Source organism: Nicotiana tabacum, chromosome 11, assembly GCF_000715075.1.
Source record: "Nicotiana tabacum cultivar K326 chromosome 11, ASM71507v2, whole genome shotgun sequence".
In the NCBI taxonomy this organism is placed as follows: Eukaryota; Viridiplantae; Streptophyta; class Magnoliopsida; order Solanales; family Solanaceae; genus Nicotiana; species Nicotiana tabacum.
In genome coordinates, this window is record NC_134090.1 from 75,765,862 (window position 1) to 75,837,950 (window position 72,089).

Here is a 72,089-nt window from a genome sequence, read left to right on the forward strand (position 1 = left end):
TCAATTACGAGACTATCCATACTAGTTTCACTCAATTCCGACTTCGAATCGGCTTTCAAATACCAAAAATTCATTTTAGGAAGTTCCACAATTTTTCCCAAATTTACATCCCAAATCTCTACTCAAATGATGAATCCAACATTATAATCATGTATTTTAGCCAAAATTGAATTAGAATCACTTACCCCGATGATTTTCTTGAAAATCTCTCGAAAAATCGCCAAAGCTCGAGCTCTCTAGGTCAAAATATAAAATAAAACCCCAAATCTCGTATTTCTAGAGTACCTTCTGAATCCCCATCACCACTGACCGCGGTAAAACCATTGCTACAACGGAAAATGTTGACTGCAATGACATACTTTAGTATTTTGGACATAACTTCTCTAAAGATGTCCAAATTATGATTGTTTTATCTTTCTGGAAACTAGACACGAAGGGCTACAACTTTCGTTTTTGACTCAACTCAAGATTCCTTGTAGATCAAAAGATATAGGCTACCGATGTTGGACCAACGACCTGCGGATTCTTCATGACCATTTTCCACGACCGCAATAAAACCACCGCGCCCAGCGGTAAAAATACCGCGCCCAACGGTAAAACTTCCACCCCAGTTGTAAATTTAAGCACCAGAACCAATGCCTGAGTCCCGATAATGCCCGGACTCGCTCAAAACTCACCCGAAATACACCCAAGGCCCTCGGGACCTCAACCCAAACATACCAACACCTCCCATAACATCATTAAAACTTATTCGAGCCTTCGAATCACTCAAAACAATGCCAAAATACCAAATCAACTTCGGATTCAAGCTTAAGAACTTAGGAACTTTCAAGTTCCACAAACGATGTTGAAACCCACCAATTCAACTCTGAATGACCTGAAATTTTGCACACACGTCACAAATGACACAACGCACCTATTCCAACTTCCGGAATTCTATTCCGACCCCTATATCAAAATCTCACCTATCAACCGGAAAACGCCAAAATCCCAATTCCGGCAATTCAAGCCTAAACCTTCTATGGACGTCCAAAATACATGCTGATCACACTCCTAAGTCCCAAATCACCTAACGGAGCTAACCAAATCATAAAAATTCTAATCTGATATCATATACTAACAAGTCAAAACTTGGTCAACCTTTCAAATTTTAAGCTTCAAATTGAGAACTATTCTTTCAAATTCATTCCGATCACCCTGAAAACCAAAACCAATAATTTACATAAGTCATAATACATCACACGAGGCTAGTCATACCCGAGAAATGGTGAGCATAAGTGCAAAAGCTCAAAATGACCAGTCGGGTCGTTACAGATCGAAGGAATACTGTTCAGTTGTGTGTATGTGTTAATCGACTTATATGGATTGACATGGCATGGGTGTGCATATGAGGAGATTATACAGTTATTTGATGGCTTTGGAATGACTCTTGACACATTCAAGGACGAACGCATGTTTAAGTGGGGAAGAATGTAATGACTCAGCCAATCATTTTGAGCTTTAGCAATCCGTTCGGCGATTTGAGACTTTGAGTAGCTTCTTATGATGCATTATGATTTGTGTGTAGGTTTGGTTTCGATGTTCGAGAGGTTCAGATTGATTTGGAAGAATGATTCTCAATTTGGAAGCTTTAAGTTGGAAGATTTGACCAAGATTTGACTTTTGAGTAAACGATCTTAGAATTGGGATTTAAAGGTCCCAATATGTTTGTATGTTGATTTTGGACTTGGGTATATATTCGAATTTGAATTTGGATGTTCCTAGAAGGTTTTGACTCTATTTGCCAATTTGAAGGTTTGAAGAGTTCTTAAGTTTGATCGATAGTTGACTTCGGTGATATCGGATTCCGTTTGATATTCTGAGCCTAGGGATAGGTTTGTGTTGTCATATTGGACTTGTGTGTGAAATTTGGTTCTATTCCGAATTGTGTAAATATGAATCAGACGCATTTGGCGAAGTTGGAAGTAGAGACTTTAAGAAATTGAGTTTAATCTTTAATTCTTTTTTATGTTGTAATTCGTGTTCCGAACCGTTGGACAAGTTTACATATGGTATTTAAACTTGTTAAATTTAATGGATAGGGTTCCTTGGATCTTAGGTGAGTTTTGGAATGGCTTTAGACCACTTTTAGGCCTTTTTGAGATGTTGATAGCTCATCACATGATTGTGAATAGCCATTGCGGAGGTGGGGGCTGCATTCACAAAGAGTAAAGTGCATTTCAGGGCTTGTGAATCACGATCACAGAAGGAAGGGTCGTAATCGCATACAAGATTTTTTTGTGGTTAGTGCTCGAACTTTGGGAGCTTATATCTTGCAGCTATAAGGAATTTGGGAATGATCCAAAAAAAAAATTGTAGCCTTTTGAGTCTAATTTTGCTTAAAATGAAACTGTTTGTCATTTGAATATTGTACAAAGAGTTATAGCCATTATATTGAAGGCTGTTTGTGCAGAGGAAAACAAAAATTGTACATCTCGATCGCGTGGCTTCTTGGTCGCGATGAAGAAAATGATGCTAGAGCATTTTTTAACCACGATCGCATGGCTAGTGACCATGATCGCGAAGAAGGAGGCCTGCCAGGAGTATTAAACATCCAATTTCAAGATTTTGGTTTTATTTATTTACTTTTTAAGTTCTTGGAATATAAGTAGTGCATTTAGGGTGATTATTGAAGACAATTTTCGCCATCTACCATAAGGTAAGTGATTTCATTTTGTTGTGACATAAATACATGGATTATATATAGAATTTAACATGAAAATTAGTAGATATTGTTGGTTATTTGGAATTTTTGGTTGGGAACCTAATATTTAATAAAAAGAGTATTTGACCATGAAATTAGATATGGAGTTAAGAACAAATTGAATATTTGAGTTCGTAGTGCCACAGGTGACATGTATTTTCGAGAATTTTTGGAATTCGGGCGCGTGGGACTGGGGGTTAACTTTTGTTGACTTTTCGTGTGTGGTTGAGATGGTTTTTAATTGTTAAATCACGAGTTTTTAAATATGTTTTGATTGGTATGCACGTTCTTTGGCTAGTTTTAGGTCGTTTGACATTGGTTTGATGTGTTAGAGAGCTGTTGGAGTCTATTATTAGATTTCGGATCAAGGTAAGTCACTTGCCTAATCTTGTAAGATGGATCTTATCCTGTAAGTGCTATATTTGCTACGTGCTACGTGTTATGGGAGCTACGTACGTACGAGGTGATGAACATCCATGCGTATGCTAGATTTTGACACGCCCGGGTAGACTTAGATTTACACCATGCTTTAATTGTATTACTTGAGTTAATCTTTCATGTTTAAATACTTTAATTCATGTTTTAGTCTGAGACTAGACTTGAGTAAAGTACCGAGCTTTATTATTCTAGAGACTTGGCGTGCTACTTAATTAGCCGCGGAAATTGTAATTTCTCACTTGGATTTACTCCCGTGTCGTACTAATTTGTTCAAGAGTTTCATAATTATTCAACTCGTAAGTATATTCACGAGTTGGGCTTGTGACTCGTCGAAAGTTTCAATACTCTTCTAGAACGGGTTGATCGCCTCAACACTACTCTTATGAAATCAGACAGTTCGCCTTGGTAGTATCATGAGATACACTTATGGGATCAGGCCGTACAACCTCGACAATATCATGTAACACCATTCTTATAGGATCAGACTGTTCGCCTCGGGAGTATTACGAGAAACACTTATGGGATCAGGTCGTACCTCGACAGTATCATGTAACACTACTCTTATGAGATCGGGTCGTTCTCCTCGGCAGAATCGTGCGTAATATTTCGACAGAGAGTCAGTGCATATATGAGTATCCTAACTCGTATTTGACATTTGCACCTAATATTGGTCTCATATATTCCATTGAGGCAGTATTTGATATTTGACGATTTCGTTTATTCTGCTGTTAATAATCATATTATACATATTTGTCTGTTTTATTGCTACTTGCTATGTTGTATACCAGTCTACTTTTATTGTACTTGATTATTAGACCACTAGTAAGTGTAGATGTTCGACCCTTCAATACTACTTCTTTGAGGTTAGACTAAATATTTACTTGGTACGCGTTGATTTGTGTACTCATACTATACTTTCGCACTAATTGTGTAGATACTAAGATATGTACATTTGGTGGTAATACAGGTGCGTAGGAGAAACTACTGAGGATATTTTGGGGTGAGCTGCTTATATGTTACGATCTGTAGCACACAAAGTCCTCTTCATATTCATTTACTGTATTTTATCTATTTCCTATTCCAGGCAGTTGTTGTAGTAATATTGTATATTCTAAGTAGATGCTCATGCACTTGTGACACCGGGTTTTAGGAATTTTAGACCATTGTTCATGGTTGTATACTGTTATGACATTCAGTTTTATGTTTTGATCATGTTCAAACTTTGTAGATGTTGTCAGTATTTTACTATGAAAATGGAACGACTCCGCTTATTTATTTCATCACTTGTTTCAAAATGTGTTATGAAACTATTGATCAGCGTGTTGATTTATTGCTAGCTTGTATAACGACAGTGTTGGACGCAACAGTTCCGCTCCCACTTCATTGATCACTAGGCCATAACTTTAGATGTCATACCATATAAAATATATTTATGCACATATATAAATTAGGAAACAATATATAAGGTGCACCCTATGTTGTCCGGAGAAGTCACTTGGAGAATGTGATGATTGAAAGATTGAATACTATATATATATATATATATATATATATATATATATATATATATATAAGCCATTTTAAAAGAGCTCTGGCACTTAACATAAGTATCCAAATTAAGTTTTATGGTTTTGACTTGATAGGTTTTAAATATTCTCGCCTTATGTTTTTATGATCTAACAAACTTACTGTTAAGGTCTAGATAGGGAACCTGACCTACTTGGACTATACTGCAAGCTTTAATGGATTCCAGCTAAAGGTGAACTGTTACAGCTTCAGGAGCTAAGAACCCACACAAGGACCTGATACTCTTGTGGTTTCCTCATAACAGTACAAAGTCAATTGGAGACAGCTGGAAATGAAGTGAATGGCGACACTATTTTTGCCGCACTGCATTATCTCCAGCGCCCACTCATTCTCTAACCAAATAAAGTGCTCACATCATTTCAAGTGATGTGATCAAGATGTACCTACAATGAATTTTATACAAAATATCACTTGAAGGTTTCAGTTTCTCATTCAAGCTTCTTGCAAAAAATAGAGAAATCAATCCTCTCAAGATTGAAGAACAAATTTGAAAGCAACTACGGACCAGTTCCTAAAAGATATCTTGTTGTTGTCCTAGTTGAGTTGTAACTTTGTTATTGTACTTGTTATACCTCTTAAACTGCTTAGCTAGAAGCGTTTGATTAGGAATCCTCTTGTAAATCCGTAAACTCCTTGAGTTTATGTTGTGACTAGATTTAGTCATAAGCAAAAGTCTTTGTAATTGTAGAATTACAAAGTGGCTTGTGGTGAAAGCATCACAAGTTAGAAAAAGCCTTTGTAACTATGAAGCCACAAAGTGGCTTGTGGTAAGAGTACCACAAGTTAGTTGAGTAAATCATTTGCAATAGGAGTCATTGCAAATTGGCTTGTAATAAGCTCTTTACAAGTTAGTGAAGTTAAAAGCCTACAGGTGTAGGTTGTGGTTTTTTGATCCCCTTGTGTGGGATTTTTCCACGTAAAAATCCTCTGCCTTATTTACATACTATTTTATTAGCATTCTCAGCAAAATCTTGTAAAGGACCAGGTACTCTACTGTTTGGTAGACTCATACAAACTAATAATTGGTATCAGAACAGGTTTTTCCTATCAGGCTAACACCTAGGAAGGATCCTCATGGCTGCCCCACCAAATTTGGAAGAAGGTCAATCTACATACCGACCACCCAAGTTCAATGGACAATACTATGGGTTATGGAAAGCGATAATGCACGATTTTATCATGGCTGAGGATTGTAAGTTATGGGATATCATATGCGATGGTCCTTATGTTCCAACCAGAGTACTACAGGAACTCCCATTTTCAATGGCAAAAACCAACAAAGAGTACACTGAAGTAGACAACATAGCTGTGGAGAAGAATTTTCATACCAAAAACATTCTAGTATATGGAATAGGACCTGAAGAGTACAATAGAATCTCCACCTGTGACACTGCCAAGGAGATATGTGAAGCTTTGCAAACAGCTCATGAGAGAACTACACAAGTAAAACAGTCTAAGATTGACATGCTCACTACCGAGTATGAACTCTTCAAAATGAGGGACGGCGAATCCATTCAAGATATGCATACGAGATTCACTTCTATCATAAATGAGTTACACTCCGTTGATGAAATCATTCTCAGAAACAAGCTAGAGCTGACCGTAGAAGAGCTGATCGGAAACTTGAAGACCCATGAGTTAAAGAAAAAGATAAATAGTGAAAAAAGAGAACCAAAAAGGGAAAAGAACCTGGTACTTAAAGATGATTACAATGATTCAAGTGAGGAAGACAGTGACATGGCTTACCTAACCAAAAGATTTCAGAAGATGGTCAAAAAAATGGAGAAATGCTAAAAAGGGACATTTCTATCAGACCAAGAAACTGTGATCTTTGTTATAAGTGTGGAAAGCCTAGACACTTCATGAAAGACTGTCCTCTCCTGAAGAAAGAATTCTCCAAGAACCATCATGAGAAAACAACTAAGACGAACCCGGTTCCTGTCAAGGACTTCAAGAGAAAAAGATCTGTTGACAATATGATGAGACAATCTCTTGCAGCATGGGGGGATTCATCTAGTGAGTCTGAAGATGAACCTGATACTGGTGATAGTTCCATGATGGCAGTTGAAGGTGAAAAGACTGGATATGACTCAACTTTTGCTTTGATGGCTCAATCAGATGATGATGAAGACAATGGCAATAAAGAGGTAAACTTCAGGGATGTTCAGAAAAATCTGAAATCCTATTCTCCAAAAAAACTCATGTTTTTAGATGATGTATTAATCACTGGTTTTCATAGTCTTGTGGAGGATAGGGATTCTTTGACCTTAGAATTAGGAGAATCTGAACAAACTAGAGACGACTTAGTGGTTGCAGTTACTGACCATAAGAAAACCGTTGAAACCCTCAGAAAAGAAAAAAGTGATATGTTGGCAGAAATTGCAGACCTAAGGGAAACAATAGTTAAACCATGGACTAAGTCAAAACCTGAAAGTTCTAGAAAGGGAAAGGAGATAGCAAGTGAGGAACACATTAGGCTTGAAAGTGAGGTGAAAGCTATGAGATTTAGGATGTGTGCTGAAATTGAGAAAAACGAGCTTTTCCAAACTAATCTGGAAAGAGTAAATGATGATCTTGAAAAGTCCCTAAAGTGGACCTGGTCCTCAAAAGCTACCACTGCTTTGCATACTAATGATTATGAAAACATGCAGGGAGCAGGGTTCCAAAGGGAGAAAACTCCCCCACAACCCTCATAGTAAGTACGTCACTATCTCTGATAACTGGCCTTATACCCGATGTGGGAACACTAAGGGCTTCAATGAAGATGTCCAGGCTAAGAATCAATCAGTTCAGAAAAACAAAGTGTTTGCTGAAACGGTGACTACAAAAGAGGGACCGGGTTCTACTTACAAAAAACGCACATTATCTACATGGACTAAGAGAACCCTTATTCATCCTCTTGCTTACTATAAGGGACCCAAACTTGTTTGGGTTCCTAAAACTAACTCCTAATCTCTTGTGCAAGGAACAGTGAAAGGAAGTGGTCAATAATGGTTCATGAATAGTGGGTATTCAAAACACATGACTGGGAACACCGACTTTCTTTCACTAAAAGCCTTGTAAGGAGGGAGTATATCTTTTGGCAATGGCAAAAAGGGGTACATTCTTAGAGTTGGAAAAGTCGGGAAGTCACTCACTCATTCTATTAAAAATGTTTACTATGTAAATGGCCTTAAGTATAGTGTCTTAAGTATTTCTCAAATCTGTGATAAAGGCAACAAGGTAAAATTCTTGTCCAAAATATGTACAGTCACTGATCTTGTGACCGGTGAAATAGTACTTGTGGCCAAAAGATACAAGAACATCTATGTCGCTGATTTCGAGTCCTTACAGAATAGTGATCTGAGTTGTTTGAAAGCTGTTGATGATGAAGCTGAACTATGGCACAGAAGACTGGGCTATGCAAGTTTTTCTCTTCTAAACAAACTAATTTAGAAGGACCTGGTCCATGGTCTGCCTATGTCACAATTCAAGATGCAAAAAGTCAGTGATGCTTGTGCTAAAGGAAAACATGTGAAGTCCTCTTTTAAGCCTAAAAGAGATGTGAGCACCTCAAAGCCACTAGAGCTTTTGCATATGGATCTGTGTGGACCTATGAAAGTGCAAAGCATAGGAGGAAAAATATACATTTTTATGATAGTAGATGACTACTCTAGATTCACATGGACTCTGTTTCTCAGAACCAAAGATGAAACTGTTGAGGTACTTGTGGCCTTTGTGAAGAAAATCCAGGTGAAGATGGAATCTAGAGTCGCATGCATTAGATCAGATCATAGGACAGAATTTGACAATGTCAAATTTGATGAATTTTGCAATGAAAATGGCATCACACAAAACTTCTCAGCTCCCAGTACTCCCCAGCAAAATGGAGCAGTAGAAAGGAAGGACAAAACTCTAGGGGAAATGGCAAGAACAATATTGATCGACAGTGGAATTGCAAAGAACTTCTGGGCTGAAACTGTCAATACCGCCTGCTATTTGGTGAACAGGTGCATGATCCGATCACTTCTGAACAAAACCTCGTATGAAATGCTGAATGGAAGGAAACCCAAGCTGACTCACCTAAGAACATTTGGGTGCAAATGCTATGTTCTCAATAATGGAAAGGATCAGCTTGGTAAATTTGATGCCAAGAGTGATGAAGGAATATTTCTGGGCTACTCTTCTCAAAGAAAGGCTTACAAGATATATAATAAGCGAACTCAATGTGTTGAGGAAAGTGTTCATGTTATTTTTGATGATTCTTATCCATCACTTGAGAAGAGTGCTGAGGAAGATCAAGATGAAGGACCCTCATTAGTTCCTGGTGAAATCATTAACATGATAAATGGAAAGGCAGATATGATGAGTCAAGTAAAGGAGCCAAATGAAGAAAACGCTGCTTCATCTTCAACAAAACCAAGCACTTCAATTAAAACCACTGAAGTTGAAGAAAGAGTGGTTGATGCAGTTTAGGGAACTCCACTAGCACCTGAGAGAAGGACAGAAGAAAATCAGCCAAACATATCTTCCTCCTCTTAGAATGAACCTCAGGCGTCTAACTGGAGACACCAGAGCTCTCATCCAATAGACAATATTATCACTCCCCTAGATTCCCGAGTACAAACTAGGTCAAGAGCTAGAAATTCACTTGCCTTCTCAGCCTTTCTCTCCCAGATAGAACCCAAAAATATCAAGGAAGCTTTGAAAGATGCAGATTGGATTACAACCATGCAAGACAAGCTACATCAGTTTGAGAGAAACAATGTGTGGCACATGGTACCTAGAGCCCCAAATCGAACCATTATAGGAACCATATAGGTATTCAGAAACAAGCTCGATGAACACGGAACTACCACAAGGAACAAGGCCAAGCTAGTGGCCCAAGGCTACAATCAGGAGGAAGGGATTGACTATGATGAAACGTTTGCTCCAGTGGCTCGCATGGAAGCTATTAGAATTCTAATCGCTTTTTGCATCTCATATGGAATTCACCTTGTTCCAAATAGATGTCAAGAGTGCATTTTTGAATGGACTCCTTAAGGAAGAAGTCTATGTGAAGCAACCCCCAGGGTTTGAATGTCATGAGCACCCTGAATATGTGTTTAAACTGGACAAAGCTCTGTACGGGTTAAATTAGGCTCCTCGAGCTTGGTATGAAAGATTGTCAAAATTCCTCCTGGAAAATGGTTTTAAAAGAGGGAAAATTGACAACACTCTTTTCTTAAAGAAACAAGGAAGGAACCTGCTCATTGTTCAGGTTTATGTTGATGATATCATTTTTGGAGCAACAACTGATTCTCTGTGTGAAGAATTTGCAAAACTCATGGCAAGTGAATTTGAAATGAGCAAGATGGGGGAACTAAACTTCTTTTTGGGTCTTCAAGTAAAACAGTCCCCAAAGGGTATATCCATTTGTCAGCAAAAATACATCAGAGAACTCTTGAAAAGGTTTGACATGGAAGCATCAAAGGTGATTGACACTCCCATTGCTACTGCCACTCGACTGTACATGGATGAAACTGGATCTCTTGTGAATCAAACCATGTATAGAGGCATTATTGGGTCTCTCCTCTATCTCACTGCCAGTAAACCTGATATTGTTTTCAGTGTGGGGTTATGTGCAAGGTTTCAATCAAATCCCATGGAATCTCACTTGAAGGCTGCCAAAAGAATACTAAGATATCTCAAAGGAACACAGGACCTGGTGCTGTATTATCCATCAAGTGACAGTTTTAATCTGATTGGGTATGATGATGCAGATTATGCAGGTTATCTTGTGGCTAGGAAAAGCACTTCTAGAATGACTCACTTCTTAGGTTCATGTCTTATCTCTTGGGGTACAAGGAAGCAAAATTTAGTGGCTCTTTCAAAAACTAAAGCTGAATATGTAGTTGCAGCATCCTGCTGCACTCAGCTTTTATGGATCAAGCAGCATCTGGAGGACGTACCCCACTGAGAGTGTGCCCCTTCTATGTGACAACACCAGTGCACTCAACATGTCCAAGAATCCAGTTCAACACAAAAGGACAAAACATATTGATGTGAGGCATCATTTTATGAGAGACAATATGGAGAAAGGGCTCATATGTATGAAGTTTTGCAGCACAGAAGATCAAATTGTAGACATTTTCACCAAGGTGCTAAGTAGGGAACAATTTGAAAGAAACAGAGTGAAGCTGGGGCTTTTAAACCTAAATTGAGAACCTGATTTCTCTTTAGCTGGCTTTTACCTTCAAGAAATAACTGGCTCAAAGTGTTTTCTAGCCATGTCTAACTCACTTCAATACCGTTGCAAGTAAACACGCATGATGAGTATAGAAACGATAGATGCAGTGCATGAATGATAAAAGAGGATTGATTCTTTCAAATAAAAAAGTTAAGAACCTGGTTCTTGTACCAAAGGTTAGTAGTTCTGTGCATCCTTTAATACACGTCTTAAAAAGGGTACAAAACACAACTGCCATGTCATCAACTTTTCTGATCCTATTGTCACGTCTCTTCATTTCAAATCGTTCCATCTCCCTCTAAAACATTACAATTCTCCACACCCAACCGTCGTTTCAGGACCGATGCTTATTCCTCTCTCTTCATAATTATCCTCTCCTTTTAAAAACCCTCTTCTCTGCTCCTCTTAACCATAAGTCTTACACTAGAATCACCCAAAAAATATTGTCACACCACTTCTTCCAATGGATGAGATAACTTCCGATCTCCACGCCTCAATTGTAACTACCATTGATCAATCTATGGAACCTTTCGCTCTCATTGAGCCTTCCTCACCCTCTATTACTCCTGCTGCTACAGTCACACCTCTCCCAGTTTCCCAATCTCTTACTAATTCAAAAACCCTTGAAACTACTGCTCCGTTATCCCCATCGTCTGATGTTCCCACCAGTCAAATCCTAAGTGGAGAACAAGGTCAAAATCCTGAGGTCACAAAGAGTTCTGCCATCGTTGCTACCAATTCCATGGTGGTGGAAGCACCGGTTGAGGAAGAGAAAAATGTTGTAACCGTGTTTGTGGTATCCGTTGATGGTGTACTGCATGAGATTACATCTCAGAAAAATGAGACATAAAGTGTGGAGGAAGAATGGGCCATTGTAGCTGTTGAAGGGATGCAGTAGCAGATACTACTAAGGCATCACATGCGGAACCTGATCCCTCTCCAGAGGATCCAGGTCAGGGCTCTCATTCCCAGGACAGTGGTGTTCCTGCATTCGATGTTGTGCCCCTGGAAATTCAAGCACCTGAAATGAGATCCAGTGATGAAGAAGACCTAGATAATGTGGCTCTTGATGCATTCATAAGTAGCGGAGGGTTGCGTCCACCCCTGAGTCTGAAATCAAATGACCTATTACCAGGCTTCAAGTTAAAGTGGCCTACGATTCTGCCCTTCAAAGGAGCAAGAAGAGTAGTAAAAAGAAAAGAAGAAAGTTGGTGAAAGATGGTGTACCTGTAAGTGCTGAGGCAATCCATGTAGTCGAGGTGGAAGAGGAAACCCCAGATGAACCTGGTTCACTTGTTATACAGTCTTCAAAAAAGACGAAGCCTACTTCAATAGAGAAAGGGTCAACATCTAGGTCTAAAATGAAAGAGGTGGTGAGTGAGTTTTCCATGTCTGATGAGGATGTCCTAGTCAAATCCAAGGGAAAAGGCAAAGTCAGTGGAGAGAAGTCCGAGAAACGCAAGTCTGAATTTTTTGAAGAACCTGGTTCTGTGAAGAAAATGAGAAGTGAAGTCAGCCTTGGCTCTAAGCACTTGAGGCATCAAAAAGTTCTGTAGGGTTGTATGTTTGACCCAACAATCTTTGAGATGGATGGAATGCGCCAAATTTTGGAAATGATCGAGTTTCAACGTTGGGTGCATCTATTTCAAGTTGATGCACCTAAGGTATATAAGGATGAGGTACAAAGTTTCTTTGCTAGCCTCTTTCCAATTGATACTAACCATATTTGTGCTTTGGTCAATGGGGTGGACATCATCTTTGATGTAAAGCTGCTTGGGGAGATTTTAAAAGTTCCTACAGCTGGTGTGTCCCGTATAAGAGATGTGTGTCAGTATAACTTCAGAAATGCAATGGTAAAAGACAATACTAACTAGAAAGGGCCCCAGATCTATAAGAAAGCACTACTCCTTGTTTACCAACTGCTATTTGAATTGGTTAACAAAGTTCTATTGCCTCAAGCTGAAAGGAGGTCAGTGATTTCTAAGTCTGATCTATTCTTGATGGAGCAACTGGACAGTTTTACTCATGTGAGTCTGCCTGCTATTATGATTGAACACATGCAAAAAGTTGCCACCTTTAAAGATGGTAATCATGGCCTTACCTATGGGTTCCTTCTTACTCCAGTGTTCAAATTCTTTAAAGTCCCACTGGGGACGTGCAAAGTGGGGACTAGGAAGCAGACTTTCTCACAGACGACTTTGGAAGAGCGCGAGTGTGTGGAAAAGTATGGGGGGGGGGGGTAGAAAGTACATCAACCGTTTCACAGCTTATAAATGCTCAGAACAGTGCAGCTGAGGAAATTCGTGGTTGAAGGCCAGGAATGCTATCCTGGAAGGTCAGCAAGCCCGAGAGGTTCCGATGTCAAATGATGAAGTGGCTCGTTTGACACAGGCGAATGCTGATCTCAGGGCGCAAGTAGAAAACCTAAAAGTAGAACTGCTCAATGAGCAAAAGTCAGCAAATACCCGAATAGACCTCGTTCTCCAAACACTTGCTGCAGCTACCAAGCCTTTTACTCCTAGTGCCCCCTAAGTGCCCCTTCAGTGACCAGTTTCTGGAGATGTCTGTTATGTTTTTTTTATATATTTTGGCGGATGTTTTTGTTTTCTTTTTTTGTGTGGTTGGGATGAAACACTACTGCTCCCGTAAACAAGTCCAATGTTGCCTTTCGCTTTTTCAAAGCATAGGCATATTAAAGCTTTGTTAATATCAATCCTCATTTTATTATGTCAGTACTCTCTTTATGTGTTCTATTCTCTATCATGATTGTGTGCACATATGTGGCATGAGTTAGCTTAACTGGACTTCTTTGTGCTGTTATTCTATTTTTTTAATGATGCCAAAAGGGAAAAAAATACAATAATACGGACAACCATCAACTCAGGGGGAACACATGGGGGAACTATTGTTACGATACGACATAGTCTCAGGGGAACCTTGTGTTCCGATTCTTACTGCTCTAAATCCACTCTATAAATGTTAAGTTTGTCATCATCAAAAAGGGAAAAATTGATAGGTTTTAAATATTCTTGCCTTATGTTTTAATGATCTAACAAACTTACTGTTAAGAACCAGATAGGGAACCTGACCTACTTGGACTATACTGCAAGCTTTAACGGATTCCAACTAAAGGTGAACTGCTACAACTTCAGGAGCTAGGAACCCACGCAAGGACCTGATACTCTTGTGGTTTCCTCATAGTAATACAAAGTTATTTGGACACAACTGGAAATAAAGTGACCGACGACACTGTTTCTGCCGCACAGCATCGTCTCCAGCGTCCACTCATTCTCTAACCAAATAAAGTGCTCATATCATTTCAAGTGATGTGATCAAGATGTACCTACAATGAGTTTTATACAAAATATCAATTGAAGGTTTCGGCTTCTCATTCAAGCTTCTTGCCAAAAACAGAGAAATCAATCCTCTCAAGCTTGAAGAACAAATTTGAACGCAACTACGGACCAGTTCCTAAAAAATAACTTGTTGTTATACTAGTTGGATTGTAACTTTGTTATTGTACTTGTTATATCTCCTAAACTGCTTAGCTAGAAGCGTTTGATTAGGAATCCTCTTGTAAATCCGTAAACTCCTTGAGTTTATGTTGTGACTAAATTTAGTCATAAGCAAAAGTCTTTGTAATTGTAGAATTACAAAGTGGCTTGTGGTGAAAGCATCACAAGTTAGAAAAAGCCTTTGTAACTAGGAAGTCACAAAGTGGCTTGTGGTAAGAGTACCACAAGTTAGTTGAGTAAATCTTTTGCAATATGAGTCATTGCAAAGTGGTTTGTAATAGATTCTTTACAAATTAGTGAAGTTAAAAGCTTACATGTGTAGGTTGTGGTTTTTTGATCCCCTTGTGTGAGATTTTTTCACGTAAAAATCCTCTGCCTTATTTACATACTGTTTTATTAGCATTCTCAGCAGAATCTTGTAGAGGACCAGGTACTCTACTGTTTGGTGGACTCATACAAACTAACATGACTATTTGATCATGAGAGGAGCAGATCTACGACCGAAGAAATGCTAAGAGGGTAATGAAGAAGGAGGAAGGGGGTGGGGGCAAAGAAGCAGTATAATAAACACTACTAGAAAATGGGCCTATGGCAACAAATATTTTTGCAACGATTGGAACCCTTGCAATAAGTCATGGGTAGTACCGACACATTCTGACTATAAAACCGTTGCATGTGAGTGGGCACCATTCCTACAGATGTTTCGTTTTGCAACGTTTATCTAAACCGTTCCAATAGATATATCTATTGCAACGAATCTTGGAAAAAAATTCAATTGGAACGGTCTCGTTTGGACATAATTTTTAATTTTTTTTACTTTTTTTCGAAATCAATGTTTGGCCATAAATTTTCCAATTTTAACTTGATGATGAATTTTTGAATTTTTCGAAAATTTGAAAAACTCCAAAAATATGTTTTTGAAAATTTTCAATCAAACCACTCACAAAACTTCAAAAACAACCTTAAATAATATTCATGTCCAAACACAACTCTAAGAGCCCGTTTGGACATAAGAAATTTTCCCCCTTTTTTCGAATTATTTTTATTTTTTTTCCGAAATCATTGTTTGGTCATAAAATTTTCAATTTTCACTTGAAGATGCATTTTGGAATTTTTTGAAAATTTGAAAAACTCCAAAAAACCATTTTTCAAAATTTTCACTCAGATTACTCACAAAACTTCAAAAACAACCCAAAATTATATTCATGTTCAAACACAACTAATTTTCAAATACTATTTTCACTTGAATTTTATTTTTCACTTTTTTTTTTAGAATTTTACAATTTTTATGTCCAAACGCCCACTAATTTTCAAATATCATGTTCACTTAATTTTTTTTTTTTTTTTTTTTTTGAAAATTTACAATTCTTATGTCCAAAGTCCAAACGCCCGCTTCATGTTCCCCTCAATTTTCGGTGAAACCCGCCAAAAACCTCTTCTTTCACCTTCTATTTTTTTTTTCTTTACTTATCAATAATTTTCTTTTACGTAATAAATAAAAAATGAGAGCCAATTTGGCGTTCATACTATTTATGCGTGATTGAGATTTCTATAATTTTTCAATTAGGGTTTCGATTAAAATTATAACTTGAAAGAAGGAGAAGAAGACGAGAGGTTGACGCTAAGAAAGAACCAAAACACAACCAAAGTTTCTTCCATCTCTTCGCTGAAAATTGTCGCTGGTAGTTGTGGGAGACACCATCGCTGTAAGTTCTTTTATTTTTTATTTATTTATAAATTTGGGATAACCACATTCGTTGGTTGTGTGTTTGAATTAAGCTTTCAGTTTTAATGTTCCTTGTTACCCTAGTCTTTGATTTTTATTTTTATATTTGGGGGTATTTGAGCAATATAGTCTGATTGAATGCGTACAAACAATTCTTATGGGCTGTTCATATCTTGATTTACTTTCTAGTATTATTTGAATTGATATGCTTTTCTGGAGTTTACATGTTTTGACAATCAGTTGGGTCTGCACAAGTAGTTTAATTATGTTTCTGGAATCACATTTTAAAGTTTAATATTGCAAGATCGAATGTAATTGAGTTTGAAGAGGTCCCAGTAGAACTCTACAGATCCCGATTTTGTTCTCCTGAATTTGAAACTTCAAACCTGTATTTTCTATTTCGTATTTCTCATTTTCTCTATCTGGGGTAAGAGTTACTTGAAAAAAAACTAGAGATTGACTATTCAGTTTACGATCAGAAGCTCTCAGTTCAATCCTCCATCAGCTGTCCATGTTACCCATAACTTCAATCTACTGTGCTTTTGGTTATTGTTGGCTTTCTAATTAAGCTTTTGTTAGTGAACTGTTATGTGGACTTTCATTGTAAGTCCATGTATGATAACCCCTATTTCTTATACAAAAATTAAAATTCTTTTTTACTTTTATAAAGGATATAATCTTTACTCTAATCGAGTTAAAATACTTTTATTGGCTTTCTTGATGGCATTCCTAAGTTTTTTAGTGAGTATATTATTTAACCTATTTATGTCACAATTTCAAATTCCTCCAAACAATAAATCTTGTAAATTTTTCTTGGTTCAAGTAACGATCATTCAATTAAGTGAAAATGACTCTTATCTATATCTAAGTGTGATGAAGAATTCTTAAAGTATCTCAAGGATATATTTGCTTCAAATCTATTAGTTCTCTTTCTTTGCCTTAGATTTTTGAGCTCTCTTCCTTGAATGTTTTGCTTTTCAGTTTTCTTTGGATCTTGAAACTAAGTTTCGAATTCCTTTTTGCTAGCTTTCTTTTAGGTTACTTGCATTTTTTGTCTGGTTAAGCGATTTTTTTTTGGCCGGTATAAAATACTTATGTCTAAGTTGCTACGATTTTTGGTTAAATGTGGAGATTTTACAACTATAGAATGATGTTGAGGTAGAGAGGTAATTTGATTTAATTATCTGAAATGTCTATACTTTGTGTCCTGTTTGTTCTTTCAGTATAAATGGATTAACCCGCCTTTAGTAAACCATTAAAAGTAGCAACTTCTGATTGATAAAACATACTATTTGCTTAGTGTTCTGGTTAAGTTAAGTAAATGGTTAGGCATGACCTTTTTCGTTACTGTAGGAATTTTGCAATCAGACTATTTTTCATCTAATGAAAGACTATTTTTTGTTGTAACTCTCTTTCTTTTATGATAATATATAGTTAAATTTTTATACTAAATATATCATACATGGCCAAATCAATCGCCTTTTTCTTTCCTCCTTTTTTCGAGTTTGATCACTTTTTTCAAAAAATACCTTTAAATCACTTTGTTGTTGTGATCTTTCTTTTATTCTGAGGGGAAATCATGGATGTAGCTTCCATATATATATTCAATACTAGTTTCGTATATGTTCCGATTATGTATTATTTGTGAGAAATTAAACTGATTTAAGGTTAGGACCTTATGAGTCTATTTCAGTCAATTCTCAATTTAATCTTCTAACTATGGTTCTAAGAAGGATGAATAGTCACTTTAGTTCCAACAAAAATTAAACTTCACTGTCTTTCTTTCTTTTCTCGGTTTTATGCTGTTTTTTTTGGTTCAATTTTAGCGTGTTATCTCTTGTCCAACTGGTAGATATCTTCCCTCTCTGCTTCATTCGTGCTGAATATGCAGTTTACATGAGTACGTAATTCATACCACTCCCTGACCTTAAAAGGGGTAGCAAACACAACATTTTAGGTTTTCATGAAAATTACATAGGTCGGTTGCTCTGTATTTTTTTTGCTAATAAAGTTATTTTAAAAGAAGCTCAGTAGAAATTCATCAACCTTGATAAGAATAGAAGAATGATAACATTATAACTTTAGAGGTTTGTTATCGGATTGAATATTAGAAACAATGTTAACAAACAATTCTCATTATAAAAGTTCAGAAGTTAAGCAGTGTATGGTAAACAATGCTTTGACACATGTTTCGGAGGCCTACTATTATTCACTGATTTTTTTTCTAATAAACAATGCTTTGACACATGTTTTGCCTTTAGCCTTTCTCTCAACTGCAATAAGGGAATAGTACCAGTAAGTAGTAATACAGCTGCTGAAGGGCAGAATTCCCCTGTAAGATTAGATGTTTATTTCCATAATCTTAATTTTATATTGCAAAAATTGATCTAAATCAAGAATATTCAGGACAGGACAATAGGAAAAAAAGAGATGAGGTTTGGGTGATTAGCTCCAGCCAAAGGGTTAAACAAGTCTAAATTCCAGCCTTGATTTAAACAAGAAAACAAACGACAAGCTTCTTTGCTTAGTCTTTCTCTTTCCTGATTTGGCAGCTAATGCATATTTATTCTGATTTGCAAAAAAAAATAGAAGTTTGACTGATCCTATAGTGATTATAATGTGGTTTATCCTTACCATTCTCAAAAAAATTAGTGATCATGATGTGGTTTGTAAAAATGTGATGCGAACATTCTGAACATTCTGAACATTCTTCAGTACAGGGGGAATTTCACCTGTAAATTGCCCAATCAATTTTTTGGATTTTGTTAGCTCCCTGAACTTAGCTTAGCCAACATTGTACTTGAGCTAGCATTGCTTTTGTTTGTTGTAACTACTTTGCATCTTCTTGATGCCTTTCAATGATAATGCTCTTACTTAAAAAAAAACATTGTTCAGTCAGTATGTAGGAATGGAAATGCTGTATTTGGAGAATGTAAATTTAGCTGAAACAACTGATGCTGCTTTTTGGTTGCGCAAAGAGGCTTGTAAAGAGATTGCCAATATCTTGTCAGGATGAACAGCGCCATGTCAGCGCCGAGGTCAATGTTGCTATGTCACAGAGGTGGGTAAGAACAATGTGGTTTAACTTTTCTCTGCTGGATCCGTATAATAGTACTGCAAACATTTATCTAAATTCTTCTTCTTTGACTGAAGATGTGTGGCAAGACATCTATCTAACATTGTTTAGATTTTAATTGCGGACATTAATTTGAATTTCTAAGGCATACAAAGTTCAAACATGGAAATGATATTCCATGGTTTTTTTAATTGCTAGTAACTCTTGTTCTTTCTTGGCTAGGTGATAAAGAACTATATTAGTTTTGATAATTAGGTAATAAAGAACTATAAGAGTTAAGGGAAGCATTTTGCATGCTGGTTAAGTTTTTCCCCAGATAATAAGGCATAATTAGTTCAATTGGAGAAAAGTACCTAGCCTACACCATTATCAATAACATACCCAGCATACACATAGATATTGACAAGCATGTGGGCTAAGTTACTTGGTTGCAGCTTGAATTGCATCCCCTAACAGGTTTTCTCTCATTGAGCAAAAATCTTTTCTCGGATTTGCTGCTTTTCTGCAAAATGCTGATGGAGCACGCAGTCCTTTGTGAGAGGACATCTAACAAATATAAGTGAAACAGGTGGAGTACTCAAACTGAAATCACAAACACCGAATGATGTATATAATACAATTGATAGGACAACTTCAAATGAAGTAAGGCCTCAAGTACTGACAACCTGTAGTTCCGTTGGTTTGAAGGAACTATTCAAACTTTAATCACATGGCCATCAATCATAAACTTCATCCGTATGTAGTGCTGGCAAAATTTCAATTCTTTTGACAACTGCCCAACTGTATATGGGTTGGGTGAGTGATTTTTGTCACTTGGGTAAAATATGGCTTAACCCATTTAAACCACAATAAATATGAGTGAACGGGGCAACCCATTTCCCCTATTCTAGGTGTAAATAAAATCTGATTCTTTTACTTCTCTTATGCTCTCTATCTACTTGGGGAATGGAGACCTCACCAGCTCATCCTCCTATGTCGAGTGGTTCATCGTGAGCGGAATTTATAGGGGAGAGGGAATTTGACTAGAGACACGTGGCTCATTATGCATTGCTAGATCATAAGGTTTAGAAATCTGATGGTGTAAGGCAATCTGCGCCGTTGATTTCTAGTGATATGAGCCTGATTGAGGTCCTTTTGATAGTGTTGAGGAAGAACATAATTTACTGATTAGAATCTTCAATATCAGATTAATATTGCTAATGATATCTTTTTCTGCTTCTTGATCTGATATGTTTGCATATTAGAGAACATCTAAACAGTTGAAATTCATATTGCAAAAAGGGGTTTTGGGCGTTGAGGTCTGAATTTGGAAATTTGTTTTTAGATGACATTTGTTGGTTATACTTTTGAATAAAAGAGTGGATTTGATTCATAGGATGATTCTCCTTTTCCATTTCTTCCTTTTAATTATTTTTATTTATTTTTGCCTTCATTTTTCATTTTTCGCTTCACTTTGCCTTCATTTATTGAGCATTTAATTTGAGACTGCAGATACATCTAAAAAGAAAGAGGTATTTCGCTAGTTCTTGTCCAGCACCAGCTTTTTCTCGACTCTACAACTATAAAACAGATGATATTTTGTCCTTTTTTTTTGGTTTGTTTTAGTTTATGAATAGCAGTAGGATACATCTGGTCTCTCTTAAGTGTTGGCAAGTTTTACAATTATGTGTGAATTTTGGAATTACTCAAGTTTTGGACTTTTGGTTATAATAAGACCAATCTATAGTTTTTGTTTTGCAGCGCAGAGGTTTACTTAAGCTAAAAAGCTGAAGGTGCAAAATATATGGTTGACCCATATAATCCATCACTCTACCCATTTTCAACCCGTATTGAATATGGGCAGGTCGCACAAACCCAACCCAATCTGCTCACTTACGAGCACTATTCATATGATACAACAAGTTTCATCCATAGGTAGTGACACCAGTTACAGAAAATCTTATACCCCATCGGGAACCTAAACCATTGTAATTAATATTTGCTAGATTCTCAATGTTATGGTGGTAAGTCGTCCTAGATTATTTTAATAACTTCTGAGAAGCTACCCTAAGCACTGGCTAGATGGGGATAATGAACCTACCCTCAAGCTGTTGTCAAGCACAAGCACCAATGTGTTTCATTAAAGCTTATCAATTCATATTAACATAAATTGACATAATTTTGTTCCTTATAAACAAATAACTTGAATTGACACTCGCAGCCATGTACATAAGCTGCTACACCAGTCTGGACTGATAAATTCTGATACTAGTTTGTGATAACAATCTCAATCTTTAATATGTGAAAGACTTGCTGTATTTTACTTTTGATGGGCTAGACAAAATGAATGTTGTAGTAATGAAATGGAGAAGGGAAAAAAGGCAACGGAAAACAAGAGAAAGGGGAGAAATAAAGAAGAATAACAGAGCAAGAAGAAAGAGAAATAAAGAGAGAGAGAGAGAGAGAGAGAGAGAGAGAAATAGGAGAGTGGAGGAGAGAGGGAGAGATAAAGGGTAAATGAACGTGAAGGAGGAGGAAGTAGGGAGAGAGAGATTGTGTAGAATCAGTTCAATTCGACAAGTTATCTGTCCTTAATAAAATATGCAGGTCGTACCTATATAATAGGCAACCCAATAAGTTATAACTCTTGAAACAATAGGTCTCTAAGATAGATATGAGCTAATTCAAACTAAGATTTAAACAAAATCAAACAAGAAACAGGGATTAGGCTATATGTTACGAGCTAAGTCAAATGTTTTGTTCGCGGAAATCAGAATTAATGCTATAATTAAAAATAGAACACAACATTTAGCAGAACAGAGACTTCGAATTTCCTTAGTGAAAAGGTCGAGGGATATAAAAACGACTACGGCATCCTTCTAGCCCACACATGATCCACTGAAAGAAATGTAAATAGTATGCAATGCAACTCTTTGTAAACACTGTCCATTCCTTTTCCTTTACCTCACTGAAACCAATTATGTAACTGCCACAAACTCCAAAAGAGCAGGTGGGCCGAATCTCATTGGAATTCTTGCACATATAAGAATTGAAACTTAAAAATTTTACAAGACCTTCTCAACTGTTGGAGTTGATTAGTGTTTAGACTACCGTGAACATAAGAACCATTTGAATGTCTTAATTTTCAAGGGTTCTGAATGAACAAGTTATGACAAAAGGATGAAGTGATGAATTGGTCGAATATGAGTTTCAAATGCAAGTGTCTTGATAGTTGGGTATGGTCTCAAGAAGCCAAAGAGAGTCTTAGATTGTTCACCTCTTTCATTTAAGTTCTGAAAGAAGTGAATAATTGAAAGAAAAAAGATTCATATCCCAAGATTTGTAAGTTGGGAAGCATCGGAACATGTAGATTGTCAAGATATATGCACATCCTAGGAGTCCTCTTGAAATTTATGGTGTATGTATCCTTTAGGATAAAGTTGGGATCATAGAAGGATATTAGTGATGATTTTGATAGCAAATATTTTAGTCATTCAAATGCCTACAGTCTGATTTACAAACAAAGTATGTCTCATTTACACTTAAGAAGAATTTTACCGTCTCAAATTCTATTAATTTAGGTAATTTGTTCGCATACCTGGTTGCAGTGCTTAACCCAATAGATCTAGCTTTTGAAGGAGGGTAGTCATTATGAACTCTCAGATGTAACTATTAAGTCTAGCCTCAAAATCTACCGCATACACATTAGCTCCATGTGATCTCTAACATCAATTTGTGTATTCTGCATGTTATCTTGAGGAGCTTATAATTCAATTGTTTATTTATTATCCTATTTGCATTAGTGGTGGCTTCAACTTCCCATTCTGTTCTTTATATTTTCATGGCATGTTGACTACTGATATGATGTTTTCTTCTTCCTATTGTACTTTCCAAAGAGAGGGGAAGAATTCTAACATGTAATCTTTGGGTCTTCGTATTGATTTCATTTTCGGCTTTGTCTCTGCAGATTTTTACTGTCGTTCAAAGGTGGGCGTTCCACAAAATCTCTACCATTCTTCTCTTTCTGTTGCAAGTTATACTCAAGTAGAAGTTGCAATGAGGTGTTATCAAATGGTGTTGCAAGAAGGAAAAAAGAGATAGACTTTGAGCATTTATTCAAATCCTGTACCAAAATCTACATTTTGAAGTGCCTTCATGCCCTTCTCGTTGTGTCAGGGAAGGCTCAGAGTATCTTTATCGGCACTAGACTTGGGAATCTTTATGCTCACTTGGGTGATGTTTCTTTGTCTCTGAAGACTTTCTGCGTGATAGAGAATAAAGATGCTTATATCTGGAATTCCATGATATCATCTTATGTTCGTAATGGCAATTTCCGTGAATCTCTGAATTGTTTGAATGAAATGTTGTCCACGGCTGATGTTAAGCCTGACTTTTACACTTTCCCTCCAGTGTTGAAAGCTTGCGGTAATATACTTGATGGTGCAAGAATACATTGCTGGGCTTCGAAACTTGGCTTAGAGTGGGATGTGTTTGTAGCTGCCTCCTTGGTGCATATGTATTGCCGTTTCCAATCATCTACTGTTGCCTTCAAAATTTTTAAGAATATGCCTTTTCGGGATATGGGTTGTTGGAATGCTATGATATCTGGATTTTGTCAGAATGGAAATGCTATAGAGGCATTGAGCCTGTTGAATGAGATGAGATTAGAGGGTATAAAAATGGATTCGGTGACTATCGCAACAGTACTTCCTATATGTGGGCAGCTTGATGATATTGTGCACGGGATGTTAATTCACTTGTATGTTATAAAGCATGGCCTAGAATTAGATGTCTTTGTATCGAATGCCTTAATAAACATGTACGCCAGATTTGGTGAGTTAAGACATGCACAAAAAGTATTTGATGATATGATAGTAAGAGATTTAATATCATGGAACTCTTTAATTGCTGCATATGAGCAAAATAATGTACCTGAAAAGGCACTGAAATACTTTCATGAGATGATGGTAAATGAGATTCAGCCTGACTTGTTGACGATAGTGAGTTTAGCTTCTAGTACAGCTCAGACCAAAAGTTTCCATTGCTGCAGATCAATTCATGGATTTATATTGAGGAGATGTTGGATTCAGGAGGACGTTATTGTGTGTAATGCTGTTGTGGATATGTATGCAAAATTGGGTTTTATTCATTGTAGTCGTAAGGTTTTTGACGAGATGCTGGTTAAGGATGTGGTGTCCTGGAACTCAATGATCTCAGGTTATGCTCAAAATGGTCTTGCAAGTGAGGCTATTGAACTTTACAACATGATGAAAAAATGTGATGACGTAGCACCAAACCAAGGAACTTGGGTTAGCATTTTGCCAGCTTATGCTCATCTAGGTGCGTTGCGAGAAGGAATGAGGACTCATGGGCATGTTTTCAGAGTAGCTCTGAATTTGGACGTCTTTGTTGGTACCTCCCTCATTGACCTTTATGGTAAATGTGGAAGACTGGATGATGCCATGTCTTTGTTTTACGAGGTGCCTAGGATGATTACAGTCCCTTGGAATGCCATAATATCATGTCATGGTATTCATGGAAATGGCAGGGTTTCTCTGAAACTATTCAATGATATGCTGGGTGAAGGTGTTAAACCAGATCATGTAACATTTTTATCTCTATTGTCAGCTTGTAGCCATTCAGGATTAGTTGATGAGGGTAAAAGATACTTTCATATGATGGAGCAAGAGTTTGGCATCAAACCTGTTCTAAAGCACTATGGTTGCATTGTTGATATGTTTGCTAGGGCTGGGCGCCTAGAAACAGCATACCGTTTTATAAAAAGCATGCCTTTGCAGCCTGATGCTTCAGTTTGGGGTGCTCTTCTAGGTGCATGTCGAATACATGGAAATGTTGAGTTGGGTAAATTGGCTTCAGATAATTTGTTTGAAGTTGACCCGGAAAATGTTGGGTACTATGTCGTGTTGTCTAACATCTATGCTAATTATGGGAAATGGGAGGGGGTGAATGAAGTGAGATCATTGGCTAGAGACAGGGGGTTGAAGAAGACTCCTGGATGGAGCTCAATTGAAATGAACAATAAGATTGAAGTCTTTTACACAGGAAATCAATCTCATCCGCAGTGCCATGAGATATACGAGGAATTAAGTATTTTAACTGCTAAGATGAAGACCCTAGGTTATACTCCAGACTATACTTTTGTATTACAAGATGTTATGGATGACGAAAAGGAACAAATCCTTACCAGTCATAGTGAGAGATTGGCTATTGCTTATGGAATTCTTAACACTCCTCATAGAAGTCCTTTACGGATCTATAAAAACTTGCGGGTTTGTGGAGACTGCCACAATGTGACTAAACTTATTTCTAAGATAACAGAGAGAGAGATTATTGTGAGGGACTCTAATCGCTTTCATCACTTCAAGGATGGTGTTTGTTCATGTGGGGATTACTGGTAACATGTGCCCATAATTCTGGACAGAAATTTTGACCTTTAAGGTTGATATCGTTATGGTATAGGTGCTGCAGGAAATTTATTTGTTCTTCTCATGCTGCTGTCCTGTCCTGTGAATGTCTGTAATGGAACAGAGATTTTATGAAGGCAATTCTTTCGTTCTTTTAAATATTTACTTTTCTCTAGTGGGTGTATTTGCATAACTGTCATTTGATACAATTAAAGTTAGAAATTTTAGACTCTTTTAAATCACCCTAACAAATTCTCTCTTCGAAACAAGAGTACGTATCTATTTTTTGACATTTCTAAGTAAACTAAGTTTTCTAAAATTAATTGATATGCTTGTCTACTGTGAGGCAGTACCTTTTAAGAATTTGTCTGCCTGAGAAATGTGGGGCATATTAAAAAAGAAAATCAGGAAATGGAGCTTTCACTCGTATCATTACTTTCTATATTTCCTATTGCAGACTGGACAGATTCATGTACTGTATATCCGTCCCTTGTTTGTGCTGGTCCTGCTGACCAACTCAAACACTATTTATGCTTCAATTCACCAGCTCTGCAGAAGAGAATACTATTGAATTTGCTGGTAAGAATTTTGTGACTGCATTTTGTAGCGTATTTGGATGTAGAAGTCTGAAATTGTTTGTAAATTTCATGCACAGATGCTAACTCATGCACTTGAGTTGCGCCTTTTGATCTCCTCTTCCTTAACTTCTCTGCTTCCACAACTGCTGGCACAAAATCGGAGTTCTGCAGTCTGTTGTAGGCTATATTGGTTGAAGAATTGTTGCTAGGGGAACCACTGATATTGCACTGCGATGAAGGCACGTGGTTAATTTCGCGAGTAAAATGCTTAATGTAAGATGCTGTGGCCCTCTTCTGTTCTCTTTTTCTTGTAAATTGCAGGACAATGCATCCCTAGGTTACTATAAACTTCAGGTTCATTTGCTGGAAGGATTGCTTGATAAGCCTGCATGGAATTGAAATACACTCCTCTGGCATTTAAGCTGTAGAATTGTGTTTCATCAGTTCTATATGAATGCTGTCTCTTCAAGCCTTTCCCATGTGGCAAGCATGTGCTGCTGCTGCAGGTGGAACAATTCGAGCTCTGTGGTGTCATTTGTAGTATGCTTGCCTGTTTATCACGAGTTAAATCTGAAAAATTGATTCTATAATTTCCTCTTGTGCTTTCATTTTGATTACCAACCATGACTTCATCATGATTCCAGCCAACCTTGTCCAGAGATGGAGAACCAAGGGATTGCACTTCATGCTGTGACAAGTAATTTCTCAGCTCCTGGTTCCGGGAACAGTTGATGTTATAAGTTGTTCCCACTACTGTCTTTTCATTGGGGGCTTCCATACCTTGTCCAAATTGTGCAGTTGATTCGGTTTGATTCACATGCAAATCCAAAGTTGAGGGCCTGTATGATGAGTTTTCATCACTTGCTTGTCTTTCAAATTCAAAATTCAACCTTCTCCTGCAGGATTTTCTAGGAGAAACTTTTTTCAGATAAGTTGTTCCACTGCTCCCCTCTTCAGAGGGTTTTTCTGTGCTCTTCTTAACTTGATTTCTTCTGACGTACTTCCTCTTTGCTGGTGGGGCTTCTTTGGAACTAGGAGTCTTTCCCTCATCAATTGTATTGTTTAACTCTTCAGCAGAAGTGGGTGCAGGGCTGCCAACCTTGTTTCTTCGGACATACTTCCTCTTTTCTGTTTTTGTCTCCACTGAACCAGGCTGCTTTTTGGTTCTTGGTTTAGGAGTCCTTTTAGGCTTGCCTTCTACAACCACCTTGGGCCTGATTTACTGAGTATGAAGAAGCTGTCTGTGTTTTTTGAAACCATTCATTGAATTTGTGTATGTCTCATGAAACTTTTGATATTAGGTCATGCGAATGGGCTAAAGCCTAAACATATTGCTTATGATTTTACCCCGTGCTGTGTAAGTAGCTGATATCTAGGACTTGTATTCTGGAGTCTCGAACATGTAATCTCAAATGCTTTACTGACTTCTTTTGATGTTCTTAAATGGTTGCGCCTGGAGACGTCCAGGCATTTTCCCCCTTTACTCCCTACTCCCGACAAAATCAAAAAACAAAAATGAATAAGAAAAGAATTAAAAAAATCTAACCTATAACAATTGTCACCTGTTGAGTCCTTTTAGCTAACTCTTGGACTTTTTTTTTTTCTTTTTTTTTTCCGAAGTAGTTAGCTCTTGGACTTTTACTCATTGGACTTGTCTTCTCTTAGATTGAGTTTGAAGAGGTCTCATCAGAACTCTACAGATCCCGATTTTGTTCTCCCGAATTTGAAAACTTCAAACCTGTTTTTTCTATTTCGTACTTCTCATTTTCTCTATCTGTGGTAAGAGTTACTTGAAAAAAACTAGAGATTGACTAAGGGCTCTTCAATGTTAGTATGAGAAAAGTGCTCTGACTTGGGATATGTGCCTCCTATTTTTCTCTCTCTCTAACTCTCTTTCCGGTGAGCCCTCTCCCGTATCTAATGGGAGGGAAGACCTTTTTTGTCTCAGGGGATAAATCTTTTGAATTGTTCGAAGAAAGCGAAGGCTGGTACACATGGGTAGAGCGTGGTCGGAGATTTACAAGCAGAATTACAATAGACGAAGATAATCTCAGATGGGTATGTGAACAATTACAACAAGCTTCACGGGGATATGGGAACCTTTACAGGAGATGGGGAAGGAAGATTCAGACTTACCTTTACAGGGTTTATCAGAACTATAACAGTTATGGCAGATACATCAGAATTGAAACAAGAATGGGGGCTGGAAAAGCAGCAATCATAGTACCAGAGGCAGTTTACAACAGGGGATGGGGGGACATAGCAGGGAAAATTTTACAGTTCCTGGGGGAAGCTTCAAACAACAAATACAGGACAATCTCTGACTTGCAAAACAAGTCCTTTCTAACTGCTACTGCAATGTCATAATGGCCAAAGCTACAGGATGAGCGAAATGTGAAGGCCCCCAATGAAGTCACAGATGAGAATCTCCATTTTCTTTCGAAGTGCTTGGTCGGATGCTTCAATGACCCTTTCAACAAAAGCCCCAACACTGAAGTCATCCAAAAATGGTTCGTCACCAGATGGCAGGTAACGGCAGGCCTCAGAGTCACACCCATGACGCACAATAAATTTCTCTTTGAGTTTCCATCAAAACAAGAGGCTGCTAGAGTGAAGGCCGGTGACTGGTTTTGGAATGGCCGTCATCTTTCCCTCGATTGGTGGTCGCCAGTAACTGGAACCTCTCCGGTGAGTAAAGAGGTCAACCAAAGATGGGTGAAAGTTTTTGGAATTCCATTGCATGGCTGGACAATGAGCTCCTTTCAATACATCGAAGATCTATGTGGTGGGTTTGTTGGCATAGATCTGTGTAAAAAGTGGAGCTCTCATCTTTTTTGGGCTAGAATCTGTGTAAAAAGAGGAGATTTGGATCCCCCAAGAGAAGCAGACCGGTACTTGGCGATTTGAGATATAAAATCTCAATCTTGGAGGATCAGGTAGCCAAACTAATCACCTTTACCGGCGACGTTGCTACTGTCAAAGGAAGAAAGGAGGAAGTTGCAGACATGGCTTCCTCGAGTCAAGCGAAGGAGTCTATGTATTATCTAGTGGTCCAAGTCAAAGAACCCAGCGGTCACATTAACTTTAATTCAAATCTGATTAAAGTAGCCCCTATAAAAGTGGTTCCACCACGTCATCAGAAGCTTAACCCTAACCCTACCAGAAGACAAGGCAAAAAGGCTGTTAATAATTCGGGCCTTAAATTGGACCGTTCGTATTATTCTAAGGGGCCCAAGCCCAAGCTGAATAAAAGGGGGAAAGCCACAAGACAAGAATGGTTGGCTATCGGGCCAATTCTGGACCCATGCACATGTAAAAATAGCCCTATTAGACTTGAAAATTACTTCGATCCTCTTTCAGTCGAGATTGCAAATACAGAAGGCTCTAGAAAAAAGCAACAGTCTATGGGAATTGCATGTGATATTTCATCGGAAGCAGATGATGAAGCATAGCCGATGACCATGATCATTCCAAGACCTCCTCGGATTAAAGACTTCGAAACAGTAAGTAGCTCTGATGTAGAGTTCTCCTCCTGTGATACTCTTCTTCTTCCTTGGTCTGGAACGGGGTCTTCTTCATTGGTTCCATCTAATGATATCAACACCCCTGCTGTTATTGAGACATCAAGATGGACAAAATCTGTGTTGCTAAAGGCATGCAAAGCTTTTGGGATAAATGCTGCTGGGTTCGAACATGAGATCCTTGGCATGGTTCTTCAAATGGAACAGAGAAGACAAGAACAAATTCAAAAACAAGAACTTGCAATCAAGGCCAGTAAAAAGGGGAAGAAAAAACAAACTTTAGAACTGGAAAGATTGAAGTGGGGGATGAATTCAGATGGTAAGAAGTCGGGGGACAGGGACAGGACTTGCAAAGCATTTTCTGGATGAAGATCAAATCCTTAGTTGGAATGTGCAGGCCTCAATGAGGCAGATAAGAGGACTACAATCAAATCTTTAGTTCAAAAATGGAGAGCGGATGTAGTGTGTCTACAAGAAACAAAAGTGGAAGAATGGTCACCCGTTTGGATAAGACAAATATGGGGGGAACATATGGGTTGAATGGGTAGAGCTGAAATCAAAAGGGAGGAGTGGTGGTATTCTAGTGCTATGGGATAAAAGATACTGGGCAAACAAAGGGGTTCATCAGGGGCTATACACTATCTCTTGTATGTTTGAAAGTACACAAGAGCATTTTAGGTGGTGTTTTACAGGGGTATATGGGCCTCACACGAACCCAGAGAGGGAGGTTTTCTGGCATGAATTGGCAGCCATCAGGGGCATATGGGATGAGCAATGGGTGATAGGGGGTGATTTCATTGTGTGCAAATATGAGAGTGAAAGATACAATTGTGTTAGGAGGTCAAGGGCTATGAGATCGTTCACAACCACAATACAGGACTTGGATATCATAGATTTGCCTCTCTTGGGGGCTTACTATACATGGTTCAGGGGGGCAGAGTCTATGCAAGCATCCAGAATAGACAGGTTCCTAATTTCCCATGAATGGGATGAGAATTTTAATGCAATTAAACAACTAGCTCTGCCAAGAGTAGTCTCTGACCACAGGCCTTTACTTCTGGAGTGTGGGAATTGGGAAGCAAACCCCTCCTATTTTAAGTTTGAAAACATGTGGCTTCAAGTAGAAGGTTTTACAGATAACATCAAAAGTTGGTGGCAAAGTTACTCAATTGGAGGCAGTCCGGATTTCATCCTAATGCAAAAACTGAGAAGATTAAAGGACATCACAGAGTGGAACAGGGAGACCTTTAGTAAACTGGCAGCTCAACAAAATAAGCTACTTGAAGTCATAGTGAGAGATTGGCTATTGCTTATGGAATTCTTAACACTCCTCATAGAAGTCCTTTACGGATCTATAAAAACTTGCGGGTTTGTGGAGACTGCCACAATGTGACTAAACTTATTTCTAAGATAACAGAGAGAGAGATTATTGTGAGGGACTCTAATCGCTTTCATCACTTCAAGGATGGTGTTTGTTCATGTGGGGATTACTGGTAACATGTGCCCATAGTTCTAGACAGAAATTTTGACCTTTAAGGTTGATATCGTTATGGTATAGGTGCTGCAGGAAATTTATTTGTTCTTCTCACGCTGTTGTACTGTCCTGTGAATGATGAATCCCGAACTCTATAATGGAACAGAGATTTTTATGAAGGCAATTCTTTCGTTCTTTTAAATATTTACTTTTCTCTAGTGGGTGTAGTTACATAACTGTCATTTGATGCAAGTAAAGTTAGAAATATTAGACTCTTTTAAATCACCATAACAAATTCTCTCTTCGAAACAAGAGTACGTATCTATTTGTTAGTTTTAAGGTCTTACCAGACATTTCTAAGTAAGCTAAGTTTCTAAAATTAATTGATATGCTTGTCTACTGTGAGGCAGTGACATGCTCATTTTTTTCCATTTTCAAACTAATATATAATTTATCAATTACCTTTTAAGAATTTGTCCGCCCGAGAAATGTGGGGCATATTAAAAACGAAAATCAGGAAATGGAGCTTTCACTTATATCATTACTTTCTATATTTCCTGTTGCAGACTGGACAGATTCATGTACTGTATATCCGTCCCTTGTTTGTGCTGGTCCTGCACTCCTGCTGACCAACTCAACCACTGTTTATGCTTCAATTCACCAGCTCTGCAGAAGAGGATACTATCGAATTTGCTGGTAAGAATTTTGTGATTTACTGAGTATGACAAAGCTGTATATGTTTTTTGAAACCATTCATTAAATTTGTGTATGTCTCATGAAACTTTTGATATTAGGTCATGCGAATGGGCTAAAACCTAAACTTATTACTTATGATTTTACCTCGTGCTGTGTAAGTAGATCTCGAACATGTAATCTCAAATGCTTTAGTGGCCTTCTTTTGATGTTCTTAAATGGTTGCACCTGGAGATGTCTAGGCATTTTCCCCTTTTACTCCCTACTCCCGACAAAATCAAAAAACAAAAATGAATAAGAAAAGAATTAAAAAATCTAACCTATAACAATTGTCACCTGTTGAGTCCTTTTAGCTAACTCTTAGACTTTTTTTCTTCTTTTTTCTGAAGAAAACTCTTGGACTTTTACTCATTGGACTTTGATGTCTTCTCTTAGATTGAGCCCGATATTTCTTTCAGGTACTGTTTATGCTATTTTTTCCTTTATAGTCAAGGCTTCATGTTGTGCAAGTGTATCTGTGCTCTTTCTTCCTTTATTGTCAAGGGCTTCATTTTGTACAAGTGTTATTTGTTCATGCACATCTACCATTTTAGAATTATGTAATTAAGGGACTCTTAGATTTTTATGCCTTTATTGTAATTGGAAATACTTGAACTTTGCTAACTTCTTGGTTAGTTGATCGATTTATCTCCTGCTATGGCAAATGGAATGGAATCTCAGATGAGTTAAAGAACTCTTAGAATTAATGAAGATTTTGGGGACAACTCAGATCGGCGACAGAGAAATTTCACTGAAGATCTACAGTATGAGGAAGCTCTCACCGTCAACACTCATGCGCAGGAGCTTGAACAAGTCAGAGGAGAGATTGTTGATGGTCCCGAACAAAGTGCGATGTTAGAAATTTGCTACCTAGTCAAAAATTAGGAGAATACATCTATTAATTCGGAAGATCTTCCGACAGAAATCCTCATGTTGCCATGGAACGAGGAGGGGCCGGGCTACAAAGAAATGTAAAATCTTGAAGTGGGTCATCTGGACTATTTCGTTAGAGAGAAATCATAAGTGTTTTGATGGAAAGAAAAACATATTGCTTTTGTAAAAGATAGATGTTTAGTACTTGTATTTTTGGAACAGGGGGGATACAGTGAAGGATTTAGGGAACCTTATGTATTTAATTGACTCCTTAAGAGCTGAATATGAGTTGATTATCTCCTCTATTTTGTACCTCCTAGGTACTTATATATATACATATATGATGCTGTCATTTAATCTTCGCAGGTTCCACGTTTCACTATCTCTATTGCGGTGCACAGCCCTTTACAAACAACTGTTCGATACCCCGCACCGGTGAAATCTTACCTACATCGGGTGTTTATACCAAATCAATACATATATGACATGTGTTTTGTATATGAATTTTAATCATTTAACCATGGTAAATTATATGCATTGTCATCTTCTTAGTCTTTATGTGAATCACGTGAAATGCTCTAGCAAGTTCCTCCTCCATCTCCTCCGATGCCATTCATGATCCACCTCTAGTCTTCTCTTCCGAACCAAGTTCTTCTAATGTGGATCTTACGTGAGTTATTCAAGTGCTCACCCAAATTGTAGCATCCCAAGGTCAATAATTTTAGAAAGAATTACAAGAAAATATACGTGACTTCACACCATAATAAAAAATGGCCCATATTTTTTAAGTTTTATCTAATCTAGTCCATATTTTACATATTTTGAAAGTACTAGCAAATTCAAAATCTGTGTTCTTACAACCATTGCTTCTAAAAGTTATGGAGTTAAATATGTATTCTCACAACCATTGCTTTCACTCTCTTTTCTTCTCACATCTTCTACATATGCTTCAAGGGGTCATGTATTTTCTGCTTCTCCCCTTTGTCATCTGATTGCCTCCCCCTGTGTCACCTGGTTGCAATGTAAGAAAATTAAAAAGTAGAAGTCCACCATTGAAGGTCATTCAAAGCTTTGCTTTCGAAAATATGATTTTTTGAGTTTGTTAGTTGTTTGGACTGGGTGTTGTTCCAATTGATTGAAAATATCAAAAGGAGTTCAAAATTTAAATTTGAAGTGATTTGGAGTAGATTTGAGTTAAATTTCAGAAAAGACGCAAGGAAGAAGACGAAGTCAGTTTTTTGTATAATCTTATATAATAGTGTATATGAGTGTATAAACACATCTTATACACTATTATACACTTTTATACACCTTTATACAAACGTTTGTAGACGAACTTCCTCCACGATTTGCAGTTGCAATTCTTGTTCAAAAGCAGTCCAAATCTCCATTAAATGACTTCAAATGTTATATACAACCTCCTTATACTATTTCTAACAAGTTTAAATGATACCCACTCTAGGGGTGGGCATCGATCGGTTCGGGTCGGTTGTGAATGTTATCGGTTATGGGGTATCAGTTAGTCGGTTGTCGATCTTTATCAGTTCGGTTATCGGTTTACCCGATAAAAATAAAAACTATCCAAAAAATTCATGTTTTTGTTATAAAAATCGTGATCATACTATTAAGAGAAAGGAATTGAAGTTTTGCTCTTAAGAAAAGAGAGATTAAATTTTAACTTAGAAAATAAAACTTTCTTTGCATTTGAAAATCCCAATGAATGATCTCAATTTTCAAAGTTATAAGTTAATAGGAATAAGGGATAAAACATTCAACAATCTAATTTTAGTAACTATCTCACTGCGGCCAGGCATGATTCACAAGAAGATAATAAAATCCTAATCTTGTAAATACTAAAGAACCAGTGTGATAGTAGGCGATATAGTTGATATTTACACCTTAATATGACCATACTTTGTTGTTGTTTTATAGATAAATTGCCAACAAAATGCTCTAAATAGTGTTCTCTTATTTAGCAGGGAATATTATATGAGAGGAAGCAACATGAAGTGTTTTGGAGGCGATAATGTGAAGAAAAACACCCACTCAAGAAGTACCCGAACACAAAGAAGCATAAATGGCCCGGGCAAGAAGGCCACCGCGACCGCGGTGGCACCGCGACAGGTTATTGAAGTGAGGCAGAAAGGTCAGCTTTCACCGCGGTCGACCGCGGTTGGCCGCGACCGTGGTGCACTGTTCACGCAGCTGGAAGTTTGAGGACCAAAGTGTAATTTCGGGAAAACTTTTGTAAAACCCTTATAAGCTTTAGAAACTCGCCCAACTGAAGGGGGAAGCTAATTTTAGACTACTTTTGGAGGAAGAACAAGTGTGAGAAGATCAACAAAACATTAAAGTTTTTCTATCTCCTTTTAATTCTTGCAATTTTACATTTTGAACAATTTAGTAGTTTTCTCTTGTTTTGTTATGAGTAGCTAAATACTTATCTAGGGTTGATGGAACCAATTGTTGGTTGAAGTTTTGACTCAAGTTGTTATAATCGAGCCAGATTTATGATATGATTGTTCAACTACGTTTTGTATGGTGATTAATTGAATGGGCCCTTGATTAATCGTGTTTAATTACCTTATATTGCTTGAGAAAGAGTATTAGGTTAGACAGCGGTTGAACAACACCACTTTTGGGTAATTGAAGAGATTCATTACTTGAACTTAAAAGTGGGTTTAGAGATAACAAAACTTTGGTGGGATACTTTAGAGTGGCATAACTATTGTCAGCTAGAGTAGTTCGAGAGAATGCGCTAGTAAATTATTGTAGTTTATCGAGAGAGAATTACGATAACCCATAGCTCTTAATCCTCATAGAGTATTATGGCGAGATTATAGCGGAAGAGTCAGGACCTAAACTAGCAATTGGGGAAATCACTGCCCTAGACCTTTTTACCATTGAATTATCTTTGTTTTAGCTTACCGTTGTTTTTAATAGTAGTCGAAGTAGTTAAACAAAAACCCAATCGTTATTGATCAAAAATCTTGCATCTAGAGATTGATTGAGTTGATAATAACATTGCCAAAAAGGGTAATAGATAGGTTAGTTCCCTGAGGATTCGATTCCGGACTTAAAAACCGGATTATATTTGCAGTGACTGCTTTGTCCTTTAAAAGGCATAGTTGGGCGTTATCAAGTTTTGGCGCCATTGTCGGGGAACTAACTGTGTTATTTATTACAACTTAAAAGTAGTGTTAAAATTATTAGTTCAAATCAAATTTCAAAGGTGTTAAACAATTTTCATTGAAATTCTAACGTTTTAACTCTTGTGGAATTCAGGTGTATGCCTAGAAATTCTTCGAGGACTGGAGAACTGCTTGTAGGACTTTCAAACCCCGAGAAAACATTCAGGGCATTGAACCGTGCCAACAGAAGGATCCAACAAACACAACAACCACACCAGCTTGAATTTGACATGGGTGACGTAGAGAACGTCAACGGAAACATCAGGGATGAGCCAGCTGACCCAAACATCAGAGTGGTGGCATCTCTTGTGCCAGAAGCTGCACTTAATGATTGGTCTCAACCCACAGCTGACAACTGCCATAGTTGTGCCCGCAATTCAAGTGGAGACATTCCAGATCACCAACAACATGCTGCATCTGCTGCAGAATAAGGGATTGTTCTCCGGGCTACACATTGAAGACCCTCAGCAACATTTGAAAAATTTTCTGTCAATTTGTGTGACTCAAAGGCAGCCAAATGTGACCCCAAAAGCTATCAAGCTATTACTGTTCCCGTTCTCTGTGATTGGGAAAGCTCAGACTTGGCTGAATTCGCTCCCAATAAATTCCATTGTCACCTGGGAGGAATTAGTAAAGCAGTTCCTAAATAAGTTCTACCCACCCAACATGACTGCAATGCAGATTGATGAAATATTGCAGTACAAGCAACAGCCGACTGAGACCTTGGAAGAAACTTGGGAAAGATTTAAAGGGATGCTGTTGAAGTGTCCTCACCATGACATTCCAGACCAGATGCTTGGCCAGAGATTCTACATGGGGTTAGCTGACAATCTAAAGGCCAATGTGGATTCTTAAGCTGGATGTGCATTTTTGAGTAAGACATTCACCGAGTGCAAAGTCCTTCTTGACAAGATATCCCAGAATTCGGGGTGGATGACTAGAGGTACAACACTGTCACCCATAGTGCATTCAATTCCTCTTGACCCAAATAATTTGCATGCAGAGAACATGACCACACTCATGACTCAGATGAGTATTTTGACAAAGAAGATAGATGAGATGGGTACCAAACAGGTGCATATTGTTGACACGACAAATGAAGGACTGTGTACACCCTGTGTTAATCAGTCTTATATGTGTTCATGGAGTGGAGAAGGTGAAAATCAAGGGGCAAGGGAAGATATGAATTATGTTAACAACTTTGGGGGTTAGAGACAAGGAGGACAACAGTGGAGACCGGGACCAAATCAGCAATAGACCTAACATGCCTCAGCCTGGGGGCATGCAAGTTCAAGGCCAAATGGTGCCATACCACTAGAGACAACATGGCTACCCACAACAGAACCAACAACAGTTGACATATCAACCACCTCCTCAGCAACAAGATAACAACATGGTAGAGATTAGGGGGATGCTCCAGCAACTCATTGGGACAAATGGTAAGATGTAAGAAAAGTTGGCAGTACATGATTCAACTATAAAGAACATTGAAACTCAGTTGGGGCAGTTGTTTATGGCTTTTAAAAACCGCCCCCAAGGAACATTGCCAGCGAACACAAATATTAACCCCAAGGAGCCAAACCCAAATCAGCTGATGGCAGTAAGTCTCCGGAATGGGAGAGATTTAGACAAAGAGCAGGAGGTTGCACAAGCCAGCAAAGAGACTACGCCATTCACTCCAATTCCTCTAGAGGTAGATGAACCATCAAATCTGACTAAAGTGGTGGTTGAACAGGGTCAAGATGAAAAGGGTAACGCTAAGGTAAATGAACAAGCTGCAGAGCAGGTGGTGCCTCTTATGCCACAGAACCCCAACAGAGAGAAGACAACAAACAGTGCACAAAGGGTGATACCAGCACCATTCCCTCAGAGATTGGTAAAACAAAAGAAGGAAGATCAATACAAGAAATTCATAGAGATGCTGCGTCAAATTCAGTTGAATATTCCTTTGATGGATGCCTTGATGGAGATGCCAGGTTATGCGAAGATGATGAAAGACCTAATGTCACAGAAGTTTGATTTTCAGGACCTATCCACAGTGACTCTGACGCAGACCTGTAGCGTAGTAGTGACAAAACCGATGACTCAAAAGATGTTAGACCCAGGTAGCTTCACTATTCCATGCACGATTGGAGTTATGCCTTTGCAAAGGCATTATGTGATTTGGGAGCCAACATAAATTTGATGCCTCTGGCTGTATACACCAAACTGGGCATTGGCAGAGCTAGATTGACTTCGATGCTGCTGCAGCTGGCTGACCGCACGGTAAAAAGGCCTACTGGGATTCTTGATGATGTGTTGGTGCAAGTGGGGAAGTTTGTGTTCCCTGCAAACTTTGTTATTCTAGACTGTCTGGTAGATGAGGAGATACCTATCATTTTAGGTAGGCCATTTTTGGCCACCGGGAGAGCACTGATCGATTGTGAGACTGGGGAATTAAAAATGAGACTGAACGATGAAGAAGTCATATTCAATGTTCAGCAATCTATGAGGAGACCTAGTGAATATGCTAATTGCTCTCTAGTGGAGGCAGTGGATGTGATTCTGCAAGAAGATGATGTGACCCTGACTGCTAAAGATCCATTAGAGGCATGTCTGACAAATTTAGAAGAGATGAATGGTGAAGGGTTAGCTGAGTAGGTCATGGCACTTGAAGGCCAAGGATTCTGGAAAAGGGACCCTCAGTTCGAGTCCCTTGAGTTAGAAAAAAGGGCTACACCTCCAGCAAAGCCATCAGTAGAGGAACCACCCAAGCTGGAGTTAAAGCCGCTCCCAGCTCACCTCAAGTATGTTTTCTTAGGCCCTGATTCTACTTTGCCTGTTATTATATCATCCGGTTTGCTAGATGTGCAGGTAGAACAACTCTTACAGGTACTGCAGGAAAGTAAGACTGCCATTGGCTGGACCATGACAGACATAAAGGGTATCAACTCAGCCTTCTGTATGCACATGATTCTCTTGGAAGAAGGGCACAAACCTTCCAGAGAACATTAACGAAGGCTGAACCCGAATATGAAAGAGGTAGTAAAGAAGGAAGTGATCAAATGGTTAGATGCGGGAATCATCTTCCCCATCTCTGATAGCAATTGGGTCAACCCAGTCCAATGTGTGCCGAAAAAGGGGGGAATGACTGTTGTGCAAAATGAGAACAATGAGTTGATCTCAACTCGCATAGTCATGGGATGGCGGATTTGCATGGATTACCGAAAATTGAATACAACCACCCGGAAGGACCACTTCCCCTTGCCTTTCATTGACCAAATGTTGGATAGGCTGGCCGGGCGATCGCACTTCTGTTTCTTAGATGGATATTCGGGGTACAATCAGATATCAATAGCCCCCGAAGATAGAGAGAAAACATCCTTACTTGTCCTTATGGCATCTTCGCCTTTCAGAGAATGCCTTTTGGGCTTTGCAATGCACCGACGACATTTCAACGGTGCATGTTAGCCATTTTCACAGACATGATGGAGGATATTATGGAGGTCTTTATGGATGATTTCTCTGTGGTGGGAGATTCATTCGAAGACTGTCTTCACAACTTAAGAAGAGTGCTCAAAAGATGTGTGGAGACAAATTTAGTGTTGAACTGGGAGAAGTGCCATTTTATGGTACAGGAAGGGATAGTCCTGGGACATTGAGTGTCCAGTAAAGGAATTGAGGTCGACCATGCTAAGGTTGACGTGATTGAAAAACTACCACCGCCCACTTTAGTCAAGGCGGTGAGAAGTTTCCTTGGGCACGCCGGGTTCTACAGGCGATTCATAAAAGATTTCTTCAAAATTGCTAACCCATTATGCAAACTCTTTGAAAAGGATCACCCCTTTATGTTTTCTAATGATTGCAGGTTGGCATTTGAGGAGATGAAGAAGAGATTGGTGACTGCACCCATCATTGTTGCACCCAACTGGGAGCAACTATTTGAGCTCATGTGCGACGCAAGTGACTATGCCATAGGAGCAGTCTTGGGGCAGCGAAAGGGTAAACTGATGCACCTGATTTATTATGCAAGCAGAACGTTAAGCGATGCACAACTCAATTACACTGCGACAGAAAATAAGATGTTGGCTGTTGTTTTTGCATTCGACAAATTCAGGTCATACTTGATTGGCTCTAAAGTTATTCTTTACACTGACCATGTAGCAATTAGGTACCTGATATAAAAGAAGTCAAAGCCACGCATGATTCGCTAGGTTCTTCTGTTACAAGAATTCGATCTGGAAATACGTGACCGAAAAGGGACAGAGAACCATGTAGCTGACCACCTCTCAAGGTTGGAAGGAGCTGAAAAGAAGGTAAAGGTTGAGGATATAACAGAGACATTCCCGGATGAACAATTATTGTCAATGACAATGGAGGAGGCACCTTGGTTTGCTGATATTGCTAATTATTTAGCAAGTGGTATTGTACCTTATGAACTCTCCTCAATTCAAAAGAAAAAGTTCTTTCGTGATTGCCGATATTATTATTGGGATGAACCTCTATTGTTTAAAATATGTGTAGATAACATTATCCGTCGGTGTATCCCCGAGAAAGATCAACATTCTGTTTTGCAAGCTTGCCATGCTTCACCATATGGTGGACACTTTGGAGGAATTCAGATAACAGCTAAGGTGTTATAGTCAGGCTTGTACTGGCCTACTTTGTTCAAGGATCCCATGCTTGGGTTAAAAGTTGCGATGATTGCCAAAGGACTGGCAACATATCTCGTAGACACGAGATGCCAATGACCACAATTCAAAAGGTGGAGATTTTTGACATGTGGGGGATTGACTTCATGGGGCCATTCGTCAGCTCGTATAGTAACAAGTAAATATTGGTAGCAATTGACTATGTCTCCAAGTGGGTCAAAGCGGTGGCTCTCCCGACCAATGACGCTAAAGGGGTACTAGGTTTTCTGAAGAAGAACATTTTCAAACGTTTTGGTACCCCAAGAGCTATACTCAGTGATGGCGGAACCCATTTCTGCAATAGAGCATTCGCATGGCTATTGGAAAAATATGGAGTTCGTCATAAAGTAACCACCCCGTACCATCCACAATCGAACGGGCAAGTTGAAGTGTCCCACAGGGAGATTAAAAGTGTCCTCACAAAAATAGTGAATGCAACAAGGACTGACTGGGCAAAGAAATTGGATGATGCATTGTGGGTGTACCCCACAACCTTCAAAACCCTAATTGGTATGTCACCGTACAAGTTGGTGTTTGGAAAGGCATGCCACCTCCCAGTTGAGCTAGAGCATAAAGCACTTTGGGCATTGCGGCAGTTAAACTTAGACATGGAGACAACAGGTACTAACAGAATCACTGGGTTACATGAGCTAGAGGAATTCAGGTTCCAGGCCTTTGAGAGTGCTAGATTATACAAAGAAAGGATGAAATTAATGCATGATAAGCACATCTTGGATCGAAACTTCAAACCCGGAGATCTAGTGTTGTTATATAACTCGAGATTGAGATTGTTCCCAGGTAAGTTAAAGTCCCGATGGTCAGGACCCTTCAGAGTAGTGCAATTATTCTTAAGTGGAGCTGTAGAGATTGAATCAGTAGATAAGACAAACAAGTTCACAGTAAATGGGCAAAGGTTGAAACATTACCTTGGAATGACTGAAGAAAAAAGGGATAGAGTGGTAATCACTTTGGAAGAGCCCCAGTACGCGGATGAGGAATGATGATCAAATGCTTGCGTAGTGCCGCGACGTTAAATCAAGCGCTGCATGGGAGGCAACCCACGAGTGTGTTGTTAGTGTGTTCATGTAACTTCATATATAAAAAAAGAAAAAGAAAAACAGCGCTAGCACCGCGAACCGCGGTGGAAGGCAAACATGCTGCCTCAGATTTTTCACCTCACCGCGACCGCGGTAAATCGCAGTGAAGCGTGAACTTTCTGCCTCGAATTTTTAAACCCACCGCGATCGCGGTGGACAGTGGTCGACCGCGGTGGGTCCTAGGTAATTTTATTTTATTTTTTATTTTTTTCGTTTTTCTTATTTCTTTTCCTCCTCTTTTAATTTTACAACCCAAACTCCCCCCTCTAAAACCCAACACACCCGATCCCCTCCCCCATATTTCCAATTTCTCTCTCTCTTTAAATCCTAACCCCTCAAATACTCTCTTCTTCTTCCCTCATACTAACATCCCCCACCTCCATTCCTCTCCCCATTCTTCAACTACGGTATGATCCTCACCTCTTCTCTCTCTTTTCTTTAGTATTGTGTTGTAGTTTATGTAATTTTATATTTTGTTGGGATGTAATTGTCGGTATACTCTTTTTCTTCTTGTTTTTGCTTTTAAAATTAGTTTTTGAGTTTGATTGGTGAAGGGGCTGTGCATTGCATGTTTGAACAATGTTATTGGTGGGTGATTGAATGAAGTAAGTGTGGGGTATGTTGGTGTGGTAGTATACTTGATTGGGGAGGAGCTTTGATGTACCCATGAGGGCTATATGTGTCTGGGAGTGCCCTGCTCACAAGGTGTATGGGAAATTGCCCCAATGGAGATATAAGGAGCTATTGTGACATGGTTATGGTGAAGTCTGAGTAACCATCCATAGTCACATATTTTGCGCACTCACTAATAGGCGTTTCGTTGTATGACAGGTACAATGAGTTCTTCCAGGAAGCGACGAAACATCGGACCCTCCACTAGTGGACCGGGAGGCTTCTCATGAGCTAGGATCCAAGCCAGTGCACCTCAGTTTGATAACACTCGGTTTGTATCCAGAGCAGCGGAGGATAGGTACAACCAGAAAGCATCTAAGAAGTTACAACCTGAGGTGCACATTGATCGAACGACTTTGGAGGTGGAATGCCCCAATATGTTTAATGAACTGAGGCGGTGTCAGCTGGACATCTTCTTCGAGGTACTGGAAGAGGCTAATATTCAACTAGTAAGGGAGTTCTATGCGAACTTGCCAGAACATGAGAATGGGGTTGTGATGGTGCGCAATACCCCGGTAAATGCATCCCTTGACACCATCCGCAGGGTATACAGGCTGCCTGTGTTTCAGGGTGAATTTGATCCTTATCGTACTTTTAGTGGAACACGGGCCTTGTGGGGCACTCTTCTTGATACTATCTGTGTGCCAGACGGAGAACACCTATGGATCAAGCACAGGATTACTCTTTACTCCCACTATTTGAATTGGGAGGCTAAGTGTTGGCTCACCATTGTCAACAGTCGATTGTTGCCATCTAGCAACACGACAGATGTTAATCTACCACGGGCGTCCACAATCCACTATTTCATGTCCCACAGTGATTTTGATGTGGCCCGGCTCATCCATGAAGAGATGTTCATTAGATCACCTGAGCTAACCAAGGGCCACTACTTCCCTTCGCTGATCACCCGACTGTGCCGTATTGCTCGAGTCCCTGAAGACCCTCAGGTTGATGGGAGATTGCCACTAAAAGCCCCATTCCGAGCGAGAAAAAATAGAATTGGATGAGAGCCGGTGGTGAATGTTGATGACTCTGATGATGATTCAGCTGATGATGCTGAGGTAGCTGAGGTTCCCCCTCCTCTGAGAGCTGATGTGGCAGGCCCATCACAGCCACGCCAGAGCACCCGTATGACAGCTTTGGAGCAGGATATGGCTGGGTTGCGTACCTCAGTCACTAATTTGGGTGTCTGTGTTGATGCGGTGGCTGAGAGGCAAGTGAAATCGGAAAAGAAATTCTTGGGCTGGTTGAGAGCGCTGGGACGTGCGTGCAACGTGAACCCAAACACTGTCTCCGATTAGAAGTGAGCCTTCAGGGAAGTTCCTTAACCTCACTGTTCTTTAAATTGTAAGCCATGGGGACATGTCTTCATTTTAAGTGTGGGGTGGGGATACTTCATTGTATGTTTGTAATTGTAATAATTGACTATTTAATTTTGCTTGTTTTGTCTTGCCTTGATTGTTTTGATGTAGAGTAATAGTTCATTAGGAAAGCTAAAATAGTAAGTGACTTGTCCCGACGACGAATCTCTTTCGGTGGGGTTCTTGAGGGACTAAGTTGGGGAAACAAAAATTGGAATATGGAGACTCTTCCTGATGACAGATCCTTTAGACAATTTTCTTGAGGGAAGTAGTCTAGAGAAAAGACCAAAAAGATTTTTTATTTTATTTTTAGGTAGTGTAGTAACTCCCCCTTGGTTTTTTTGGGCCACGGTTCTTTTCCAAGGGTTTAGCTTGAACCGGGTTTAGGTAATTTTTATTTTTGTTCTTTTTAGTTTTAGGTTAGGATTAATGAGCTACGAGCGAAAATCGATTTTTTATACCTGAACACAATAGACACTAGAGTCTAACGCCTAGCTTCATTGGTTAAATCCTGTTAGAGTGCCTTAATTGTACGTTTGTATCTAACTTGAACACTTAAAAGAGAATGTCTTGATAAACCAATCCGGAGTGAGTCACGTGCCATGTGTGTGTGAGTTTTCCTGTGTTCCATGTTTCATATTTGATGCCTAGAACTTGCCCTGTGTGTTTGCAAAGCGAAATAGTAATTTCTTTCAGTTTTAGAAGTGATATAGGCATTTCTTTGTTGAGCCAAATATATAAAGTAAACCCACCTGAATGCAATACATCTTAGTTAACCCCGTTGAGCCTATAAGCCTATTTCTTTGGCAACCATATTGCGAACCTTACCCAATTGTTTGAATAGCTTGCCGTTTGAACCCTTTTACCTCCTAATAAGCACTTGAATGGTAATGGAAATATGCAAAAGTAAAAGTGTGGGGTGGTGGTTTGGTTTTTGTGTGGAACCATTGAGATAGAGAAAATGTGTGGAATTTGAAGCATAAAAGAAAAAGCACCATGAAAAAAAAAACAATTATAATGGTTGATAAGTGGTGGCTTGTACAAATTGCACTTAATGGATGGGGATGTTTTAAAGAAATGAGGTGGAGTGTTTGGTTGGCACAACTATGATATTTAAGTTTAATGTTATTGTATTAAAAGTGCTTAGGGAGGTTAGTCACTATATCTAAATATATCCTACCCGTCCCTTAGCTTACATTACAACCAAGTAAAGTCCTATTGATCTTAGATTGAATGGGCTCAATTAGTAAAGTATTACATTACGGGCAAGCCTATGGTGCATCTTTGTGGCATGTGAACGTTCTTTCTGAGAGTGAGCGAATTTTGTCTATCTTAGTTCCTACTTATTCTAATTATCGTTACATGTGGAACTACTCTCTTGTGTGATGTGAGGGCATGTGATCCATAAAGGAAAGGTAAGTCTTGACTCTTGTATAGAGTAGTTTGAGTAAGTACAAATGTTGCATTGTACAAAAGGTTTGACTCTTGAGGTAAAGGTTGTTCACTACTAGGTGCAAATTTTTGTAAAATGTTCATGGTGTTAGTCATTAAAGGAAAAGCTTAGGGAAGAAATTTTGATGGAGTGTGGTGGATTGCTCGAGGACTAGAAATGATTTAAGTGTGGGGGTGTTGATAGTAGGCGATATAGTTGATATTTACACCTTAATATGATCATACTTTGTTGTTGTTTTATAGATAAATTTCCAACACAATGCTCTAAATAGTGTTCTCTTGTTTAGCAGGGAATATTATATGAGAGGAAGCAACATGGAGTGTTTTGGAGGCGATAATGTGAAGAAAAACACCCACTCGAGAAGTACCCGAACACAAAGAAGCATAAATGGCCTGGGCAAGAACGCCACCACAAGCGTGGTGAACCGCGACAGGTTACTGAAGTGAGGCAGAAAGGTCAGCTTTCACCGCGGTCGACCGCGACCGCGGGGCACTGTTCACGCAGTTGGAAGTTTGAGGACCAAAGTGTTATTTCGGGGAAAGTTTTGTAAAACCCTTATAAGCTTTAGAAACTTGCCCAACTGAAAGGGGAAGCTAATTTTAGACTACTTTTGGAGGAAGAACAAATGTGAGAAGATCAACAAAACATTAGAGTTTTTCTATCTCCTTTTAATTCTTGCAATTTTACATTATGAACAATTTAGTAGTTTTCTCTTGTTTTGTTATGAGTAGCTAAAAACTTTTCTAGGGTTGATGGAACCAATTGTTGGTTGAAGTTTTGACTCAAGTTGTTATAACCGAGCTGGATTTATGATATGATTGTTCAACTACGTTTTGTATGGTGATTAATTGAATGTGCCCTTGATTAATCGTGTCTAATTATCTTATATTGCTTGAGAAAGAGTATTAGGTTAGACATCGATTAAACAACGCCACTTTTGGGTAATTGAAGAGATTCATTACTTGAACTTAAAAGTGGGTTTAGAGATAACAAAACTTTGGTGGGATACTTTAGAGTGGCATAACTATTGTCAGCTAGAGTAGTTCAAGAGAATGTTCTAGTAAATTATTGTAGTTGATCGAGAGGTAATTACGATAACCCATAGCTCTTAATCCTCATAGAGTATTATGGCGAGATTATAGCGGAAGAGTCAGGACCTAAACTAGCAATTGGGGAAATCACTTCCCTAGACCTTTTTACCATTGGATTATCTTTGTTTTAGCTTACCGTTGTTTTTAATAGTAGTCGAAGTAGTTAAACAAAAACCCAATCGTTATTGATCAAAAATCTTGCATTTAGAGATTGATTGAGTTGATAATAACATTGCCAAAGAGGGTAATAGATAGGTTAGTTCCCTGAGGATTCGATTTTGGACTTAGAAACCGGATTATATTTGCACCGACCGCTTTATCCTTTAAAAGGCATAGTTGGGCGTTATCACAGTGCAACAAAAGAAACCAATAGATAAACTAAAATCGGAACAATTAATTCTTTAAAGATTAAAACTAAAAATCTTAACTAAAGAATTTAAATAAGAAATTCAGAAAAGTTTAAAACTTACTCTAAGAATTAAGGTCAGAAGATGAAGAGTACCTAATGAGAGAATTGCGAGAATGAGAGAATGAAACCATAAGATGGTTTTTTATGCTTAGTAGGTAAAATTATAATTTTGTTAAAGCTTATTGGGCTATCGATTAAACCGATAATAAAATTGGACAAACCGATACCCGAACCGATAACCCATTAGTCAAATAACATTAAACCGTTATCAAACTATTTACCCAATAACCCGATACCGATAACCCGATAGCATTTTATCGATTTGGGCTATCGGTTATACCCGATATATGCCCAGCCCTAACCCACTCTAAAATTTTCACGAAATCAAATTTGGAATTTAAACCCACATATTTAAACTTGTTAAAAATCTAATTTTCACTACCCAAGTGGATTTGATTTATTAAACTAATATTTGAGTCACAATTACTGATTCGAAAGTTAATTTAAAAGCTTGAGCAATCTTTTTTAAAAATTAAATAGTAATTTCGAGAACCTATTCGAGTTGAATGTTGAGTATTAGCCTATTATTTTTGGGCTAGTTAGTTATAAATTGAAATATAGGCTATAAAATTGAAAAGTAAGAAGCACAGTTGTTCTTATGTGAAATTTTTCCATAATTTAATGCCATATTGTCTTTGCCTATTTACCAAGAGAACTACACAGGTTCTAGAGTGGAAAGGTTCCTAAAGTTACATCATCTAGTGCTCATGGTCATGGGTACCAAGCCCGAAGAGGCCCCCTAGAAATTTATTGACGAAATAGAAATGGCCCTTCGAGTTATACATGCCACCGAGATTGAGGTTGTGGAACTGACTTCCTATCGGTTGAAAGATATGGCCTCCTCGGTGTATAAAATGTGAGAAGAATCACATGAAAACTATGCCCCTCCGGGGGCTTAGGATGACTTCACCGAGGCCTTTAGAAATAACTTCTTACCTATTGAGAGTTGAGAATTTGAAGTTGGGGACTATGAGGGTGTTGGAGTAGCACTTGAAGCTCACCCAGCTTTCTAGGTATGCTCTTTACATGTTGTTTAGAATGGGGCTAGCGGTTAATATTATCAATGATTCATCTACAACCGCCTTGAATTCCAACATGACTTATTCTAAGATGGTGGCTTTAGCACAAAATCAAGTTGCACAAGCAAAAGAGTAGGATGAAAAGGGAGAAAAATAAAAAACCTCGACTTACAAGTAACTGTGGAGGTTCTTATGGTGGTGGCAGTGGAAAATAATTGTATAGAAAAGGATCTGCTGGACCTACTCAGTAAACTGCTCAGTGCATGGTCATCGTGACCTAGCCAAAGCTAGTAGAGCCATTATGGGCAGAGTCAGAGTAACATGGCACCTACTCTATATGTTTAAAGTCGTGTGGCTCGTAGTCACAAAAATGACTTCTTTGTTAAAAATATGAAAATAGACACTTTGGCTTGATGCTATGGTACCGATGCGTGATATACTTGTGGTGTCAAAGGTAACACAAACAACAATTTTCCAGCTCCAAGATAAAGTTTCAGGGAAGGTATGGCTCAGGCCAGTTCTGTAGCTACTACTAGTTCAAATTATTTTATTGACATAAATTCAACAAATTTTAAATTCCTACAGGTAACAACTAATAATTTTCATGGATAATAGCGATTGCTAATGGTAATGGTGACAGATAACAGTGATTGACGATGTATAGGGGTGGTTGAACATGATGGTGGTCATTAATAGAGATTGGTGGTTGTATAGTAATTGTGGTTAGTGGTGATGATTGTAAACGGTAGCTAGTGATGGTGATTAATAAATTCTTTTTTTTTCTTTTCCTTTTTTCTTTTCGACCTCAGACGATGTTTATCAATTGTTGTTAATAAAGAATTAGGTTTAGAACCTAAAAGTAAAAAAGCATTTCTCTTATTTTTTCCCGGTAATTAACAATTATACTATTATAACAAATGCTTACATAATCGTCACTATTATGACAAAAATTTTCTCACTGTCTCTCTTTCTCTTCTCTAATCCTCCAATATAATAGAAATTCTTTTTAGAATGATAAAGTCGGATCTTTCATGTAACGAAGTCAAAGAGAGAAGAGATCAAGAGAAAGTTAGAAACAGATAGGCTATTAGTAATTAGTATAGTAAGACGTAGGTATGGTCAATTTGCAATTTAAAACCATTGATAAAACCATTGACGACCAAAAAGAAAAGAAAAATGAACCATTCTAGTTTCAAAGGGTTAGGTAGAGAATCTAGACCGAGCTCTTTAAATAACCAAAACATAAGTCAAAATGCATAAGTAATCAAGCAACCTGAAATTAGTAGGCGAAGAGGGAGGTGTTGTGGTGGGGGAAGACTAGGGTTTTTTATTTTTATTAAACTAAATTTAATTTGAATTAAACTTTACAAATAACTGTAAAGTCAACTTTTCGACTCAACATTGAATTACAGTGTTTAGATATTAACTTTGCTTCTATAATGTATTTTATACCGCACTTTGCCTTAAGAAGTTGCAAAAATTGTAGATATTTTAATTTTCTCAATTTCTATGACTATATTGTATTCGAAAGAATTATACCCTCACTATGGTCTAAACTTGTGTAACAAGAGTCAAGCTCTGTTACTTCAATAGTGATTAAACATAGAATAAGGAAGTAGGAGAAGGGAGAAGATAAGAGAGAAAGGGGAAAATGTTATTTCATATTTCGATAAGAATTCAGTACAAGGCAGTCGTCATTATATAAATATCTATCCTACGATTCTAACGGCATTATGCCTTAGCGAGACACCTATCCCAATTCTGATAATAAACTATTAGGACTTGATTGAAATAAGACAACTATACATAAAGGACTAAATTGACAATTTATAGACTTCAACAAAGGACTCTATTACACAATACTAATTAAACTCTAATAATACTAAAATCTAACTTGTGACAATCCATTTCCCTTAAGAACCTTGTCCTCAAGGTTCAACTTCTGGAAAATGGACTTGATGAAGTTATAATCTTCTTAATCGGCTTCTTCAGGCAACATATTAGCCCATTGAACAAAAATTTGAGTAGCAGCCTTGTTCCCTTTCTTGATCATTTTTCTATCAAGTACAACTCTAGGTTCCACTAATGGTTGTCCTTCAAGAGAGCAAATTGGAGGGTTAATGGCAGGCACTACATGTGGTCCTATATTCTTTTTGAGCTGAGATATATGGAATACCGGATGTATGTTATCAGTAGGAGGCAGTTTATAGGCCACTAGATTAATTTTTTGACAATCTGATAAGGTCCATAGAATTTGGAAGCTAATTTCAAACTCTTTCCAATTGCAATTAAGGCCTGCATATATAGTTAAAGCTTCAAGAATACCCAATCTCCTACCTCAAACTCCCTTTCAGTTCTTTTCTTATCTAATAATTTCATCTTGTTCTGAGCTTTCTCCAAGTTTCCCTTCAGAATCTTGGTCATCAGTTGTCTTTCCTTCAAAACTTGATTAATGGAAGCTACAGGGGATTGAGAAACCAATTCAATGATAACTGTGGAGGATCATACCCATACATTACCTTAAAGGGAGTAATTTTCAAGGATGAGTGATAGTTACTATTGTACCAGAATTCAGCCAAATGTAGCCATTTGTTCCACTCTTTAGGCTTATGCCTAGTCATGCATCTCAGATAATTTTCTAAGCATCTATTCACTCTTTCAGTTTGCCCATCAGTTTGAGGGTGATAGACAAAACTATACAATAGCTGTACCTATAACTTATTGAACAATTCCTTTCAAAAGTTGCTAATGAACACCTTATCCCTATCAGTTACAATACTCTTAGGTAGCTCATGTAACATATAGATAGTATCAAGGAATAATTTGACTACCTGAGATGCTATGAAGGGATGTGATAAGGGGAAAAAATGTGCATACTTGCTATACCTTTCCACAACCACTAATATAGTGTCTTAACCTTCCAAATTTGGTATCCCTTCAACAAAGTCCATTGAAATATGGTCCCATTCCTTTTCAGGTACAGGTAGTGGCTACAATAATTCTGGGTAAGCAACTTGTTCATCTTTACTCCTTTGACAAATTTCACACCCTTGCACTACTTTCTTGACGTCTTCCACCATCAAAGGTCAATAGAAGATAGCTTTCAATCTCAGATAAGTTGACATGATACTAGAATGTCCACCAAGACCAGAGGCATGTATTGTTGTATTAACTGCTGCCTGAGTTGGCCATATTTGCCAACCCACACTTTACCCTTGTATCTCAACATTCCTTGATACATAGTAATATCTATGTTGGCAGCTGGATTGGTACTTATGTTGGAGATGGACGTCATGATGTCTTTATCTTCTTCATAACTGTTTAATACCTCTTCAATCTATTTGGGTTGTAACCTTGTTATCACATGGCATTGTGGAGAGTTGTCAGACTGTTGTTGATCATATCTTTTGTATATGCATTTACCATTATGTTCTCCACCCGTTTCTTGTACCTGATCTCATAGCTTGACCCCATCAATTTAGTCAAGCCTTTGTACTGCAATGAGGTACTAATTTTCTAATCATGTAAAATTTTTAAACAGAAATAGTCAGTTTTAATTATAAAGTGATGTGGGTATAGGTAGCGCCTCCATCTTTGCCATCAACAGAGCAATTAGCTTCTTTTCATAGGTAGACAAACCCTAGTGTCTTTTTCTTAATGTCTGACTCATGAAGGTCAAATGCCTTTTATCTTGCATTAGAACAGCTCCCACACCTATGTTGCAAGTATCTACCTCCAAGACAAAGGTTTTGCTGAAATCTGGTAATGCTAGAACTAGAACACTAGTCATGGTGTGACGACCCGACCGGTAATCTTAAGAATTTATGTCCCGATCCCCTATTAACTGCTTTTCTTGAGTTTATTTATGCTATTTTGAGTTGCCGGAATGTTTGGTTTTGAATTTTTGAGAGTTTTGGGATACTTAGTCCCTAAATGAGAGCTTAAGTGTTGGAAAATTGGCTGTAGTCAGAACAGTATGAAGACGGTCTCGAAATGAAAATCCGATGGTTCCGTTAGCTCCGTTGGGTGATTTCGGGGTTAGGAGCGTGTTCGGATTGTGTTTTGGAGGTCTGTAGCTAATTTAGGCTTGAAATGCCGAAAGTTGAATTTTTTGAAGTTTCCGGTTTGATAGTGAATTTTGATCCGAGAGTCGGAATGAAATTCTGAAAGTTGGAGTAGCTCCATAGAGTTTAATGTGACATGTGCACAAAATTCAGGTCATTTGAATGGCGTTTGATAGAGTTTTTGATCGAAAGCGTGTTTTTAGAGTTTTTGGAATTCTTAAGCTTGAATCCGATGAAAAATAGGTGTTTTGATGTTGTTTTGGGCATTCCGAAGGTTGGAACAAGTTTGAATGATATTTTAGGATTGGTTGGCAAGTTTTGTTAGGGTCCCGTTGGCCTCGGGTGTGTTTCGGATGCTCAACGGGTCATTTTGGAACTTGTTGGAATTGCAAAAAATCTGGTATCTGGTTTCCTTAATCGCGTTCGCGCTCTTCCCTCCACGTTCGCGTAGTGTAATTTCAGAGGATGATTAAATCGTTCTTCACGATTGCATGATTGGCTCGCGATCGCGGAAGTCTACCCCCTCCTCCTTCGTGTTCTCACCCCTCCTTTCACGTTCGCGTAGTAGAACTAGGAGTCGGGGGTACAATGACCTTTTCCCCTTTGCGTTCGCATTTCCTAGTCTGCGAACGCATAAGCCTACCCTTTTCCTCTTCCGCATTTGCGTACATCATCTCGTGTTCGCATAGCCCAGTTCAGGAGACATCAATTTTTCCTCTTCACGATCACACATCTTTTCTCGCGATCGCGATGTACAAAACACATGGGCAGATTTTTAAAACCCAAAATCGAGGGTTTAAACCATAATTCATATTTTGGATTTGGGAGCTCGGGAAATTGCAATTTTTGAAGAGAATTTTACCTGGGCGATTTGGGTAAGTGATTCCTACTCGGTTTAGACTAATTTCCATGAATCTACACTTAAATCCATCCTTTAATTTCGAAATTTTGGTGGAAATTGGGGGAAAAGTTCTTAGACCAAGAAATTGAGTTTTGATTGGAGATTTGACATTGGATTGGGATAATTTAGATATGGTTAGACTCGTGAGAGAGTGAGGATTCTAAAAATATAAATTTTACCCGATTTCGAGACGTGGGCCCGAGGGGTATTTTGGTCATTTTACCTAATTTTGCTTATTAGCTTAGAAATTCTTTGTAGAACTAGTTACATGAAGTGTTATTTACGTTATGAAATTGACTTAAATAGATTTAGGCCATTTGGAGTCGAGTACTCATGGCAAGAGCGTGGTTTCAGGTTGATTTTGAGCCGGTTCGAGGTAAGTAGCTTGTCTAACCTTGTGTGGGGGACCTTCCCCTTAGGATTGATTTATTTGGTAATTGAAATGCTTTGTACGTGAGGTGACAAGTGAGTAATCGTGCTAATTGTTGGAAATTCGGATTTTCTTTAAGTAGTTACTAGTAATGTTTCCTTTCCTGTTTTATTACTTGCACTATTAAGCATGTTGTTAGCTTAGGAAAGCATGTCTAAGTGTTTTAATTGCTTTATTTGCTCAAACTGCCTTACCTGAATTCTGTGCAGCATGCTCTACTAGAATTACTTGTTGCTTAATATAAAATTTGCCATTTCTGAGTATTTTTTTCCTGTTGTTGTTGTTGTGTATTTACATTGGGACTACGGATGTGGGATTCCGGTAGATCCCCCTTGTCTGTTTATTTGGGACTACGGATGTGGGATTCCGGTAGATCCCCTTTTTTTGTTTATTTGGGACTACGAATGTGGGATTCCGGTAGATCCCCCTGCATAGTGATATGGAACTACGGGACTGCACCCGGTAGATTCTCCTAGTACTGGATATTTATATTTGGGACTATGGATCAAGATTTCTCTTAGATCCCCGCGCACTGATAGTTGGACTACGGGATGAGATCCCGGAAGATCCTTCGGATATATATATGATGGACTATGGGACGATATCCCGGGAGATCCATTGGATAGATGTAATTGGGAGTACAGGACGGTATCCTAGAAGGTACCTCAGTTGTTATCTCTGTGTTGAGTTTTATTTCCTTTTCGTGACTATTTTTGCCTCTATTCTAGTTGTTGTTGCTCTTTCTAATCTACGTTATTTCTTACTGTCGCACTTAGTTATACTACCTTGTTCTACACTATTATACTTTCTATTTTATTTAACTTCAGTAGGGCCCTGACCTTCCTCGTCACTACCCAACCCAGGTTAGGCTTGACACTTACTGAGTACCACTGTGGTGTACTCATGCCCCTTCTGCGCATGTTTTTCATGTGCAAATCCAAGTACTCTCATTCAGTCTTATCATCCTTGAGGCGAGGTGCTTCTGTAGAGACTTTGAGGTATATCTGCCATATCCGCAGACCGAGGAGTCCCTTTCTATCTTTCTGTAATAGTATAGCCCTTCAGTATTTCCCTTTTTGTTAGACAAATTCTAGAGTTAGAGCTTTTTATGTATCTCTTAGCTTGTGATTCATGGGTTTCCGATTTTGGGAGTGATATATATTAGATTTGAGAGTTATATTTTGTATGCCGAGCGGCACTTTTAGATGCTATTTTATTATATTATTTCTATTTTAAATTTTTTTATTTACGCAAATTTGGTTTTCTTCCGCAATTTAGGCTTACCTAGTCGTAGAGACTAGGTGCCGTCACGATGGTTCACGGAGGGAGAACCGGGGTCGTGACAAGTTGGTATCAGAGCTCTAGGTTCATAGGAGTCATGGATCACAAGCCAATTTATTAGAGTCTCGCTGATCAGTACAGAGACGTTTGTACTTATCTACGAGAGGCTATGTAACCATTAGGAAAATTCCACTTCATTTGATTTCTCTGTCGTGCAAGATTTTTGACATCACGAATTTTGAACTTCTATATTCTATTCTCTCACCGATGGTGAGGACACGCGCTACCTGAAATGATCAGTCACCCGCGCCCCTACGAGAGTTGCCAGAAGTCGGGTCTGGGGTAGAGGTCGAGGACGCGCATGCGGTGCTGCCAGAGCACCCGCGCGAGCTGCCACCGAAAAGCCACCAACAGTTCCAGCCAGAGCCCAGACACCGGATGTGCCTACTGCTACTACTGCTCCAGCACTTCAAGAGACATTATTAAAGTTCCTGAGCATGTTTGGTACGTTATTTTAGGCGGGGTGATTCAGGTTGTACCAACTACTTCACAGATCGGGGAAAGGACCCAGACTTCCGCCACCCCCACTCCAGAGCAGCGAGTTCTCATTGGTCGGGTTCCGAGTGTCATAGCAACACAACCTGTGGTCCCAGTTTAGCGGGTGGTGAGGACCTCTCACCGAGTAAAAGACAGGTGGGTCCAGGAGAGAGAGGATAGACGAGGTCAGGAGAGAATATAGGGAAGTGAGGAGACCTCGTAGGTTGGAGAGACCCATTGGTCCTTATTTTGGAGGAAGAATACGGCATGGTAGAGGTTTTGTGGGTTAGCTAGCTCTGTGTGCATCTCAGATTTCACATAGTGTTTCAGGTGTTCGGGGGTCTTGGAGTACCCGTACGGCACAGTTTCCACTGCCACGTCCTCCCAGAACTTGTTTTGAGTGTGGTGACACACGTCATATGGTGAGGGATTTCCCCAGACTTGGGAGAGGTGCACCTCCACAAACTTCTTAGCCACAGCATGCCCCGTAGAGTTCTCAAGCTATGGTTACAGCTCCAGTTGCTACCCCACCTGCTCAGCCAGCCAGAGGTGGAGGTCGAGGAGGTAGAGGTCGCCCTAGAGGGGGGCAGGCCAGATACTATGCCCTTCCTGCCCGTACCGAGGCTGTTGCCTTCAATTCTGTTATCACAGGTATTATACTGGTTTGTCACAGAGATGCATTGGTTCTATTAGATCTATGCTCCACTTATTCTTATGTGTCTTCTTATTTTTCTTCGCATTTGGGTGTATCTCGGGATTCTTTGAGTTCCCATGTTTATGTTTCTACTCCTATAGGAGATTCTCTTATTGTGGACCGCATTTATCGGTCGTGTTTGGTTGCTCTTAGTGGCTTTGAGACCAGAGCCGATTTATTATTGCTCGTAGATTTTGATATTATCTTGGGCATGGACTGGTTGTCATCCCATTATGCTATTCTTGATTGTCACGCCACAACCATGACGCTGGCTATGCCAAATGTACCGCATGTTGAGTGGAGGGGTACTTTAGATAATACTCCCAGTAGAGTTATTTCTTTTTTTAAAGCTCAATGTATGGTTGAGAAGGGGTGTGATGCGTATTTAGCTTATGTAAGAGATGTCGGTATTGATACCCTTCAGTTGATTCAGTTCCAATAGTACGGGATTTTCCTGATGTGTTTCCAGCAGATCTTCCAAGCATGCCGCCTGATAGAGATATTGATTTTGGCATTGATCTGTTGCCGGGCACTCAACCCATTTCTATTCCTCAGTATTGTATATCTCCTCCTGAGTTGAAAGAGTTGAAGGATCAGTTACAGGAATTGCTTGATAAGGGTTTTATTCGGCCCAGTGTATCACCTTGGGGTGCTCCTGTGTTGTTTGTGAAGAAAAAGGATGGTTCTATGCGTATGTGTATTGATTATCACTAGTTGAACAAGGTTACAGTTAAGAACCGTTATCCTTTGCCTCGTATCGATGATATATTTGACCAACTTCAGGGCGCACGGGTTTTTTCTAAGATTGATTTGCGCTCAGGTTACCATTAGTTGAAGATTCGGGAGCCAAATATCCCGAAAACTGCTTTCAGGACTCGGTATGGTCATTATGAGTTCCTTGTTATGTCATTTGGGCTGAACAATGCCCCAGCAACCTTTATGCATTTGATGTACAGTGTGTTCCGGCCGTATCTTGACTCATTCGTCATTGTCTTTATTGATGATATTCTGTTGTATTCCCGGAGAAGGGGAGATTATGAGCAGCACCTGAGGTCTGTGCTTCAGATTCTGAGAGAGAAGAAGTTATATGCTAAGTTCTCAAAATGTGAGTTTTGGTTGGATTCAATGGCATTCTTAGGCCACGTGGTATTGAGTGAGAGTATTCAGATCGATCCGAAGAAGATAAATGTCGTGCAAAGTTGGCCCAGACCATCCTCAGCTACCGAGATCCGTAGTTTTCTTGGCTTGGCGGGCTACTACCGTCGTTTTGTGGAGGGGTTTTCATCGATTGTAGCCCCTATAACCAGGTTGGCCTAGAAGGGTGCTCCGTTTTAGTGGACGGAGGAGTGTGAGGCGAGCTTTTAGAAGCTCAAGATAGCTTTGACTCCAGCCCCAGTTTTGATATTACCTACAGGTTCGGGGTCTTATACGGTCTATTGTGATGCCTCGCGGGTTGGCCTCAGAGCGGTGTTGATGCAGGACAGTAGGGTGATTGCCTACACATCCAGACAGTTGAATATACATGAGAAGAACTACCCTGTTCACGACATTGAGTTAGCTGCCATTGTTCATGCCCTGAAGATTTGGCGCCATTATTTATATGGGGTTCCCTGTGAGATTTATACTGACCATCGGAGCTTGCAGCACCTGTTCAAGCAAAATGATCTAAATTTGCGCCAGAGGAGGTGGTTAGAGTTGCTGAAAGACTATGACATCACTATTTTGTATCACCCAGGAAAGGCCAATGTGGTGGCTGATGCTTTGAGTTATCAGGCGGAGAATTTGGGGAGTTTGGCTTATTTACCAGTATCGGAGAGGCCTATGGCGATGGATGTTCAGGCCTTAGACATCCAGTTTGTGAGATTGGGTCTTTCGGAGCCTAGTCGGGTTCCTTGCGTGGTTTCTCGATCTTCCTTATTTGATCGTATTAGGGAGCGGCAGTATGATAGCCCCTATTTGCTTGTCCTCAAGGACAAGGTTCAGCTCAGTGATGCCAGAGATGTGACTACTGGTGATGATGGGGTATTGAGGATGTAGGGTCGGATTTGTGTACCCAATGTTGATGGGCTGCGAGGGTTGATTCTACAGGAGGCCTATAGTTCGCGGTATTCTATCCATCCGGGTGCCGCAAAGATGTATCAGGATTTGAGGCAGCACTATTGGTGGAGGTGGATGAATTGGATTCGTAGCTCGGTGTTTCAACTGTCAGCAGGTGAAGTATGAGCACCAGATACCGGGTGGGTTGCTTCATCAAATAGAGATTCCGAAGTGGAAATGGGAGCAGATCACCATGGACTTTGTAGTTGGGCTCCCACGGTCTTTGGAGAAGTTTGATGCTATTTGGGTGATTGTGGATCGGCTGACCAAGTCCCCTCATTTCATTTCTGTGTGTACTACTTATTCTTCGGAGCGGTTAGCGGAGATTTATATCCGGGAGATTGTTCGTATGCATGGTATTCCAGTGTCCATCATTTTAGATAGAGGTACTCAGTTCACATCATGGTTCTGGAGAGCCGTTCAGCATGAGTTGGGTACTCGGGTGGAGTTGAGTACAACATTTCACCCTCAGACGAACGGACAGTCCGAGCGCACTATTCAGATTCTTGAGGATATGCTCCGTGTGTGTGTGATTGAGTTTGAAGGGTCTTGGGATCAGTTTTTTCCATTGGCGGAGTTTGCTTACAACAACAGCTATTAGTCCAGCATTTAGATGGCACCGTATGAGGCTTTATATGGTAGGCAGTGTAGATCTCCGATATGTTGGTTTGAGCCGGGTGAGGCCAGACTATTGGGCACAGACTTTGTTCAGGATGCTTTGGAGAAGGTTAAGGTGATTCAGGATAGACTCCGTACAGCCCAGTCCAGATAGAAGAGTTACGCGGACCGGAAGGTTCGTGATGTTTCCTATATGGTTGGAGAGTAGGTTCTGCTTCGGGTTTCGCCTATGAAGGGCGTTATGAGATTTGGGAAGAAGGGAAAGTTTAGTCCGAGGTTTATTGGACCTTTTGAGATATTGAGACGTGTTGGAGAGGTTGCTTATGAGCTTGCCTTACCTCCCAGCCTGGCAGGAGTACATCCGGTATTTCATGTTTCGATGCTCCGGAGGTATCACAGTGATTCGTCGCACGTGTTGGATTTTAGTTCAGTCCAGTTGGACAAGGATCTATCTTATGTTGAGGAGCCAGTGGCAATATTGGACATGCATGTTAGAAAGTTGAGATCAAAGAACATTGCATCGGTAAAGGTTCAATGGCGGGGTCAGCCGGTCGAGGAGGCGACCTGGGAGACCGAGCAGGATATGCGCAGCCGTTACCCTCATCTTTTCACTACTCAGGTATGTCTTTATGCTCGTTCGAGGACAAACGAATGTTTAAGTGTAGGAGGATGTGACGACTCGGCCGGTCGTCTTAAGAATTTACGCCCCAATCCCCTATTAACTACTTTCCCTGAGTTTATTTCTGCTATTTTGAGTTGCCGGGATGTTCCGTTTTGAGTTTTGGAGAGTTTTGGGACACTTAGTCCCTAAATGAGAGCTTAAGTATTGGAAAGTTGACAGTAGTTTGAACAGTGTGAAGATGGTCGCGGAATGGAAATCCAATGGTTCTGTTAGCTCCGTTGGGTGATTTCGGGGTTAGGAGCGTGTTCGGATTGTGTTTTGGAGGTCCGTAGCTAATTTAGGCTTGAAATGCTGAAAGTTAAATTTTTGAAGTTTCCGGTTCGATAGTGAGATTTTGATTCGAGGGTCAGAATGGAATTCCGGAAGTTGGAGTAGCTCCGTAGTGTTTAATGTGACGTGTGTGCAAAATTTCAGGTCATTCGGACGAGGTTTGATAGACTTTTTGATCGAAAGCGTGTTTTTAGAGTTTTTGGAATTCTTAAGCTTGAATCCGATGAAAAATAGGTGTTTTGAGTGTTCCAAAGGTTGGTACAAGTTTGAATGATGTTTTAGGATTGGTTGACAGGTTTGGTTGAGGTCCCGGGGCCCTCAGGTGTGTTTCAGATGCTCAACGGGTTATTTTGGAACTTGTTGGAATTGCAAAAAATCTGGTATCTGGTTTCCTTAATCTCGTTCGCGCTCTTCCCTCCGCGTTCACGTAGTGTAATTTCGGAGGATGTTTAAATCGTTCTTCGCGATCGCATGATTTGGCTCGAAATCGCGGAAGTCTGCCCCCTCCTCTTTCACGTTCGCACCCCTCCTTTCGCGTTCGCGTAGTAGAACTAGGAGCCGGGGGTACAATGACCTTTTCCCCTCCGCATTCGCATTGCCTGGTCCGTGAACGCGTACATCATCTTGTATTCGCATAGCCCAGTTCAGGAGCCATCAATTTTTCCTCTTCGCGATCGCACATCATTTCTCGCGATCGCGAAGATTTTTAAAACCCAAATTCGAGGGTTTAAATCATAATTCATATTTTGGACTTGGGAGCTCGGGAGATTACAATTTTTGAGGAGAATTTCACCTGGGCGATTTGGGTAAGTGATTCCTACTCGGTTTAGACTAATTTCCATGAATCTACACTTAAATCCATCCTTTAATTTTAAAATTTTGGTGGAAATTGGGAGAAAAGTTCTTAGACCAAGAAATTGAGTTTTTATTGGAGATTTTTCATTGGATTAGGATAATTTAGATATGGTTAGACTCGTGAGAGTGTGAGGATTCTAAAAATATAAATTTTACCCGATTCCGAGACGTGGGCCCGAGGGGTATTTTGGTCATTTTACCTAATTTTGCTTATTAATTTAGAAATTCTTTGTAGAATTAGTTACTTGAAGTGTTATTTACGTTATGAAATTGAATTGAATAGATTTAGGCCATTTGGAGTTGAGTAGTTCCCCTTAGGATTGGTTTATTTGGTAATTGAAATGCTTTGTACGTGAGGTGACGAGTGCGTACTCGTGCTAATTGTTGGAAATCCGATTTTTCTTTAAGTAGTTACTAGTAATGTTTCCTTTCCTGTTTTATTACTTGCACTACTAAGCCTGTTGTTAGCTTAGGAAAGAATGTCTAAGTGTTTTAATTACTTTATTTGCTCAAACTGCCTTACCTGAATTCTGTGCAGCATGCTAGGCTAGAATTACTTGTTGCCTTAATATGAAATTTGCCATTTTTGAGTATTTTTTTCCGGTTGTTGCTATGGATTTACATTGGGACTACGGATGTGGGATTCCGGTATATCCCCCTGCATAGTTATATGGAACTATGGGACTGCACCCGGTAGATTCCCCCAGTACTGGGTATTTATATTTGGGACTTCGGATCAGGATTTCTAGTAGATCCCCGTGCACTAATAGTTGGACTATGGGACGGGATCCCAGAGATCCTTCGGATATATATATGATAAACTACGAGATGGTATCCCGGGAGATCCACTGGATAGATGTAATTGGGAGTACAAGACGGTATCCTAGAAGGTACCCCGGTTGTTATCTATGTGTTGTGTTGTATTTCCTTTCCGTGACTATTTTGCCTCTATTCTAGTTGTTGTTGCTATTTCTATTCTACGTTATTTCTTACTATTGCACTTAATTATACTGCCTTGTTCTACATTGTTATACTTTCTATTTTATTTAACTTCAGTAGGGCCTTGACCTTCCTCGTCACTACCCGACTGAGGTTAGGCTTGACACTTACTGAGTACCGCTGTGGTGTACTCATGCCCCTTCTGTGCATGTTTTTCATGTGCAGATCCAGGTACTCTCATTCAGTCTTATCATCCTTGAGGCGAGGCGCTTCTGTAAAGACTTCGAGGTATATCTGCCGTGTCCGCAGACTAAGGAGTTCCTTTCTATCTTTCTGTAATAGTATAGCCCTTCAGTATTTCCCTTTTTGTTAGACAAATTCTGGAGCTAGATCTTCTTATGTATCTCTTAGCTTGTGATTCATGGGTTTCCGAGTTTTGGGAGTGATATATATTAGATTTGAGAGTTATATTTTGTATGCCGAGCGACACTTTTAGATACTGTTTTATTTATTCTGTTTTAAATTGTTTTATTTCCGCAAATTTGGTTTTCTTCCGCAATTTAGGCTTATCTAATCGTAGAGACTAGGTGCCGTCATGATGGTTCACGGAGGGCGAACCAAGGTCGTGACACATGGCCTTCTTAAGGTTGTTGAATGCTTCAGTAGCTTCCTTTCCCCATAGAAATCCACACTTTTTTAGTAAGTGTGATGACCCAATAGGTCATCTAGAGTTTTAGAATCTAATTCTATAATTTAAAGCCTCCAATAGCTTTTTTAAGCCTTTCTCGATTTGCATGCACAATTCGGGTACTTTTCCAAAATGCTTTTATGTTAAAAACTGATAATAATAAGAATTTTGCCTTAAAAATTTATTTGAGTTGACTTCGGTCAACATTTTGAGCAAACGGATACGGATCCATATTTTGATTGTCTCAGTGGGTTCGTATCGTGATTTGGGACCTGGGCATATGCCCGGAATCAAATTCGGAGGTCCCTAGCTCGAGTTATTGATTTTTGTCGAAAATTAGAAGTTTAAATGTTTGTTGATTTTTAAGAATTGACCAATGTTTGATTTTGTTGATACCAAGTCCTTATTTTGGTTCCGAAGCCCGATATAGGTCCGTTACTATGTCTGTCAAATTTGGTGAGAAACAGAGTTGGTTTGACGTGATTCGGACGTTCGGTTGTTAAAATATAAGTTTTAAAGTTTTCTTAAAAATTTCATCTGATTTGGTGTCCGATTCGTAGTTCTAGGCGTTATTTTGGTGTTTTGATCGCGCGAGCGAGTTCGTATGAGTTTTTTGGACTTGTGTGCATAATTGGTTTGGAGCCCTGAGGGCTCGGTTGAATTTCAGATAGGCTACGGATGGTTTTAGACTTAGAAAATCTGGTGTTTTTCCTCAGTTCAGCTGTCATCTGATTTCCTTCTCCGCGATCGCAAAGGTATTCTCGCGATCGTGAAGAGTGAACTGGGCTAGGTAGGTTTTTCTTCTATGCGAACACGAGACACCAGTCGCGAACGCGGAGCACTGGGGGGCTTGCTCTACGCAAATGCGGCCAGTCACACGCGAACACATAGTGTATTGAGGTGGGGGTAGGGAATCTGGGGTGACTATGCGAACGCGAGTCTAGTCTCGCTAACGCGAAGGTTAGGCGGGCTTTACCTTCGCGAACGCGTGGAGTCTCTTACGATCATGTAAGCCAAACAGGCTCTGCTCTTCGCGAACACGTCAGGGTTCACGCAAGCGCGATGAACGCCTGACGCCAATGATTAAAATAGTCCCAAAAATGGGATTTTACCCATTCTTTCAAAATTTCAAAACTATAAAACCCTAGAGACGATTTTCCAAGAGTTTTTCTTCCCAGAATTTGTTGGTAAGTGATCCTACTCTACTTTCTTTCAATTACCCATTACATTTCATAAGATTTTCACCTAAAATATAGGATTTCATGGTAGAAATTGAGAGTTTGGGTAGAATTAGGAATTTTTGTAAAATTGAATTTTAGACCTCAAATTGAGGTTGAATTTTGAAATAAATTACATAACTAGGCTCGGAGGTGAATGAATAATCAGGTTTTGGTCCGAAAATTTGGGTTTTGACCAAGCGCTTCCAAGGTCGATTTTTGACTTTTTGGGTGAAAGTTTGAAAATTCTAAATTCATGCATTTAATTGATTCTTTTAGCAATATTTGATATTATTGAGTCAATTGTGGCTAGATACGAGTGGTTTGGAGGTAGATTCGAGGGGAAAGGCCCCAGTAGAGCTTTGAATTAGCTGCGGAGTGAGGTAAGTGTTGAGTCTAACCTTCACTTGAGGGAATTAGGAACCCTCGAACTATGTGCTATGTGAATTTCATGTGTTAGGGCGTATATGCGAGGTGACGAGTGCTTATACGTCGTCAGATTACTTGTTTTCCATGATTTTCCACTTTTCCTTAATTATCTCCTTCCCTGTCTTAAATGTTATATGCTCTAAATGCCTTCCACGCTTATTTGCTACCTGTTAATCAGTGTTTAATTCTATTATTAATGTTAGATCCTTTCATATTTTCATGATTCGCTGTTACTTGCTTTAACTGACTTACTTGCACCTTCTAACTGTTATTTACCGGACTTAGTATTACCTATGTGAATTCCCATGTTGTACAAGGTTTCATTTTTGTTTCAATTTGGTATTTATTGATCGTAAAGGTTCTTGTGAGTTGAATTATTGATTATAGTGTGCATATTGAGTATTTGGTACTGATAAGGTGTGATCGGGTTGCACTTCGCAACAAGTGAAATAAGGGTGGATTGATATGGTGGAATAAGGGTGAATTTTTACTAATTCGGTGGGATCGGGTTGCACGCCGCAACAGGTGGAATAAGGGTGGATTGTTACGGTAAAATAAGGGTGAATTATGATACTGATATTGTTATATAGTGGGATAGGTTTGTGCGCTGCAATATATATATATATATATATATCAACAATAGTAGATAAGGTGAAATAAGGGAGGATGCTGTGTTGTACAGTGGGATCGGGTTGCGCGCCGAAATAACCTATGTGTTTTTATTTTCTTGAGCTATGTTGGTTTTCGGTATTTTCACTTGAAACTCTAAGGATTGGTAATTCTGATCATCACTCGTTTATTTCTTGAGACTGTACCTATTATCTTCAGTTGATTGTCTTATTTTGTTTTATATTTCCTTTTCTGCCTTTATTATATATTACGTACATGTGGTAGTGTAGGTGACCTGCCTTAGCCTCGTCACTACTTCGTCGAGGTTAGGCTAGGCACTTACAGAGTGCATGGGGTCAGTTGTACTCATACTACTCTCTGCACTTCTTGTGCAGATTTTGGAGTTGGTCCCAGCGGCGGCTATTAGCGTGCTTAGATTGATCAGCGCAGCTGAGACTTGAGGTACAACTGCTCAGTGCTCGCAGCTCCTAGAGTCCCCCTCCCTTTTATTTAGCTGTGTATTTTCATTCAAACAACCTTGTTTTTATTTCAGACCCTTGTATGTACTATTCTAGTAGCTCGTACACTTATGGCACCAGGTATATGGATTTTAGCAGACGTTTGGCTGTTTTAGCTTCTGCATTTTACTTTGGATTTCTGCAGTTATTTTAGTTATTCTATTTATTTAATCTAAACTTTTAAAAATGAATACGTTTTTCTAACATTGGCTTGCCTAGCAAGTGAAATGTTAGGCGCCATCACGATCTCGACGGTAGGAATTTCCGATCGTTACAGTAAGGTAGTCCATAGTTTGCTCAATTGGTCATAACCCTGAATGAACTTCCTGTAGTACCCAGTCAGACCAAGAAAATCCTTTAACTCCTTCAAAGTTAAAGGTTGAGGCCATTCGAGCATAGTAGACACTTTCTTGGGATCAGTACTCACTCTAGCTCCAGATATGATGTGTCCTATGTATTCCACCTGAGGCTGTGCAAACTTATATTTTCTTCTTTTGGCAAACAAGATATTTTTCCTTAATAGCTGCAACACCACTTGTAGATGTTTTTGGTGATCTTCCATAGTCTTATTATAGACTAGGATGTCATCAAAGAAAATAAGTATATACCTCGTTAACTGTGCCTTGAATACTTCATTCATTAAGGACTGAAAGGTAGCAGGTGCATTAGTTAGTCCAAAAGACATGATTCTGAATTGCCAAAGCCCATGGTGAGTTCTAAAAGTAGTTTTATGTTCATCCACAGACTTCATCGTCACTTGATGGTATCCAGCCCTGAGATCTATCTTTGAAAACACAGTAGCCCCACATAACTGATCTAACAAATCCTCTATCATGGGAATATGGTATTTATTCTTAACAGTCATTGTATTCAACCTTCTATAATCTACATAGAGTCTCCAAGTTGAACCTTTCTTTTTCACTAATAAGGCAGATGAAACAAATGGAGACTAACTCAGAATAACAGTTTCGGCCTTAAGCATTTCATTAATGATAGACTCTATGGATTCTTTTGATCGAAGGAATACCTGTATGGCCTCAAATTAAAAGTGTTATGAACACATGTACCTATGCGCGACATGACACTCATATGCATATGCATAACACTATAAGTATTTCATGATTTACAGAGTTATCCAGACTTACAGATTAAGTCATTTGCTCCATGTTTCTCCCATGTCTTTTATATACTTATTTATGTGACTTACATACTCGATACATTATTCGTACTGATGTGCCTTTTACCTGGGGATGCTGCGTTTCATGCCCACAGGTCCCGATAGACAGGATGAGAGCCCTCTAAGTAGTCTATCAGCTCAACGGAAGGTGTTGGTGCGCTCCATTTACTCCGGAGTTGCTTCTTTGGTCAGTATGATTAGTATATGTATTGATTGGTATGGCGGGACCCTGTCCCGACCTTTATGATATTATGTATTCTTAGAGGCTTGTAGACAGATGTCATGTACGTGAAAGTTTGTATGGCCTTGTCGGCCTATGTTTAGTATACAAGTGAGTAACTTGGTCTTATAGGCCCATATGTATTATGTATAAGTTGGTGTTACATGTTTTATTCTAGTTATCGTACGACGACCTTGCCGTCTCATTTACTTATGATAGCATTATACGAAGAGATACGTTATGTCAGTACTTGGTTGAGTAAGGTACCAGGTGCCCGTTGTGGCCCATCGATTTGGGTCTTGACAAAAAGGTTAAGCACTAGGGATCAAATTGATTGCATGGTTACAATTCCTTGCAGGTGGCAGTTCAGTGGGTTCCTTGAAAACATCTGCATAGTTCAACAAAAGCTTCTCAATATCAGGGTTCAACAAATCTTTTCCTTTGATTGCAGGTCCAACATTCACATTGAAAAGTTCATAAACTACTTCACATGTTTCAAAATTCAACATTTTCCACAATTGCTGAATTTCCATAGTTGATACTTCTGTGTTTTCACTGATCCCTAACAAGGTAATCAACCCTCCTTCCTTAAAAAATGACAGGATATGGGGTTTAGTATGAAGTATAATATGGGCTACCTGATCTATCCAGTCCATTCCCAATACCGTGTCATAACCTCCAACTTTAGCTGTCTAATACTAAAAGAAAAGACTTCATCCTACATGGTCCATGTAAATAAGGGCACCACTTCTCACAATACATAGTTTGACCATTAGCAACTACTACATTCATAGGCAAAATAGTAAGTTGTATGAGTAACTTTAATCTTATGGCAACCCGGGGATCTACAAAAGAATGAGTAGATCCACTATCTATCAGCACAATCATGACAATCTTTTTGGCATACCCCAGTAGTTTAATTATGGAAGGGGTCTTTCCAGGAACTACTAATACCCTCATAGCGGTAATGGAAATTTCAGCTTGTTCCTCAGTTGGTTCTTCCAATGTTTCAGGTACATCAACAAACTCTTCAGTCTCTGCTTCCCCTTCACCCTCTGTACCCTCCAAGGCACAGAGAGTCTTAGTTTACACTGATGGCCAGGATAATATCTCTCTTTGCACTTGTAGCAGAATCCATGTTCCTTGAGAGCCTCAAAGGTGTTTGGTTTGGGGGGAGCTCTAATGGGAGATTTCTGGTTAGGATAAGTAATTCTCAAGGGTTGGTTAGGTGATGGTAGAGTAGCTGGTTTAAGATTTTGTGAAGCTCTTGGGTAGGTAATGGCCAAGGGTCTATTATAGGAAGGTGTCGGGGCAGGCCTGAAAGGTATAAGAGAGGTCATTGCTGCAAATGACTCTTCATAAAGTCTAGCAATCTCATAAGCATCCATAATAGTTGTAGGGTTGGCTAGCTTCGCTAATGGTTTCAGCTCTCGTTTTAAACCACTAATGAAGCTGGAAACAAAATGAGTTTCATTCAATAAGGGATTGATAATAGTCATATAACTAGTGAGTTCCTAGAGTATCTCTTGATATTGATCCACACTCCTCTTTTGCACTATTTAATTAAAATCGTCCACTAAATCATGCAGTCTAAGATTTCCAAATCGCCTACATACTTCAGCACAAAGTTTCTGCCAAGTAATTCGACCTCTGTTGTATACGGTGAATCCGGGGGGCCCGATTTCCCCGTCATTAGGTCGTCTCGCGGTCATGATCCTCGAGGTTCAAAACCAAGGTCGAGACCCACCATCGAGGGTCGTCATGTACCGGTCCTAGAGGGAATTACATACTAACGGCTATAGTATGCGAGAGGGAAATTCCCAAGGCACACGGCTAAACCTGACAAAGCTGACCTATCCGGGGCCTGTCCTAAGGTGTCATTCCAGCCGTCCCATCTCCATGCCTTTACAGTTAATGCATTTTGTACTATAATGGAATTCCCTTCTTATATAAGGGGGATCCCTATCAATTTGTAACTCTCGGTTGCTATTACTCCAACCATTCTACACAAGATCAATAATAATATCTCTCTCTCTTTTCTCTCTAACTTACTCGCTCGAGGCTACTCTTTCCATTTATTGTTTTCATACTTGTTCTTTATTTATTGTTTGATATTGGCCATAAAGATCCTTCTTTAATTATACCTTAACTGTTATCTCCTTCCCGGTTACCCCCGATAGCTTGAGCACAAGCCGGGTATTAACCTCGAGGCCTTTCATCGTATCAGTCCGAAGACCGGGTAGCAAGCCCCTCGGTTTGATTACTACCCCGTTTTAACTTGTATTTCGCCAATAAACTTCATACGCCAAACATCAACTGCTCTAACAACCAACATAAAAATAGATCACATATTTTTAGAGTCCCATTTACAAATTTAATTGTTATTATCATTTCACGGTAAACAGTTTGGCGCCCACCGTGGGGCTAAAAATAATATTGATTATTTTCTTGCTGGTTTCTTTACACAACGCAAGTTATCTTTCATGTTTTTTCTTGCCCAAGATCTTCGATTTAGGATAGAACGCCTAGCTCGGTGAGCAAAATGGGAACCAGAACCTTGAAAACAACAAAAAGAAGGACACGACTGCTCCAGATGTTGGCACACCACCGAACTCAACCCGGGCGGAAGGGAAAGTTCTCTGACATGACGTCCACATGATTATTGGGGTAGCCAACGTTCCCCAAGGACCCATGTTCAAATGAACTAGAACATCCACTACGGAAGAAGGACCAACCCGAAACTGCATGCCCGAAGACACCCTCATATTCAGCGAGGAGGACCTCAAGGCCATGATAGAACCGCACAATGACGTACTGGTGATCTCGTTTCTCTTAAACAATACCAGGATAAAACACGTGCTCGTGGATCTAGGCAGCTCGGCCAACATAATTAGATAAGAGGTAGTAGAATAGCTGGGGGTGCTCAATCATGTCGTTCCCGTCCCTCGAATCCTCCACGGCTTTAACATGATCGGAGAAGTAACGAAAGGAGAGATCACCCTCCCGATCAACACGTCCGACGCGATTAAAAACACCAAGTTCCAGGTCATCAGCGGCGACATGAGGTATAATGCATTACTCGGTAGGCCTTGGATACATATCATGATGGCAGTACCCTCAACCTTGCATCAGGTGATAAGGTTTCCCACGAGGGATGGCATCACAACCATACATGGAGAACAACGAGTAGCAAAAGAAATGTTCGCAGTTCACCATGAGGCACCAATCCCCACGTGCCCGATCTCGGACGAGGATAGAAACATACAGGCCCCCGAGAATGACGAGAAAGCTTTCTTCGCCACCCGCACCTTCATCGCCCCCGAAGAATCGGATGCGATGAAATCAACAGTCGAAGAGCTGGAGTAGACCATTTTAATCGAGCACCTCCCGGATCGTAAGGTATACCTGGGAACGGGGTTGACCCACGAACTCAAGACAAAGTTTATTCAATTTCTTAGTAACAATATCGGCTGCTTCACCTAGTCCCACCTAGATATGACAGGAATCCCGCCGGAAATAACCTCGCACAGGCTGAGCGTTAATCCCAAATTCAAACCCGTATAGTAGAAAAGAAGACCGCAGTCCGAGGTAAAACATGCCTTCATCAAAGAAAAGGTAGCGAAACTTCTTAAAATCGGATCCATCGGAGAGGTAAAGTACCCCGAATGTCTGGCAAACGTAGTAGTAGTTCCCAAAAAAGGGAACAAGCTAAGAATGTGCGTAGATTATAAAGACTTGAATAATGCGTGCCCCAAAGATTCCTTCCCATTGCCTAACATCGATTGTTGTTACCATTTTCACGGTAAACAGAGACCCTCACTTTTCTCGACGCCTACTCGGGGTATAATCAAATCCAGATGAACCCCAAGGACAGGGAAAAAACCTCGTTCATCATAAAGTATGGTACCTACTGCTACAACGTAATGCCCTTCGGGCTAAAAAATACAGGGTCAACGTACCAGTACCTTGTTAACAAAATATTTGAGCATCAAGTAGGTAAATCAATGGAAGTATATATTGATGATATGCTAGTCAAATCCCTGCACGCAGAGGACCATTTGACCCATTTGCAGGAAACTTTCAACATCCTCAGAAGCTACAACATGAAGCTCAACCCCGAGAAGTGTGCCTTCAGAGTGGGTTCGGGCAAATTACTGGGCTTCATTGTTTCAAAAAGGGGAATCGAGATCAATCCCGACAAGATAAAAGCCATCGAAGAGATCACGGTGGTGAACAATATATAAGCCGTCCAACGGCTAACAAGGTGGATAGAGACCCTGGGACGATTCATATCAAGGTCATCAGACAAAAGTCACCATTTCTTCTCTCTACTCAAAAGAAAGAGCAACTTCGAATGGACTCCAGAATTCCAACACGCCCTAGAAGAACTAAAACGATAACTGACTAGCCCACCTTTGCTGCACATGCCCAAGGAGGATGAAATGCTATACCTATACCTAGTTGTGTCTGAAATAGCGGTAAGCGACGTATTGGTTTGAGAGGAGCAAGGTACACAATTTCCTGTTCTTTACGTAAGCCGAACCTTGGGGGACGCCGAAACTTGGTATCCCCATCTAGAAAAATTGGCTCGTGCTGATAAGTGCCTCGCGTAAGCTGAAGCCATATTTTCAGTGTCACCATATGTGCGTTCTGTCAACGTACCCCCTCCGGAGGATACTGCATAAACCCGAGTTATCAGGTCAATTGGCCAAATAGGCCATTGAACTCGGAGGGTATGATATCGAGTATCAACCTCAAACAACCATCAAGTCCCAAACCCTGGCAGACTTCATGGCCGATTTCTCACCATCCCTCGTACCCAAGGTAGAGAAGGAATATTTATTGAAATCAGGCACGTCCTCCAGGGTATGGACCCTGTTCATAGATGGTGCCACAAACATAAGAGGATCTTGGCTCGATATAGTCCTAAAGCCACTCGTTGGCAGCATAATAAGATAATCCATAAAAATTGCGGAATTGACTAACAATGAAGCCGAGTACGAGGCTATGATTGCAGGTTTAGAATTGGCCAAAGGTTTGGGGGCCGAGACTGTCGAGGCAAAATATGATTTGCTCCTCGTAGTGAGCCAACTGAACGAGAGCTACGAATCTCGAAAAGACAGGATGTAGAGGTATTTGGACAAAATCCAAGTCGCATTACGTCGCTTCAAAGAATGGACCTTAGTCCATGTACCCCGAGAGTAGAACAACAAGGCCGATGCCCTCTTGAATCTGGGATCTTCTGCTGAGGAAGAATACTCACCGGAGCTATTGTCCAACTGTTTAAATCAGTGGTCGAGGAAGGTCACGCGGAGATTAACTCTACCAGTCTGACATGGGATTGGAGAAATAAATATATTGTTTATCTAAAAGACGGGAAGCTGCCAGCAGATCCAAAAGAATCAAGAACCCTGCAAACCAAAGCAGCTCGGTTCTCGCTCGATGAAAATGGGACTTTGTACAGGAAAACTTTCGATGGCCCCCTGGCGATATGCTTGGGACCAGGCGACATAGATTATATACTCCAGGAGATCCATAAGGGCCTGCAGAAATCATTCCGGGGCAGATTCCTTAGTCCGAAAGGTGATTAGAGCGGGCGACTATTGGGATAGCATGGAAAAAGACACCAGAGAATTCGTCCAAAAATGCGATAAGTGCCAGAGGTTCGCTCCCATAATCCACCAACCCGGCGATCAACTACATTCCGTTTTATCACCATGGCCATTCATGAAATAAGGAATGGACATCGTCGGCCCTTTGTCGACGGTACCACGTAAGGCTAGATTCATTCTATTTATGACTGATTACTTTTCAAAATGGGTGGAAGCACAGACCTTCGAGAAAATACAAGAGAAGGAAGTCATCAGTTTCATATGGGATCACATTATATGCTGGTTCGGAATCCCATCTGAAATAACATGCGATAACGGGAGGCAGTTCATCGGGAGCAAGGTAACACAGTTCC

At 39.5% G+C, this 72,089-nt stretch overlaps 2 protein-coding genes across 14 annotated transcripts; both read left to right on the forward strand.

Moving 5' to 3' along the window:
• Positions 1 to 5,932: 5,932 nt before the first annotated feature.
• Positions 5,933 to 9,223, forward strand: LOC107765451 (uncharacterized). Its single transcript, XM_075224291.1, has 7 exons — positions 5,933 to 6,538; positions 6,610 to 6,838; positions 6,980 to 7,367; positions 7,420 to 7,607; positions 7,983 to 8,174; positions 8,613 to 8,757; positions 8,989 to 9,223. Exons 1-7 carry the CDS (start codon positions 5,933 to 5,935, stop codon positions 9,221 to 9,223), a joined length of 1,983 nt encoding a protein of 660 aa, XP_075080392.1.
• A 6,671-nt stretch (positions 9,224 to 15,894) lies between these two features.
• Positions 15,895 to 33,187, forward strand: LOC107765449 (pentatricopeptide repeat-containing protein At4g33990). 13 transcript variants are annotated; one of them, XM_075225197.1, is made up of 9 exons: positions 15,895 to 16,197; positions 19,113 to 19,278; positions 23,240 to 25,834; positions 26,155 to 26,276; positions 26,353 to 26,548; positions 31,837 to 31,966; positions 32,065 to 32,120; positions 32,353 to 32,421; positions 32,639 to 33,187. In XM_075225197.1, exons 2-3 carry the CDS (start codon positions 19,172 to 19,174, stop codon positions 25,689 to 25,691), a joined length of 2,559 nt encoding a protein of 852 aa, XP_075081298.1. In that variant the 5' UTR covers positions 15,895 to 16,197; positions 19,113 to 19,171; the 3' UTR covers positions 25,692 to 25,834; positions 26,155 to 26,276; positions 26,353 to 26,548; positions 31,837 to 31,966; positions 32,065 to 32,120; positions 32,353 to 32,421; positions 32,639 to 33,187. The 13 variants fall into 13 exon arrangements, with proteins under 13 accessions (XP_075081298.1, XP_075081302.1, XP_075081294.1 ...); XM_075225201.1 differs by having other exon boundaries at positions 32,684 to 33,187; XM_075225193.1 differs by adding an exon at positions 26,920 to 26,972 and having other exon boundaries at positions 32,065 to 33,187.
• Positions 33,188 to 72,089: the final 38,902 nt, after the last annotated feature.

Bases quoted from the DNA above. Each gene is read 5' to 3' on its own strand.
- LOC107765451 (XM_075224291.1), top strand. From the start codon at position 5,933: ATGCACGATTTTATCATGGCTGAGGATTGTAAGTTATGGGATATCATA. The intron at 7,368-7,419 runs GTCCTCAAAAGC...GAAAACATGCAG, and splicing joins AAGTCCCTAAAGTGGACCTG to GGAGCAGGGTTCCAAAGGGA. The intron at 8,758-8,988 runs GTGCATGATCCG...TGTTGAGGAAAG, and splicing joins GCCTGCTATTTGGTGAACAG to TGTTCATGTTATTTTTGATG.
- LOC107765449 (XM_075225193.1), top strand. From the start codon at position 19,172: ATGCTGCTTTTTGGTTGCGCAAAGAGGCTTGTAAAGAGATTGCCAATA. The intron at 19,279-23,239 runs GTGGGTAAGAAC...TTGTCTCTGCAG, and splicing joins AATGTTGCTATGTCACAGAG to ATTTTTACTGTCGTTCAAAG.